This window comes from Monocercomonoides exilis (assembly GCF_001643675.1).
Source record: "Monocercomonoides exilis strain PA203 chromosome Unknown scaffold42-869251, whole genome shotgun sequence".
NCBI lineage: Eukaryota > Preaxostyla > Oxymonadida > Polymastigidae > Monocercomonoides > Monocercomonoides exilis.
Genome location: NW_027150587.1, coordinates 779,488 through 849,927, shown reverse-complemented (window position 1 = coordinate 849,927; position 70,440 = coordinate 779,488). Strand labels below are relative to the sequence as shown.

Below are 70,440 nucleotides of genomic sequence, written 5' to 3'. Positions count from 1 at the left end.
AATTTTGACTATTGTTTTAAGATCTTCAAATTTAAATACAATATTTTTTTGCTGTAACATTTTTTAACATATATATGTATTGGAAATCAATTTATTGAGTATTGAAACAATCATTATCATGCTTTTCAAACAAGATAACTTACGTTTTATAATGTTATTTGAATTTTCGAGTTTTTTTTTTGAAATTATTTTTATTTTAAGATATTTGAAATGAAATCAATTGGAAACAAATTTTAATCAACAAACAATCAACAATAATAATATATTAATCGATATTTTCATGCAATTTCAAACATAAATTTTCTTATTAACCACACCCTTTATGAAAATTTTTTATGATCAATCGTCGAAATTTTTTATGAAATCAAAAAAAATCACCCATTTCGTCTAATTCCATCATAGACACCTCGCTGACGCTATCTCTTTTCAGTGTTCAAAATAAAATTGCCTATTCTTAGAAAAAAGTTCGCTCACCGATCTCTTATTTTTGGAAGGAATATTTTTGTTCTTTCAAATCTGATGATCCGAATATCCATAACAATAAACTTGAAAAAGATTAGGCGTTGCTTTTCTCCTTTATTCCAACTCAAAAATATTAATGCAAAAAGATATGGTGTGAATTCTAGTATTTTCATGATTATTTGGGGATTAAATTTGTGCAACTTTTTTCTATCCAAACACATTCGAATTCGATGTGAATGATAAAAATTGCTTTGGTTTTTTGAATGCAATGTGTTTTCAAAAATGCAGGATATAGATAACACAAAAAAATTCACTAGTGTGCATTCACTGTTTCATTGAATTCTTTTTGATTGGACTTCTTTCTTTGTTTTTTGAAGAATTATTTTCCCAGTTGAGCAGCAACTCAGCTGATGAGCAGTAACGGGCAATCGAAGAGATTAATGAAATGATTATTGAAACGAACGAAAAAGATTTTGATTTAATTTTCACAAAAGAACTGTTCGACAAAATGGACAAAATGATTGAAGAAAAGGAAATATGTTTGGAAAATGCGTTCGTGTTGCTGAAGAGCATAGGATGTTGGAATGTACTGAAAAATGTATTTGATTACGGTTTTTATGGATCTTCATTGAATCAAAGATTTAAGAAAATGATTATTGAAGAAGAACTGAAAAAAGAAGAGAAGAACGAGAAGCTTCTTGTTGACCTTTTTGAGTGCTTCACTTTACTTAACTTTTGTTTCCCGCCAAACTCGCTTTCAATTTGTGTTCCTTGCCTTTTGAAGTCTTCGTCAAACAAAGAGGAAAACAAAGAGGTTCAAACAGAAGTGGAAGTGGCTTTGCTTGCATTAAGCGGATCTGGATATTGCGTATGAAAACTTCTTTTCCAATTGTGATACTAATATCCCCCCTCCTCTCTCATTTTTTTAAATTTTATTTTTTTGATTTTTTTCTTCACTTTATTTAATTTTATTTATTTATTTTCTATTAGAAACTGGACAAAGAACTTTATTTGAATGAAATCAAGGAGATCATCGAATATCATCAGGAACATCATAATCTGACACGAATTGCCTATCAATCAGCTTGGCAGTTTTTGATAAAAAGAATAATCTTTGAAAACAGTTTGGAAGAAATTATTGTGAATGAGCTGCATTTTGCGAGAGAAGCAAGAAGAGAACTGGAAGAACTCTCGAAATGTGTTGATGGGAAGAGAAAAGAAGGATGGAAAGGAGGAAAAGTTACGAAAGAAGATCTTTTTTTAATGAAATGGATTGAAACATTGTGGCTTTATTTTCGCCATTGCAAATTGTGGAATGAAGACTATACTGATCTAATTAACAGCCTTGTTCGGGTATTTCGAATAGCAAAGGATAATCACAGAGAAATAAGTAGAGAATGCATTAATGTGTTAGAAGAAGCAGCAAGGAATAGAAGTGTGACAGTTGATGATTTGTTGGAGAGTGGGGCTGTTGATGTTTTTCTGGAGGAGATTCACAAATCAACAATGGATGACAGAATAACAATTATAAGCTTGGAATTCTTCTTCAATGTTTCAAATCGTTTGAAAAAAGATGATGATGAAAGGAAAGAAGCGAAAAGAAAGGCAGATAATATGAAGTTGTTGGAAAGGATGGAAGAAGAGGGATATGAAGATATCATCTTTTGCTTTAACGGAATGTTGCATTTTCTTTGGATGAATTATGAACATAGAATGGCATGTGATGTTTCATACTATTTTGTTAATGTTTGAGTAAATGAAACACTCATTCTTTCTTTCTTTCTTTTTTCTTATTCTTTTTTCCTTTTTCATTTCACAATTTGGCAAGTTTAAAATGTTTTTTCAAAAGCTATTTTTTCATAACTTCAAAATGGAACAAAATGAACAGAAAAATAAAAAAAGAAAAAGAAAAGAAAAAAAGAAAGAAATCAATAATAACATTTCAAAGTTAGCATTTGAAAATACAAACTTGAATGGATAAAGTGGAGGCAAATAATCCTTAAAATTCACAATGACATTGTCAAAGAATAAATGGGAAATACAAAAGAAATTTGATAGAAAAAAAGAAATTTTGAAAGGGAAATCAAATGAAGAACGTGGGGAGGTACTTATGTAAATAGTCAATAAACAATTTTGATGAAAAATGGAGCAAATTAATCAGAGGAAAAGAAAGACAGAAGAGAAACGAAAATTGAACAATCATTTAATTCATTTTTTCACAATCACTTTGCTTCCATTTGATAGAGCGAAAGAACTCTTCAATAAAAACATAAACTTTTTGAATTGTGAAATTGAAAAAAAAAGAAATAAAAAAAAATAAATAAATAATAAATAATAAAAAAAATAAATAAAAAATTAACAAAGAAAAATTGAAACTTTGAGGGGAAAAAAAGAATGAATGTTTCATTCACTCAAACATTAACAAAATAGTATGAAACATCACATGCCATTCTATGTTCATAATTCATCCAAAGAAAATGCAACATTCCGTTAAAGCAAAAGATGATATCTTCATATCCCTCTTCTTCCATCCTTTCCAACAACTTCATATTATCTGCCTTTCTTTTCGCTTCTTTCTTTTTAAACAAACTCTTTTCTTTTGCATTTTCTAACATGTTCATAAAAAACATCAAGCTTTCGCCTGCCAATTTGTCATCCAATGTTGGTCGCTGGATCTCCTCCAAAACAGCATCAACAGCCCCTCCGCTCAGCAAATCACCAACTGTGACAACTTCTCCATCGGACGCATTTAGAAAGGAATCAAGGCATGTCTCATACATTTCTGTGAAATTGTCCCTTGATGCTCGATACACTTGAGCAATGCTCCTTAAAATCCCATTTAATTCTTCATTCCACAATTGGCATTTGAATAAATATTGCTTTAATGCTTCAAGCCATCTCATCAAATCAAGCTCTTCTTTTGTCTTTTTTCTTCTCTTTTCATTCTCTTCCTTCTCTCTCTTCCAATCCACAAATTTTGATAGTTCTTCCAATTCTCTTGCTGCCTCTCTTCCAAAATGTAGCTCATTCACAATAACTCCTTTGATGAGTTCACCTTTGAGTAATCTGCATACCAAAAACTCCCAAGCTGATTGATAGGCAATTCGTGTCAGATTGTGATGTTCCTGATGATATTCGATGATCTCCTTGATCTCATTGAGGAAAAGTTCAATTTCAAGATCCTTGTTAAAAATTGCGAGGAAAAAATGTTATCAAAAATGAATAATATGTGCTCATACAAAACTTTTTAAATGGTTCAACGCAATCAAAGCAATTTCCACTTCTTTTTGAGCCTTTTCGTTTTCCTCCTTGTCCAATGCCGCTTTCAGAAGATAATGAACGCAAATAAAATTAATTTCTTTTGGTAATTCTTGATAGATTTCCCCCAATATAATACAACTTTCGCAAAGATCAACAAGAAGCTTTTCATTTTTCCCTTCCTTTTTCTTTTCTTCGTCAGTGATTATCTTTTTTAATCTTTCATCCAAAGAAGTTCGCTGAAATCTAGAAAACCGCGGAAAGTTCAACACCTTGCAATACACTACATTCTTCAATATCAAAATTGCATTTTCCATCGAAAGTTTCTTTTCATCAATCATTTGATTCATTCTATTGAACAGATCTACTGTGAAAACAAAATAGAATTCTTTTTGATGCATCTTTTCCATCACTTCGTTCATTTCAAGTATTTTAACTTTCTGTTCAATTTCATCGCAATCTTCAAGCTCAGAAAACAATTCTGAAAGAATTTTTAAAATAAAATTCATAAAAACACACAAAATATTACAACAGTTAAATCAAAAGTGAATGTGAACAAACTCAAAAACTTAGACGCAATTGGAGATTCTTGGATTCCATCTTCGATCTTTTTATCAAAGCCCATTTTCATTCTAATTGCCAAAACGGCATGTTCAATTTAACAGGCAAAGTGCTTCAAAAAGAAGGGAAACCAATAAGCGCAAACGATGTGTTTTCTTCGGAAAACGAAGCGGAAGCAGCGCCAACGTCAATTGCTTTTCGGGAAGAACTGGAAATAGAATTGCCCATTGATCTCATTGCCTTAATATTAATTGAATTCATCTTTTTTCCTTTTTTTTCAATAGACTAATTGGAACGAAAGTGCTTTTTCTAGAACGTACATGGAGTAAATGAAAAACAAACATCAGATAATTTCTTATAACTTTCAATAATGATGGGATTGGGCTTTTTTGCATGTGCAGTTAAAAAATAGATTCAGTGTTAGATAGAAATAATCAAATGAGGCAAAGTTCCAAAAGATTCTCAAAAGTTTGTTTCTTGGGCAGCCCCACAAAAAAGAAAATTATGATCTTGTTCGTGAATGAAAAACGGAAAAACAAATATTATTTTAGCTGAGAGCTGGAAGAAATCATAACTTTTCAAAAAAGTGAAAAGGCATGGCAATTGAAGAGGCATGGCAAAACATAGAATTTTCTTCCTTGATGTTGAATCACAAACGATTCTGTGAAATGTGTTTGAAACTATTGGAATTCTTTCCCAGAAAAGTCTGAAATAGCTTCGATAATATCAAAATATGATTGTAGATGAAAATAAAAAGAAAGAAACAGGCAATGAAAGTGCAATGCAACATCAAAAACGCAATTGTTGAAAAGATGAAGATGCAAATGGCAAAATCAAACATATGTTATTCCTCCTCTTGTGTTCTCGCCTTCAATTCAATCCTTTCGCAGCAGATCGAACTAAATATTATGGAATGGTTATGCGATGCACTCCTCTCTTTCTTCTCCATCTCCTTCTCATTCATCTCTGGCATCATATTCGTTGCTTTGCTCAACAAAAGATGCCGACTATGTGACTAATCTGCTTGTCGTTCGAAGATGATCTTCCTGCCTTAAAGTATCTCCTTCTGTGAATGTATTTTCAATTGCTTGTTGCCTGGCTATTTTTTGAGCGTGGCTTCTTTAGAAGAAATGCTATGATTATTTCTGCGTGCGGGGAAATGTGACAGAAAACTTTGTTATTAACTCAAATTAAAAAAAAATCGTTTCTTCTTCTTCTCTGCTTTGTGCGTTTATGTGTCATTTCAATGTGTGGTTGACTTATTTTATAATTGAAAGTGGGGGAAGAAGAGGGACAAGTGAATAATTGCCACAGAAGAAGAATTTGAAGAAAGAATTATTAAATCAGAAAGCACTTCTTCACGTATTTTCTGTTTTCTATTCATCTCATTTGCATCATCCTCTACATCTATTAATTCTTCTTCATCTTCTCCTTCGTCTTCTCCTTCTTCCATTTCTCCATATTTCTTCGCAACAGCTTCCTCTCCCTCTTTTTCTTCATTTGTTCTCATTCCTTTCTTTCTTCCTCTGTTGTTCGACTTCTGCAACAAATGTCTCCCTTGTCCTGCATCTGATCGAAGCATTCTTTTGCTTTTCTTGCACCACCGCTGCTGTCTCAAGCCGACAAACAATTGAATTCCCCGTCTCATTGCATTAGCTTCCACGTGCTGTGAAAGCACCCTCACATTAAAAAAATGCCACTGCTTCAATAATTGCTGCAACTCTCCAGAAGACGAAGGAACACAATAACACATCAGACGACTTGCAGGTAGTCGAAAAGCAGAGTGAATTCAATAAGCACCTGAAAATATGTTTGGTTGACAGCAACATCTGAAAAATTCACCATTTTTAAAACCATTTCTTAAAGAAGCCACAACACAAGATAAACACAAACCAACATCAAAATAATCAGAAATAAATACATTAAACATTCTTCAGAGAAATTGCTCACCCTCGATGTTTGTCTGAGAAAACATGGCCGTCTTGTCTAACGTTTGCAAACACCTCAGCGCACCCAATGCGAAGCAGCAAAGTCCCCACAAATCAACACCACATCGATGCCACACAAATGAAGCATAGCAATAAAATCTCTGGATGGCTGCGCCTGAAGAGGCTGATCAAAAATATTCTGTATTTTTTCTGCAGTTGCCTGTGGCTCCGAAGAAAGCAAATTTCGAATGATAATCACCTTGATTGCTCAATATGGCTGTCCCTTCGAAGAATAAAATCCAAAAGCGGTTGGACTGAATGTTGTTCGATTGTCAAAAAGCACTCGATAATTGGATGTCTGTTTGATGGTATTTCTCCTTTCTTTTGAAACAAAAGAGGAATCAGAAATAGAATTTCGCAGCTTTCCATGTCTTCCTTTTGCAGTCCAAGAAACAGGAAAACCTTATAAATTAAACGGATATTTTGGGAGTATCCTTTTTTCCATTGAATTCTTGACTTTTTTTGCTATAGATATCCTTCTCTCGATATTGCCAGTTGTTTTCCTTGTCCAAAAAATACCACAAACTGCTCCACTGCATTAAACCCCAAAATGCTATATAATTTTGTGCAGATTTTGTCCTTCACAGAATTCCTTTTTGTTATCTTCATTCAACAAAATAACAGTCGAATTTGTTTTCACCTCTTGTTCCAAATAAAAATCATGTATCTTCCGTAACTTCATTTATTTCCCAATGCCTATATAATAATCTGCTCCATTCTCATCGCATTGCTCTACAAAGCGGAGATAAACCATTTCAACAATAATTCGGATTCCTGGGCTTTGGAGAGGATACGGATGGAAATATCTTCACAATCAACAGAACAATTCAAAATACACATATGCAGATGCTTTTATTCAAAAACAAAATTGTTGCATTCCCCTTGACCATCCAATCTCCAACAATCATCAGGCAGAATTTCAAAAATATTGCATAACCACCATTGTCTGCCGTCACGCAGGAAATAATATTTCTAGCTCTACAGATAATGTTCACTCACGGATTTCTCAATCTGTGAATGGAATATTCCGCTCTTTCAAATCTGATGATCATTGAATCCATAACAACAAACAGAAAAAATAAAGCATTCTTTTTCTTTAAAATTACAAGTAGAAAATGTCAACGCTTGATGGAACAGTTTGAATGCATATTTTTCTATGATCTTTATGAGTTTTTTATTTTTCATCTATGCCTTCTATCCAAACATATTCAACTTCAATGTGAATGGCGAATATTCGTTGTTTTCTTTTTGCAATATATTTCAAAAATGCAGGAGATGGAAAACTCAATAAAGTTCAATGGTATCCAATTGTTTATGGAGTTTAATTCTTTATGATCCGTTTCTTTTCTCATTTTTATTGTTGAAGAATTGTTTTGTGAACTTGAACACTGCAATGAAGATGAACAAAGAAAGAAAATCGGAGAAACGAATGAAATTGTTGATGGAATGAATGGGTATGAATTTAAATTCATTTATAAGACAAAGCTGTTTGAAAAAATAGACAAAATGATTGAAGAAAAGAAACTGCAATTGGGAAAAGCTACTTGGATACTGAAGCATATTGGATATTGTGTTGTGCTAAAAAATGTATGGAATCGATGCTTTGAATATTCTACATTGAACGAAAGATTTAAAAAGAAGATTATTGAAGAAGAAAAGAAAAAGAAAGAACGAAAAGCTTCTTGTTGATCTTTGCGAATGCTATGTTTCTCTAAATGATGACAATCAACCTGATTTACGTAGTATCTGTATGTCTTGCCTTCTGAATGCTTCATTGAACAAAGAAGAAAAGGAGGAAACTCAAAAGGAAACGGAAATGGCTTTGATGATATTGAACAAAATTGGATATGGTGTATGAGCACTTCTTTTTCATTTTTATTGTGTTTGCTTTTTTCCCTATTTTTGATAGAATCTGGAACAAGAACAATTTATGAAGGAAATCAAAGAAATCATCGAACATCAGCAGAAACATAGAAATCTAACAAAACTTGCCTATCAGTGTGCTTGGCAGTTTTTAATAAACAGATTTTACACCAATAAATTGTTGGAAGATACAGTTGTGAATGGGCTGCATTTTGTTAAAGAAGCAGCAAGAGAATTGGACGAGCTTTCAAAGTCTGTTGATTGGAAAGTGGAAAAAAGAGAGGAAAGAGGAAAAGAAACGAAAGAAGTGCTAGTAATTCAGAGATGGATCCAAACACTTGAGATTTTTATTTGCAGTTGTCAATTGTGGAATGAAGAACTTGTTGAGCTTTTCAGAAGCATGGTTAGAGTATTTCGAGCAGCGAAGGATAATCACAGGGAAATTAGCAGAGAATGCATTTATGCATTTGAAACAGCAGTAATAAATAGAGCCGTGAAGATTGATTACTTACTCGCAAGTGGAGCTGTTGAACTTATTTTGGCGGAAATAGACAATTTAATTGGAATGCGTTCAATAATTGAAAGATGCATGAATTTTTTCAATGGTCTTATTTGCAGATTGAAGAGAAAGACGGAAAAAGAAAGTGATGAAGCAGAACGAAAAGCAATGATAAGAAATGTGATTGAAAAGATGGAAGAAGGAGGATACGAGGATATCATTGCAAGCCTTTATGGAGTGATTTCTTTTCGAAGCAAAAATGGTTATGATGAATTATCAAGAAACACTTCTGAATATTTAACGTATCTGTAAATGGAATATTCTATGCATCTCCATTCATCTCCATTCATTTCATCTCATCTCAGAAAAGAAGAAAACTTGAAGAAGAAAGACGAAAGAAGAAAGAAAATGAGTATGTGAAAAAATAAATATGAAAAGATAAGAGAAGAGAAAAGAGAAAAGATTTCGTTCTGAAGCAACATTTTCAGTTGAACACGAAGAATATTCAACAAAAATTGTGTGTTCTTCATTCATTTCATTCAATCTTCTCATTCTCATCTTCCACTTCGACGTCACTCGCACACTCTCCCTCCCTCATTCAAACATTCACACAGCATCTGTCTTCATTTCAACAATTGTGATCTTCCTTTTCTTCTTTTTCTTCTTCTTCTTCTTCTTCTTCTTCTTCAACTTTCTGTTTCGACAAAGAAGACAACACACAACTCAGATGAATTGGGGTTGAGTCGCTTTCAGATGATGGATGGAATGGAAGGGAAGGGCAATGAAACAAAAATTGGATGAATTTCAAATGAAGATTTCTGAGCAAAAGAGAAAGAGAATGAAAAAAAAGAATTCAATTGAGATTGACTTGTTTCAGCCAAGCAGTTTTTGAATAAGATTTTCATTCTTCTTCTTCTTCGTCGTCATCAGGTTTATTTCTGTTTTATTTTGCACAAAAGAAGTTGACATCTGGTTTCTTCAACAAACAATTCTTTCTTCATTTCTTTTGTATTCCTCTCCTTCATCATCTCTTATTCATTGAAATTATAATCGGAAAGAGAATAAGCAAAAAAGTTCGGAGGCTTCAAGAGAAAAAAACTGAACAATTGAATACATTGTTATAAATATGAATCTTCTTGAAGAAGGTGGATGGCAATGATCCATTTAATGAAGATTCTCGATGGAACTTATTGAAAAGAATGTTATATTTTTTTTTTTTTTGGAAAAAGGAAATAAAATCAATAAAATCATCCAATTCTTGTTTTCCTCCCATTTTGTGAAATGAATAAAAAAGAAAAGAAAATATAATTTTTGAGTTTCAATTTTTGTTGAAAAGAATTTGGTTAAACATTTACAAAATAATCAGATACATCGAACGATATTCTAGGATAAATTTTTCTGTAAAGAATTTCAAATACTTTGTGAAAGCTTGCCATTACATCTTCGTATCCTTCTTCTTCCATCTTTTCAAATATCTTTCTTTTCAATTCTTTTCGTTTTGTTTCGTCCGTTTCTCCATCATCCTTCTTTTCTTTCAATCTTTCTGAAATATTCAAAAAGAAATAATAACAATTCCTTATCAAATCATCATTAATTGTTGGCTGCTGAATCTCCTCCAAAACAGCACCGATAGCCCCATTTTTTAACAAACAGTCAATTTTCACATTTCTATTTTCTGCTGCATATGTTATAGAAAAAAGGCACCAGTTGCTAACTTTTTTGGAATTATCTCTGAATTCTCGAATCATTTGAACAAAGCTGGATAAAAGCTTTTCAACTTCTTCGTTCCATAATTTGCACGAAATAAAGTAATTATCAATATTATAGATCCATTTCCTGAAAATAAGCAATTCTTTCGTAACTTCTCCGTTTTCTTCTTTTCTCTTCCAATCCACATCTCTTTTCAGTTCTTCGATTTCTCTTCTTGCTTCTCTCGCAAAATGCAGTTCATTCACAATCACTTCTTCCAAGCTTTCGTCATTGTGAAATCTTTTTATCAAAAACTGCCAAATCGATTGATAGGCAAGCCGTGTCAGATTCTGATGTTCCTGATGATATTGAATAATCTCTTTGATTTCATTCCCATACAATTCTTTTTCGACCTGCCAACATTAAAAAAAAAAAGATGGAAAAAAAAAATAACATCAAAAATTAAATAGAAATTCTCAAACCTAAAATCCAATATTGCCCAAAGCCAGCAAAGCCATTTCCACTTCTTTTTGAGTCTCCTCGTTTTCCTCCTTGTTCAATGCAGCTTTCAGAAGGCAAGGCAAACAAATTGGTATCAATCCTTCAGGAAATTCTTTGTCATTCAGCAAAGCATAACATTCACAAAGATCAGTCAAATGCTTTTCATCCTTTTTCTTCTCATTTTCATCAATCGTCATCTCTCTCATTCTTTTGCTCAATAATGAATTATCAAAAGAATAAAATGAAATATGTTTCAGCATTTTGCAATATCCAACATGCTTCAACAGCACAATTGCCTTTCCCAATGACAATGTCTTTTCTTCAATCATTCTGTAGATTTCATTGAACAGTTCTATTGTGAAAACTGATTTGAATTCTTCTTCATTCATTTCATCAATTAATCCATTCATTTCCTCAATTTTCTGCATTTGTTCATCTTCTCTGCAACGCTCCAGTTCACAAAATAATTCTGTAAATCGAATTCAAAATACAAAAATTTTGTTCAAAATGGTTCAATCCAAATAAAAGAGAAAACTTGAAAACTGTTCTGTTCTGGCCGTAGTCAGAGTTTCATCTTCTGAATTATTTTCTTCTGATTTATTATCTTCAGAATTATCATCGTCTGACAAACTCATTCTGTTTGTTATAAAAAATATTCAAAAAGAAAGGCAAAGAGTGATTAGAAACAAAATTAAAGATAAATACAGACATTGATGATTATCTTGCAGCCTTGAAATGATCGCTCTCAAGTTGTTTTGTTTTGCTTTATAAAAAGAAATGTTAAAGATATTGCGAAGAAGCCGCAAGGATTGTCCGTATGAGTCCAGAAATGGAAATTTTTTGTTTATTTTTGATCATAACCAACAGATTATTTGAAGAATGATATTTTTAAAAAAATCATTAACTTTTTGAATCACATCTTTTTGTCCAATGGAATTAATAGCAAATCCTTTAGCAAAGAGAAAAAGAAATCTGGCAGACTGAATGAGCGAACGGAAGATGTTTTTAGTTGTTTTTTGTGGAGAAGAATGAGTCTGAAAACAAGAACAGATGGTTGTTGAAGATTTGACATATTTTGTGGATTGTGTCATTTTGAGCTCATTTGTCAACGGATCATTGGGTTGCGAAAGATGAAAAGAAATGAAATTCCGAAAATCATCGCAAATTGTCTGAACAAAAGAAAAGAAAAGAAAAGAACATGAATATGAACATGGAGAACATGCTTGAAGAGAGGAAGAAAATCAAGGCCCCAATGCACCAATTGCCAAATAATCTTGTGCCATGAAGAAAAGGAATGAATTTCAACTCCAACAGAAATGATGGAGATTCTTCAGTTCATTGAGAGTGAAACATCAAAAGGAAATTTATTCATTTGATTGGACCTTAAAAACAGATTTGTTCATTCAAGGCCATTTTCATTTCGGTTGAAATGAGATTTGGAGAAGAAGGAGGAAGACGACTTTTCCATGAGATACACTCCAGCAAGGTTATTCCCCAACAAATGACAAACAGAACGGGTTTTGGAGGAAAGAAAGGAACCCAATCAAATATCAGTTGCATCAGAATGAAGAGAACAGCTTCCTTTTTGAACAATACTCAGAAAATTATTTCGTATGCCGCAATCAACAGTTGGTGAGTTTGGATGTTCTCCATTCATCTTCAACGACGTCTGTCAAACATAGAGGGGTCAGATTATAAATGCAGCTGCTGAAACATCACATCAATCCCTCGTCTTTCTGGATTAATTCCGACCCAAATAGGAATTTCTATTTGCATTTGATTTCTTCGCTCCATCTTGATGAAATGTTTTACTCAGGTGAGCGTTAAAACTGAGCATTTGCTCATCATATGCTAGGAAATGAGGCACTAACAGCTCAGCTTCACGAATAATAAAGAATCAAATACTCCTTTTTCCATGAAGAGCAGTTTACATCGAAAAGGCTCAGAATCATCCCAGGCATCACCTGCAATATCGTCGTCATCTTCCAATTTTTCTTCTATTGCATTATCATTATTGCTATCACAATTTCCATTGTCATTCTTTTCATCAGTTTCTTCTTCCTCCCCTCCTCTGCGATCAAATTCTTCTTCGAATTCTTCATTGCATCCAACTTCCGCATCTTTGCTGAATCATTCGACAAAGAAGACAACAAAATGCTCAAAACATATCACTTTATTGGCTTCATGGAATGCAAACAAAGAAATTGATAAAATGATAATGAAAATTTGGAAGAAAGGAAAAAGAGTAGGTCAGAAACAGAAATAGAAGAGTGTGACGAAGACGATGATAAAACAGATCGAAAAGGATTGAAAAGGGAGATACCATGGGTGCTTAACCCGCACCCTGGTGCCAAACCCGCACCCTGCAAATTTCTTGAAAATCTAAAAATCATTTTTTTCCTTTCAAGGAAGTTCATTGATGATGAAATTGCTTGAAACGGGTTTTAAAAAATATTATATTCTATTTTTTAATCAAAAACTTTCAAAAAACTGGATTTATAATATTTTTATTTGGAAAAGAACTTTATCGATATTTACTGAAAAAGAAAAAAAGAAGAGTTCAAAAAATATGTGCATGCTTGTTTGTTAATGTGTTTTCAAATATCTTTAAAAGTATTTTTGATTTGATAAATTCTGCAATAAATTTCACATTTTCTTTGTTAGATCGTGCCCATTAAAATGTGAAGAACATATAGAAAGTTCTGCAGCTTCATCGAAAGGGGTTTGTTGAAGTTATTTCTTATGTTTTTTAATCAAAAATCGTTCTTCTAATTAATGCGCATTGAAAATGTTATTGTTTTGCTTGTATTGATTGAATTTAATTAATGTTTCGTTATATTTTCTTTTTTCGTTACATTGCAGTAATGGTGCTTTGATAATGTTTTGATTTAATTACCGATATATTATTAGTTCAATATTTTATTGATTATATTCGACTGTTTTTTTATTCACAAATTTATTAACTCAAGATTAATTTATTGATTTTTATTGATGAATCAATTATTTGTTGATTCTCATCAAACGTATTAATGCTAAATAAATTGAAGTTTTGCAAGTATCATTTTCTTGTGTCACTATTTTCAATTCAGTGAGATAAAAAAATTTCTTTTGATTTGAATTTTTTCAATAAAACTGTTGTTAGAAACTATTTTCGTTGTTAACAATAAAAATGTTGCTATTTATTTATTGTTGAACTTTACATATAGTTTTTTTTCAAGTTGCGCTTTATGTATTTATTCTAACTCATACTTGAAATTGATGTGTTTTCAATAACATTTTTATTTGTTTTCATCATCAAAACAGCAAAAAACAATTCAAAAAGTTTTTTTAAACAATTTACTCGGAAAAGAAATATATTGAAATTGAAAAAAATTTGTAATATCCATTAAACGCTTCATTGAAACTATCAACGTCAAAATTCTATTTTTACTGTTTTTTCATGATTTTTTCATGATCAATCACTTTGATATTTGGCACAATAATTATATTATTAGTTTATTTATTACCGATGAGATATTGTTGTTCGTTTTTTATTGAAATAGTGAAATTTGAATCAAAAATAAAATTGAAAAGAGTTTAAAAATACAAGCATAATGTACAAAAAAGAACATAAACTATCGACGAAAATACATATAATCAAGAAAACTGCAACTTTTTAATCATTTATAAGCATTAGTAATAACACAGAAACATATTAAATGAATAAAATAGGTTCATTCGGAGATAAAAAATCAAGGTTTTCAAAATCAACATGCTAATATTTGCTCTCTAAATATTATCAATGATCGATCGTTTGAATGTCATAAAGATAAAAATGCTCTTAACAGCAAACTGTTAATACATCAGCAGAACATTGCATTTCCAAATATTATACAAAACAAACTATTATAACAAATAGAATAAAAATTAAATAACACATAACCAAGAAACAACATGTTTTAATCAAATAGAATTATTATCACAGTGATACAATCCTATCAACACAAAATATTTCATATTTAATGAATGCAAAAATATCTTATTAATAAATACATAACTATAAAATTTTCAATGCGCATTAATTAGAAGAACGATTTTTGATTAAAAAACATAAGAAATAACTTCAACAAACCCCTTTCGATGAAGCTGCAGAACTTTCTATATGTTCTTCACATTTTAATGGGCACGATCTAACAAAGAAAATGTGAAATTTATTGCAGAATTTATCAAATCAAAAATACTTTTAAAGATATTTGAAAACACATTAACAAACAAGCATGCACATATTTTTTGAACTCTTCTTTTTTTCTTTTTCAGTAAATATCGATAAAGTTCTTTTCCAAATAAAAATATTATAAATCCAGTTTTTTGAAAGTTTTTGATTAAAAAATAGAATATAATATTTTTTAAAACCCGTTTCAAGCAATTTCATCATCAATGAACTTCCTTGAAAGGAAAAAAATGATTTTTAGATTTTCAAGAAATTTGCAGGGTGCGGGTTTGGCACCAGGGTGCGGGTTAAGCACCCATGGTATTTGAAAAGATGGAGGAAGAAGGATACGAAGATTGCATTTTTAGATTCTGCTGCTGCAAAGTTAAATCATTATTTGGAGAATATGTTTTTGTACCAAATGTTGAACGTTTATTTGTCCATTATTAAATAACAAACTTTTATTTTTCAAGTCACTTTATTTTTTATCTTTTCGCTTCATTCATCTTTGAGTGTTGCATGTTCTCATCTATTTGTGTGTTCAAGAAATACAAATTTGCTCTTTCATTCCAGTAATTTGTTCTGAAGCATCAATTAAAAGAAAACTTGTTTGAGGAAAAAGCTGTCAAGCTTTGAAAACGAAGCTAAAGGAAATTTGAAGAAATGAGATAGCATTGAATACAAGGGGAAAAAATAAAAAATTAAAATAAAGTTAACATTCGAAAATAATGAAACTTATTCAAACATTCACAATACAGTCGGTGCCAAAGCCGATCCTAGGTGCGAAACCGGAACCAAAAAAAAAAAGAGAGAAAGAGAGAATGCAATCATTTTTCGAAGTTGCTTAATATTTCTTCAATTAAAGACCAAATATATTTAACTATTCGTTGAAACCAGGTATTTGGCAACATATTTAGAAATTAACAAATTAAATAACGAACAAAGTAAATACATTTTGTTTTAGTATAATTATTTGTATAGTTAATAATAATCCATATGAAGCAATTCTTCAAAAAGAAGACTTCAAGTTTATTCGTCAAAATGGTGTGAAGGATGGAGTTTTATGCTGCAGTTGTATTTTGATTAGAATGTTTCTCTAATGCGTTTCTCTTTCAAATTGAATGAAGGAGAAATCTCTCTCTGGGTTGTGTGATCGAAACATTTTATTTCGTTGCAAGAAGTTGATTTCTCTTCTTTTTTATCGTCTTTGAGTATTTCAATTATTCTCTTTACTTTTTTTCTCGACACCTTTTTTATCTTTGCATGTTCTTTATTCAACATTTCATTAAGTTCTTGTCGACTATGTTTATTCTTAGGATTCTTTTCAGAAGAAGATGAAGTTAATTTATCAATTTTCGCAAGCTGCTTTTGAAGAAAATGAAAATTCTCTTTTGTTGATTTAATTTGTTTCATTTGCTCTGATTCATCCATTTCATTTGCTCCTTCTGTTGGCTTTTCTTCTGCATTGTTTTCATCAAAAGAAAATTTTATTGTTGAATTTTCACTGTTATCATCGATCAATGTTGGGCGTTCTTTTGTTATTTCAGAATCGTGGAGAGATGAATGTTTTGAAGATTGTGAAGAAGATAATTCTCAAAATTTTTTTGAAAAGTTCCTTTTGTTTAATTTTCAAATGAAGAAAAAATTTCATATTTCGATCAAATTTCTGTTTCAGCTCACAAATCTCCTCAAGAATGTTTGAAATAGCATTATCAAGAAATAGATTCCATTTAAGTTAAGTTTGGTGTATGTTAATATAATTTTGAGCAAAATATGTTATTTTTAATTTATATGAAAATTTAACATTTGTGACTTTTCAAAAAGAATCACCCATCTACAAATTAAAAATCGCTTCGAACTTACAAAAACAATCATTGAAGATGAAAAATGATATGTAACAGACTCTGGAAATCTGAACGAATTCTCTCCTTCTTCGATTGATCGAGCTGAAAGTGCTGTTGAAAGAGGAAGAACTGTGGGAAAAGTTGGTTTGCTAAAGCTTTTAACACAAGAAGAAAAGAAAACAGTAGTTGAAGTTATTTTTTGCGAAAGTTCTTGAGTGAGCATTTCGATCACTTTAATAAAACAATTGGTTTGTTTTTTCTATCATCAACAAACATTTATTTATTGTTTATTGTTTTTATATGGAATCTATCATTTCGAAAAGACAAAAGAAACAATTTAAAGAAGAAAAAGAAGAAGTTGAAATTACGAAGTCATCGCCCTTCTTATTAATTAAAAGGAATCCACACCTCAAAGTTTCTCTTTCAAGAAACGACTTCGTTCAAAGATTGGCTGTGTCAAATAATCACACTTTCCAGCCTTTTTGTGAACTTCTTCAAAATCTTCATAAAACTTACAAATATTCTTCTTCATTGATATTTAAAACTTACGAATCTTCCCTTCGCCTCTCAGATACCACCAAAAAGCTTGTTGTGCATCCTTCCGATTCACCAGCTGGGTTCAACAAAACGCCCATGAACATGCCAAACGCCACATTGTGCGTTGCAGCTGCTGCAGATGGTTATTCTTTGAAAAGCATCGTTTAATGGCCTTCAAAGATAATTCCAGCCGAATTGCGTGTGATGCTCAGCTCTTCAATAAATATCTGGGAAGACAACGATAGCTGGATGACCGACGCAATATTTAGAAGATACGCAGAAGATGTTCTCCTTCCAGGAATCGTGGAAAGACGAACTCTTTTGAACAAAGATGAAGAAAGATGCCTTCTTCTATTGGACTCTCATCCATAAAAAGTTCAGCCCAACATTTGACAAATATTCGCTGATTCCTCTATCGACGTGGTAACTTTTATCCCCCACAGCACACACCTCACTCAGCCTCTCGACCGTGGAGTATTTGCCGTCTTCAAAAAATGTTTTAACACAAAATATGTCGTTCATTCTTCTTCATCTGTCTCTCTTCGAATAAAAGCAATTGCAAATGCCCTTCCTCAGGCTCTGCAAACAGCATAATTGCCTGAAACAATTGTTTCATCACTCATTAAAAGTGGAGTGTTATCAAATCAATGGCATGCTGTTCTTTCAACGTTACCTGATGAGCCTTCTGCAACACTGAAGTGAAAGAATCACAGATATGATTGTCATGGAAAAATAATTACAGATGAAGATTTTTTGGATGAATGGAGAATTAAAAAGAAAATGAAAGAAGAGAAGATAATGAATAATGATAATGAAAAAACTATGGAAAAAAAATTGTTTGAGGATGAAAATCAAAAGAAAATGATAAAACAAGAAAAAAGTGTTTTGTATTGATTATTCTGGAAATGAAAGAAAACAAGAAAATTCCAAAAAAATAGTCAAGAGAGAGTTGATTGACTATGTTTATTAATAGTGAACTTTTTTCAAAGAAACAAACACGCTTTCATGATAAAAAAATTTTTTTATTTTTCCATACCCAGAAAAAAAAATCCCGAAAAAAAAACTACACTTTATTTTTTTTGCTGAACACTTCAGCGAAGTGCGCGAAAAAACAAAGAGTCATTTTTTATAACAAAAATAGTAATATCCATCTATATCAGTTTATAGCATTTCAGAAATAATTAAAAATACAGTGTTTATTCAGCCAGAAAAGCTTCAGATATCTTTGGGACATGGATTGGTGAGATAGATGATGCTATATGAAAGGAAAATTATTTTCAAATTTCCTGGTGCTTTAGGTGCTGTTTGTTGTGCATCCTCCTTTGTTTGCTTTGTAAACACACTCGATGCAAGGAAACAAGTGGATCTTTGGGAAGACAATGGGAATGCATTCCCATTGATCGACTATCTGCTTGTAGGTAACTTCTTTCATCGGTGATAATGAGGGTGGTGTCGAGATCATTTCAGTTTGCACAAGTCAATCGAAGCTGGAGAATAAAATGGTTTGTGTATTGTTGTATTGTGGAATATTAAAAAAAAAGAGGAGGATGAGGAGGAGAAGTCAAAATGTTGAACGTATTGATAGGATGCAATAAGAAGATATATCGTCAATCACAATACTTGCTTATTGAGAGGAATCTGAGATACTAAAGAAGAGAAAGCCTAAACAGAAGAAGAAATCAACAAAGAACGTGATGCATTGTTCACCACTGTCTTTCCGTCTTCAAATAGCTGTACGAACTCGCCCATCATAATTATTAACTTTCTGTTTTTTGTCTCCACTACGCTCTTTATCAGTGTCACGATCTCTTCTGCAACTGCCTGGAATCTTGGAAAATCCCACATTTTCATGTTCTTTCCTTCAAAATAGACTTTTTGTCATTCTCAGCCACATGTGACTTATCTCCACCAGCTGGTTCAATGCATAGAATGCATGGTCTGCCTTTAAAGAGAGCTGAATGTGAGACATTCGAGTGAAATGTGTGAAATCTGCCACTTTTCATTTTATTCGTTGCCAGAAGAGCATAAAGTGCAAAAGTGCGGATAAAACTGGTATTTTTTGTCATAATTCCTGCTCTTCATCTAAATAAAAAGTGCTCCTTCCTTGTGGGCTGTCCTCACGAAGGAAAAAAAAACCAAAGGATTTTTCTTTGTGGAATTCAGAATAAGAATGCAAATAAGAAAATAAATTAGAATTCAAAGAAGAAGAAGAAGAAGAAGAAGAAGAAGAAAAAGAAGAAGAAGAAGATGGAGGAGAAGCCATTTCGAAATGTGTTTGAAAGAGCAGTTCTGTCTGTTTGAAGAAGTGAGTCAGCAGCTGTCTAGGATGATGTTGAAAAAATTGAAAAGAAAAATTTCACAAAAAAATAATTCTGTAAATCGAGCAAAGACAAATCTTTATGATTCTTCTTTTTTCATTCTCTCCTTCTTCTTCTCTTTTTCTTTCTTTCTCTCTCTCTCCTCTTTTTTTTTCGTTCCTTTCCTCTGTTTTCTTCATTTCCTCTGTCATCTTTCTCTTCTCACTCCAAATTAAGAGTGTCAATGATGATCCATCTCATATCATATCACGCTCCTCCAGTTCATTCACTGCTTCTCTCTCATTCTTTCTTCATCTTCATTGCACTAATTCAAGCTTTCTCTTCCATTTCACTCTCTTCCCCTGGAAAATATTGTGATTTTTCGTCTTTTTTTGATCATTTCCCCTTAATTTGACATCTGTCATATAAGACAAATAAAAAAGTTGGAAAAAGCGGGGTATTGAATATTGGAGATTGATGGAGGATGAGAAGCGGATGAGAAAAATGAAGAGGAAGAGAAAGAGGAAGGTGATGGAGTAATCGATTAATGTTGAATAAAATATATTGAAGCTGAAAATCAAATAGGGTCATATTTTTTTTAGTACCCATTTCTTTTATTAGTTCACAAATATTTCGAAATGAAAAATTCAAAAAAAATACAAAAAAAATACAAAACTCGAATCTAATTTGCGAATGACTTAACTTTTTCCATTTCCTCGTTCAATTTCATCAGATGATTCTTTCTCTATATCGTTCTCATCTTGAAGTATTTTGAATTTTCTTTTCAGCTTTTTTGTGAAATTCATTGTTTCATCATTTTCTTAATCAGAAATGTTTTCTTTTTCATTTTCCATTTCGCTTTTCTTTTTCAATTAATCATCCCACTCATTTAGCACCTTTTCTTCTGTTATTTCTTAACCGTAGAAGTCAAATCGATTTTCATGCGAAGGAAGAGGATTAGTCGATAATTGAGGTAGCTTCATCAGAATTGGACCAGACGAGTCTTTCAGCACGCAGCTGCATTTGAATGCTCTTTTGATTACAGAAGGTGATAGCTCGGAATGTATTAATTGTTGGATAGCTTCAACAAGAGCTGTTGTTTTCGCTGCTGAAGACGATGACGAAGGTGATTCGCATTGTGAACTCATTTCAGATTTCAGAACAGTAAATATTCCTCGGTCCAGTGGCTGGCAGATGTGTGTGTGCTGTGAGGGATAAATGTCACAACATCCACATTTTCTTTTTTGAACTCTCGCCAGATTGTTGGATCCTCTCGAGAAATGTGGGAGTTGATTAGAAGCAAGCAGTGCGATTAGTCGAGTGACATGCGTTGCCTTCTTTCTTTGATCAAAGGGAGAAGAATTGTGAGCGCATATTTTCTGAACGTCGAAGATTCCATCTATCCGCATTTATTCCACCAAATCTCAAGATTTGAAGACTGAAGAGGCTTCAAGTCATCAGGAAGTTTGAGACTCGGCCACAGAATCACTGAAGGAAGTGATTATCCATCAGCTGCGACCTCCGCAATCAGTGGAGAATTCGCCATTCGCACCGCAGATTTAGCAAAACATAATTTTGCATTAACTGGATGAATAACACTCCGATTGGAGCTTTCGTGAACCCTAAGTGAAGACTCATCCGTTAAATATTATTGCATTGTTGTAACTATTGTTCAGATGTGATCCATTGAGAATATCATACCAGTGGTTTAGAACTTGTTGGCATGTTACCGCAAGCCTGTTTGCGTCAACAATTTTCGTCCTTGATGTCTTCAGCAAGTGATTTCTTTTGATGAAATCGTAGGTAACGGATGCAGAAACTTTAACATCTACCGTGTTTTCTGGTTTTTAATCATTAATAACATTTTCAATCTTATTCATATTTATTTATTCATTTCGAATAATATTTATGCAGACCAATTCGCTCATTTTCTTGATGGTTAAGCTTGCTCCAGACAGTGATTCTGTTTTTATTTCATCCAGCACTGTTTGCTCTTTTTCGCCAATGACCACACCATTTGTTCCAATTTCAGAAACCAGTCTGCCTTGTCGAACATCCTTCACCGCACGCTTGATTCGAATTTTGCTGAAATTTTTACTGTTATATGCATCTACCAAATGCAAACCTTCTTTGTTAACAATATGCGCCATTCGCTCCAGTGGATTCCGAAATTTCCGATATTTGTATGTAAGCATTGCCCCCTGCAGCTTCAGCTGACCCGCAGAAGATTTCCTTGCAACTTCCTTTTTCATTTTTTATTATTTGGGTAATGATCATTAAGCCAATTTATTTATTTCATTATAATAAATTTCAATTTTCATTGAAATTTTATTTTTTGTTAATTAAATGCATATTTTTTAGTATTACATTAATTTGAACCAACCTGTAACTGATTGAATTTCAACGGGAGGCTTTTAACCACCCCATCCCCCCCATAAGAAACAGGTTATTAATTTTAATGCATTTATTCAGTTGATAATATTTTTCTTAAATACCAAAAAAAAAACTATTAATAAATCGAAATGTGGGAGGCTGAATAATTGATTTTGAAAAAATAGGATCGAAAAAAAATAGGATCTAATAAAAATGACACTTCTAATATCACCGTTATCATAATCAGAAGCAGAGAAAGTGGCAGAAGCAAAAGTCACAATGAAAGGGAAAGAAAAATAAGCAGATAAATAAAATAACAATGATGATGTCATTGTGATTAAGTGTAATCAGAACCCGTTTGGTTTAGAACGAAATTGATGCATATGGTATAAAAACGAAGGATGTGAAGAGAGAGAAAAGAAGAAATATTGGAAAGAAAAGAAGACAAAGAATCGCACAATTGATAGTTATTCTTCTTTTTCTCTTCATTTGACAATGTAAATTTCTCATTCTTTTTCTTTATCTTATGATTCTTCAATTTCTCTTTTTGATTTCCTATAAATGAATTTTTTCCATGTTTCTCATTGTTTTCGCAGCTAATTTTGTTTTCTGTTAAACAAGTTAAATTAACTTTTATGGTAATCATTGCCATTCACAAATAATTAAAAATTACAACGAATATTAATCAACAGTAATGGCAATTCCACCAAATTTCATTTTTTATTCATCTGTCTTCACGATAAAAATTATAATTTTTGTAACATTTTTCGCATTTCTTTTTCAATAATATCCTTCAATTGTAAAACACATTCGCAAAAGCCAAAAATGTTAATTATTATGGAATGCATTTTTTCGAATCATTTTTGTTATTAGAATGATTTGATATGTTTTTTCAAACAAAACAATAGAGACAAAAATATTAAATAAAAACTGACTGCATTTATTCGCAAATAATAAAGTTTTTGAAGAAAAAATAAAAAGAATTTTTTCAACAAAAAAATGTTTCTCGACCAACAAATCATATAGCAAATATCAATTCATTGTTTCAAACAATTTCTTATTTCATTCAAAGCTTTTGATGTTTTATTTTCTTTGAAATTCTCTTAAACTTTTTTGTTTTTCAATTTACATTTTATACAAATATTGATCAAAATTGAAAATTTAAAAAAAGTGTTTTTTCAAGAATGTTTTGGGGATTAATTCTTTTCCAGACTATAATATCGATTTACTCGCTAGACGAGCCATCACAGCCAATTACAACAGTGTTCGTTAAGCAAAGCGGGAACAATAGCAACAGTGGATTGGATATTGGCCAGGAAAGGCAATCTTTGTTTTTAGCATACATACTCCTGAGTGATGAAACCGTATGCTACATGAAAGTTGTTGAAGATGCAAATCCAAAAACTGCGGAAGTTTTTGAATTTAGAAATAAGAAAAGAGTTACACTTGAAGGATGGAAAAGTGATGGAAGTGGAAACACCGAAGTGGAAATAGACTGTGAAGTGCATGAAGGAATAGATCCATTTAATTGCTATTGCGATGTGGAATTCAAATGGTTGGCATTTCACATTCCAACAACATTGGATAAAAAAGGAGTTGAAACATTTGGACCATTATCTTTGATTAATGGGCAAAAGGCAAGTTTGACAATAAGCAATTGCAGATTTATTCGGCCACCAGTGGGAAGCGTGGTTGATTATCGACTTGTTGATGCAAATGGTGGATCGTTAACGATGGAATCAGTTGAATGCGCAGATAAAGAAAATACATTTTCAACGATGAGAGAAGTGTTTTTTGCAAGTGATTGCGAAACGGTGATATTGTCCAATTTGAATTTGAAGAAAATTGATTTAATTGATGATCCAAATGATGATATTTTTGCAGAAGCAGTTGTTGATGTCTATAGTTACAACACAGACATCAAAACTGATCTTACATTGAAAGGGAGCACATTTTCGGAGATAAAAAGCGCAAGCATGGTATTTGCATTTAAATCTTATAACAAAGATAGTACATTTACTGTTGGAGATGGAGGTGTCACAACATTTTCGTCATGCCATACTGATTATCAATATGGCTCTGGGGTATTGTGTATACGAATGACTGCTATTACATCAGTAAGTCAGATTAAATGGCCCGAAGATGGGAGGAATCTGATATTTGACAAATGCACATTCGGAGCAGGTAATTCAAAAAGAAGTACTGGACTATTATTGATAATGGCGAATGACTCGTTATTTGAAAACCTCGCAGCAGAAATGAAGAAAAGTTTTGCAGCTAATTATAACAGAAGGGATAATTTGTGGAATATTGTTGGGACCGACAATAATATGATATATGAATGTGATTTTGTATCCACGTATTATGATCCCCCTCTTTCAAAGCCAGAAAACATGACAAAGGCCTTCGTAAAGAATGGAGGTAAAGGAAATGGAATCAGTGTTGAATTAGCAGCCTACAGTTTAAAGGATGCATACAACTTTTTAGAAAAGAGTGTGAAATGCATCATCGAAACTGTCAAAACGGAAGATCCTCTTCCAGCTGAAGTGATCACATTTGATGTTGACAACGGAATAATTATTGAAGGAGTTAACAGTGACGGAAATGGAAACGCAGAAGTTGCTATCGATTGTGATGTTAGCGCATCGTCTGCTTTATTTACATGTGAAAAGGAGGTTGAAATCAAGTCTTTGGCCTTCAACTTTCCAATTTCAAGCTCAAAATGGACAACTTTGATTTATGGAAATGAAAGGTCAGCGTCACTTTCCATCAGCAATTGCCGATTTGTCAGAATTGGAGCGCAATCATCATCTGTTGAAATCACTGCAAATGCTGGTAAAGAAAAATCCGCAGTTGGCGGTCTTGTGAGCGTTGCAAGTGGGAAAGTTGCAATGAGCACTGTCTCATGCACAGGCAACAGCATGATTGTTTCGTTTTCTTCATCACCTTTTTCTTTCAGCAGTGTGAGTTCAGCTTCGTTGAATGGAATGGAGATCAGCAACGTGAACATTCAAAATGGAGCAGCAATTGCGATTAAAGATGGAGAAAGCACTTCTTCAACAGTAAGCATTGAAGGGCTGAGCATGAAGGAAGTGAATTCAGAGAAAGGAGAAGCGGCTGGCTTGGAGATTTCTTTGAGTTCAGAAGAATCAACAGTTGCGATTGGAAGAAACGGCAAATGCTCATTCAAGTCGTGCACCGTGCCAAAAGGGAAAGCAGGGGCAATATACATTCGGATGGCAAAGATAAAGCCAAATCTTCTGCTTCCTTCTGGTGGCAATTTGGATATTGACAGCTCAAACACAGTTGGGCCGACATCAAAACCTACTTCCTTATTCATCGAAAGCGAAGGCATTGATGAATTCTGCAATCAAGAAAATGTGTTTGAGTTTGCGGATGCTTTCGAAGGATCGACAGCTGGATGGATAATGGGAAGAAAAAACAATCAATCATATTCTGAGGATTTGTATGAGAAGTATTTGAAGTGGAAGAAGAGTCAAGAACCTGAACCAGAAGGCAAGAAGAAATCAAATGCAGGAACAATTGTTGCGATTGTTATCCCTATTGTTGTTGTTATTATTGTTATAGTGGTTATTTGCATCGTTTTGATTTCAATTCAGAGGAAGAAGAGGACACACGTGGAGAAGGAAGAAAATGCATATGAAGTGAAAGCAGGTGAAAGAGAAGAAGAAGAAGAAGCATGCATATCAGTGAAGAATCCAGCGACAGAATCAGATTCGAGTGAAAGTTCATCATCCAGTGAGCATTTGGACAATACAACAAATGACAATAGCAGAACTGAAGAACATTTGCAGAAAGATGAAGAAAAGAAAGAGAAAGAAAAGAAAGCTGAAAAATCAACACATTTAATAAAAAATATTGAAATGGAAGAAGAAAAAGAAGAGAAGAAAGAAAAAGAAGAAAAGAAAGAAGAGAAAAAAGAGGAGAAAAAAGAAGAGAAGAAAGAGAAGAAAGAAGTGAAAAAGGAAGAGAAGAAAGAAGAAAAGAAAGAGGAGAAGAAAGAAGAAAAGAAAGAAGAGAAGAAAGAAGAGAAGAAAGAGAAAAAAGAAGTGAAAAAAGAAGAGAAGAAAGAAGAGAAGAAAGAGGAGAAGAAAGAAGAGAAGAAAGAGGTTAAGAAAGAAGAAAAGAAAGAAGTGAAAAAGGAAGAAAAGGAAGAAGAAAAGAAACCAGAAAAGAAAGAGGAAAAGAAGTCAGAGGAAAAGCCAGAGAAGAAAGAGGAGAAGAAAGAGGAGAAGAAAGAGGAGAAGAAAGAAAAGGAAGAGAAGAAAGAGGTGAAAAAAGTAGAGAAGAAAGAGAAAGAAGAGAAGAAAGAAGAGAAGAAAGAAGAGAAGAAAGAAGAAAAGAAAGAGGAGAAGAAAGAAGAGAAGAAAGAAGTGAAAAAGGAAGAAAAGGAAGAAGAAAAGAAACCAGAAAAGAAAGAGGAGAAGAAAGAGGAGAAGAAAGAAGAAAAGGAAGAGAAAAAGGAGAAAAAGGAAGTGAAAAAGGAAGAGAAAAAATATGAGAAGAAAGAAGAGAAGAAAGAAGAAAAGAAACCAGAGAAGAAAGAGGAAAAGAAGGCAGAGGAAAAGCCAGAGAAGAAAGAGGAGAAGAAAGAGGAGAAGAAAGAGGAGAAGAAAGAGGAGAAGAAAGAGGAGAAGAAAGAGGAGAAGAAAGAGGAGAAAAAAGAAGAAAAGAAACCAGAAAAGAAAGAGGAGAGGAAAGATGAGAAGAAAGATGAGAAAAAAGAGGAGAAGAAAGAAGAAAAGAAAGAATAAGAAAATGAAAAAGAGAAGAAAAATGAAGAACAAAAAGAAGAGTTTGAGGGAACAGACAAATTGAATGAGATGGAATTAGAAGTCTATTTGAAGATGATCCGATTAAAATGACTTATTTTTTTTCCCCTATTTTCCTAAAGCGTCTGCTGATGCTTGCAAATATTTCAATGAAAAGCGATTATTCTTGAGGGAAAAAAAAAAGAATTGGATGAACAAGAAGGAATAAAGATAACAAAATGCATTGTGAAAGAGAAAATAAATTTCAGATTGAAAGAAAGAAAGAAAGAAAAGACGATTTTCTGAGCATGAAAGAAGAATTTGACAGAAATAGAAAGATTTTTTCAAAGAAGAAGCAATAAAAAAAGAAATTTCGTCGATAGCACGAAATTCTGATTGCACAAAATATAACGTTGTTATTAGCGTAGCTCTTTTTATCAAAGTTTTCTTTTATCCTCTTTATTTTATTTTTTTTTTTTTTAGCATTTTCTTTTTGAAGAATCATGAGACTTATCTTTGATAATTTTCTCATTTTCAAAAGAATACATCAACAACACAACTTCTTCTCTCTTCATATTTTTTAATTGATTAGCACCTGAATTCTTCTATTTTTTGAAAATTGAGAATTTTTTCTTTATTATTTTGTATGAAATTTCATTTCATTTCTTTTCTTTTTGAAAATTCTTGTTTTTTTATCCATTGAATGGCTTTTTTAATAATCCTTCTATGTAATTCATCTTTGTGTGTGTGTGTGTGTGTGTGTCTTATAGCTTTTGATTTTTTATTTATTTATTTATTTATTTATTTATTTTTTGATTTTTTTTTGATTTTTTTCTTTTCTTTTGAAATTCATTATTTTTAAAAAAGAAAATAACAAAGGTTATTTTTCACTAATGATTTTCTTTGTTTGTTGAATGAGTTGTGAAGCAATTTTCTTGAAGATAATTGGAAAATAAAGATGATTGTCGTGCTGTTTTTCATTGCCCTCGTTCAATGATATAATATCTTGATTGTATTTTATAGAAATTCTTTCGTTTTGGAGTTTCTTTTAAATAGTAAAAGACTGTAAATCTTGAAATTTCATTTTTGAGTTAATTTTTATTTTATTGTTTCCAATTGAAAAAAAAAAGGAATAGAATTTAAAAAAAAAGAGTAAGATTTTTCTTTTTCTTATGAAAAGCGCTTTGATTAATATTATTTAATTTAGAAATAATCAAAAATATTCCCAGCTTCCTCCTTATTCTCCCAATAAAAAAACTCTTTCTCTCATTCTTTCTTCCATTTCTTTGGATCCTTTTGATGCACCTCCCCTTCTCCTTCTGAATGAAATCTGTTGTTTGCCTCATCCAAAATAGCATTTCCATTGCTCTTTTGTGAAATTCTTTTGATTCTTTCTTCCATCATCTTTGTGATATTCATTCTTTTAATCCTCATTTCTTTCTCTTCTTCTTCTTCTTCAATTTCTTTCTTTCTCTGCTCATCAAAAGCGAAGGCAAAGCTCCTTTTCCTATTTTTCGAATGAAATTTTTCAGATTTTTTATTCAGCTTATCAAAATGACATATTTCTTTCCCCTTCTCTTCAGCTTCCATTTGAAGAATTAAAAGATAGTTTAATTAGAAGGAGAAGAAAAACGCTGATGATAATGTTTCCTTCTCATTGAATGAAGAAGAAGTTATTGAAGAAGAAGAAGAATTTTTGAATGTTGTTATTTTCGATGCCTGCAAGGTGTTCGTCACGAAACAGCTCAAATGCAGAAAAGAAGGAAACTTTTCATCTGAAAATAATGTTGATACAAAAATGATGGATTGTCGAGACATTCAAAAAGAGGTCCTTTCATTCTTTAACACATTTTCATCATGCTAATATTGCTGAAGTAAAGGGGGAGAGTTTTTGAATTGTCTGACGAACGCCTCATTTCTACAAGAGCATCTTCCTTGAGAAAACAAATGTTTTTGCCATTCATCTTCGTTCTGATGGAGCAGAAGCTGAAATGTCGGCCAATTCCTTCCATATCCATAACGCCAATGCTTTTGGTCTCTGAAGAAGAAGAATAACTATTCATGCATTTTTTTCATTGCTCCTTGGCAACAGAGTTGTCTCCAAATAATTCCTTTTCCAATCTCTTTTCATCCGAGGCAAATGTATTTTGCAGCCAATAATGCTCAATCATTAAAATAGAATAGGATGGACAAAACGCATCACCCAACTCTTATCAAGTGCAAAGCCAGGCAGCTTGGCCAGTGAAATCAATTTTAATCGTTTTGCTTCAAATAATCCATTTTTAGATGGCCCAAGATGCTTTTGCAATAAAGCCATCCAACCTTTTTCTTCTACCACTCTATTGGTTTTTTGTAAGAAATTGAAAACAATTTTTTGTTGGTTTTATCCATCTCGATTTTGGCATTTTTCACTTCTTTTGCCTTCAGCAATCACTTGAATCCTTTTGGATGAAATTAAAATCTGTAAAATAATATAGCCAACGAGTCCCTTCAAGAATGCAAACATTAGCTGATCTTTGGCTTTCGACAAAACAATCAAGAACTCAAAAAAGTCATGAAACTTTTCTTCTCAATCCTTTTGCTTGATTGCAGTTGTCCTCTCCCATCATGTTCCATTTCCATATCGTGAATAAATTCTGTTCCAAAAGGGGAAGAAATCAATTTCGTGGAGCATCATGAATCGAATAGCAATTCTCCATTTGTTTTTGATGAATATTTGTTGGTTTGATCAACAGGAAACAAAAAACTGCCATTTCTTGCCTCACTCAGCCAAATCAGGCTGCTTTCATAGAAATCGTTTCCAAATCTTTATTTAAAAGGTAAAACAATTGGGATAGATACGGTAACCTTCTCAATTTGTCGAATCGTGAACGATGTTTGATATTTATTGATTTTGCTTAATTGTTGAGTATATTCATTGCAAATGAATTGCACTTTAAATTAGCAGAATGGAAGAATTCATTGATGGTAAAATCGAAGACGGAAATAGAGAGATGGCCTCCACTGAAAAGTTTTCAAGTTTGTTCATTTTTTACGGCTTTTTTGAAGCACAATGGTTTTTATCATTGGAATAAAATTTTTTTCTTTAGAATTACTTGAGGAATTGAAAAATTGCAGCGTTACAGAACAAAAAATGAAAATTGAAGAAATGAATAGATTGATTGATGTAATGAATGAAAAAGAATTCCATTCTGTTGTCACGAAAGAACTATTCGACCAAATGGAAAAAATGATTGAAGAAGAGAAACTGACGATGGAAAATGCAATCTTGCTGTTGAAACACATGGGATATTGCAACATTTTGAAAGGCATATACATTGAGGACTTTTTCTTTTCTTCATTAAACAGAAGATTTAGGAAGATGATTGTTGATGAAGAACAGAAAAAAGAAGGAAATGACGAAAAGCTTTTTATTGACCTTATTGAATGTTATCTTTTACTTGACAACCGTTTTTCTTCGGATATGTATCCAATATGTGTTCCTTGCCTTCTGATAGTTGCATTGAATAAAGAGGAAAATGAGGAAACGCAAAAAGAAGTGGAAATGGCGCTGCTGGCTTTGAGCTATATTGGATATTGGGTTTGAGAGCCTTTTTCAATTTTGATATTTATGCATATGTTTCTGATTTTTATAAGGCAATTGAACAAAAATTGTATCTGAATGAGATCAAAACGATCATCGAATATCATCAGGAGCATCACAACCTCACCCGACTTGCCTATCAGTCTGCTTGGTCATTTTTGGTATGCAGATCTTATTACTACAAAAGCCTGGAAGATGTTATTGTGAATGAACTGCATTTCTCAAGAGAAGCAGCAAAAGAACTGGAAGAGTTGTCGAAGAGTGTGGATTGGAAGAGAAAAGAAGAAAGGATGGGGAAAACAGAAAGGAAAACAATGGATATTATTTTGAGATGGATCGGCTTCATTCATCATTTATTTAACAGATTTCATTTGGAGAATGAAGAATATGTTGGACTTTTTAGCGACCTTGTTGACGTGTTTCGAGCATCAAGAGATAATCACGATGAAGTAGGCAAGAAATGCGTGATTTTATTTAATGAATCAGCAAATAATTTGACCGTGGAAGTTGATGACTTGCTGAAAAGTGGTGCCATTGATGTAATTTTGGAGGAGTTGCATCGACCAACGTTGAATAAAGGTTTGGCATTTGAAAGCTTGAAATTTTTTTATATTCTTTCATTGCGTTTCGGAGGAAAGGAGAATGATGAAATGAAAGAAGCGAAAAGAAAAGAATTGAAAAGGAAAATGCTTGAAAAGATGGAAGAAGAAGGATACGAAGATATCTTCATTAGCTTTCAAAAAACGAATATGTTCTATTTTGATGATGATAGCGGATTCATTCATCTTTGAATATTTCACACCTTCTTTTCAAGGATTGATGAAACGAAAAGCTTTGTATTTTGAAACACAAAATTTTTATTTTTCTTTTTTCAACATTTCATCAAAAATAGAAAACAACCGAATATTATTTTCAACGTATTAAAGATATGTATATATATTGTTTGTTCGTTTCTCGTTATTAAATTTTCTCATATCTCAAAAAGAAAAAATTAACAAAAAAGCTGTGAAGTTCATTTATCCATTTTTTAAAGACAAATTTAAAAGCAATTTTTTTTCATGATTTATTGCTTTTTCAGGATGAAAATGAAAATCTGTCGTTTCGTCTCGAAATAAAATGTTTCTGAAAAAAAGAATAACGAATTTATAAAAATTCCTTATTCATATTGTTCAAATATTTGATCCCTCCGACTTATTTTTCAAACAAAAGTCAATCCTTTTTCAAATTATTAACGGTCGTTTCATTCCCTTTTGCAGAATTCTCTGTTGAAAAATTCCTCAAAAAGTTCTTCAAAGGATAGTATTCCCTTTTGCGAAATGATGAAAAAATATTAAAATACATTTGAGTTGCAAAATAAATAACATCTCATTTTCTCAAACATTAACAAAATAATCAGAAATATTCAACGATAGTTGATAATAAAATTGCGTGCTAAAAAAACCAAATAATTCATGAAAGCTTGTGATGGTATCTTCGTATCCTTCTTCTTCCAGCTTTTCAAACACTTTCTTTTTCGTCATTTTTCTTTCTGGTTTGTCTGCTTCACTATCCATCTTTTTATTTAATCGCACCGAAGCACTCAAAAAGAAGTCCAAGCTATGACATTTAATATTTTTATTCAATGTATAGCGATGAATCTCCTCCAAAACGACTTCAATAGCTCCGCCATTCAGCAAGTCTTCAATTTTTATTTCTCCATTTTCTGCTGCATTTCTCAAGGAAAAAATGCACCAGTAGCTAATTTCTTTGTTATTTTCTCTTGCTGCTCGATACACATGAGCAATGCTGCCTATAAGCTCAGCAATTTCTTCATTCCATAATCGGAAAAGGCGAAAGAAAATCCCCAATGCTTGAAGCCATCTCTTTATTATATTCACTTCATTCGCTTCTTTTTTGCTCATTTCCTCTTCTTTCTTCTTCCAATTCATCCACTTTGCCAGCTCTTCCAGTTCTCTTATTGCCTCTCTTTCGAAATGCACCTCATTCACAATAGCATGTTCAAGACTATGATCAAAGTATAATCTACCTGTCAAAAACTGCCAAGCAGACTGATAGGCAAGTTGTGTCAGATTGTGATGCTTCTGATGATATTCGATGATTTCCGTAATCTCGTTCAAATACAGTTCTTTTAGCACATTCTAATCAGAATTAAAAAAATAGCAAATAACATCAAAAAGGAAATAGAAATAAACATACATAAAATTCAATATTGCCCAAAGCCAATAAAGCCATTTCCACTTCTTTTTGTGATTCCTCATTTTCTTCTCTCTTCAAGGCAACTTTCAGAAGGCAAGGTACAATTATTGAAGACATTTCAGATGAAGGCCATCCATTCAACAACAAATAGCATTCGCAGAGATCAACCAGAAGCTTTTCATCCTTTTCTTCTATCATCATCTTTTCTTCAATGATCATTTCCTGAAATCGATTGCTCAAAAAAGAATCTTTAAATGCAAAATCATAAAAGCATTTCAGCGTTTGGCAATATCCAACATGTTTCACCAACAAAATTGCGTTTCTCCATGATAACGTCTTTTCTTCAATCATTTTGTTCAATGAATCAAACAGCTCTGTCGTGAAAACAGACTTGAATTCTTCTTCACCCATCTCTTCCATTTGTTCATTCATTTCTTCAATTTTCTGTCTTTGCTCATCTGTTGAGCAATGCTCAAGCTCACAAAGCAATTCTTCAAAAGGCATTCAAAAATTCAAAAATTTGTTCAAAATTGTTCAATCCAAATAAATGAGCATACTTGCAAACTTTTCATTCAAAGGCATCTCTTTGTTTCTTCGATCTATCTCATCGTCGCAAGATGTTTTCATTCGTTTCATAAATTAATATTCTCTTTTTGTTCAAAATTGTTTTTATCTCAAAAAATAAAAATGATATGCAAGAATTGATGATGATCGAGCAAAACAAAAAGTTCTCATACAAACGATTTAATTTTTGCTTAATAAAAAGAAATGAAAAAGATATTGCGAAGAAGCCTCAAGGATAAGCTCGTGAAAGCAAAAAAGGAAAAGCCTTTATTTTTTTGATCATAACCAACATATTATTTGAAAGATATAGTTTTTTTTTTTTTTTTTTTTTTTTTTTTTTTTTTTTTTTTTTTTTTTTTTTTTTTTCAGGCTGTTGAAAGAGCCAGGGATAAGATATATTTGAAGAAGAAAAAGAAAAGCAGGGAAGGAAAAATTAAGACTGACAGATGAAAGTCAAGATATTTCAAAGATGACTGACATTGGGCCATGATATTGAACAATTTTGAGGAAAGAAGATCTTTGTGAAAAAAGGGAATTGAAGGCTGGAAATGTGGAAAGAGAGAAAAAGAAAAGATGAATTGACGCACGTTCTCTTATTTTTTGTTGGAAAGATGAAGAGGATTGAGTTGAAAGAGAAAGGGATTTTGAGGCTACTGCCCAGTGGAAAAAGGCACAGAATGAAAATGCAAAAGCCTAAAAAAAAGATTTTCAACAAAACTGTCTGTTTTCAATAAACATTTATCTTTTTCGTTAATTTCTTCCTTCAATCATCTCATTCAATTCAAATATCATTAATACCATCATCTGTTTCTTCTTCAATTCTTTCTCTTCCATTTCTTTTATTTATTCATTTTCAGCTTCTTAAACTAAGTCTGCGCTCCGAACAGCTCCATTTTCCCTATCCTTGAGAAAGTTTGAGAAGAAAGCATCAATGGATAAGTTGTATTCATTGTCAACATCGCCTGTGATCGAACCTTCGGATGCGTCAGCGGGAGAGGCGTCATACACGTCTTCATCAATGATGGGCAGCATCGAGAGGTGGATGCGGATTGTGGTGCTTGAGGCAGCTGTGGTGCAAGCACGGCACATGCAGCTGTCGCAGCAGCTGCTGCGGGGATATGTTGTGGCGCAGCGGGGGTTGCTTTATGGGGGTGTTGTGTGCATATGATGTGGCTCTTTCAGCGATGCTTTCGGTTTCGCTGGTGGTTCCGCTTCCGTCGCATGCAGTATAAGTTGGCACGAAGCCAGAGGGAAAGCAGAATTTTGTGTCGGCTGTATGAATGCGTTCCCGTCGATCTACGATCTGTTTGACCCTTCACTGCAAATATGGTGATCGCAACAGTCGAGGCGTGTGGTGGTGAAGCTGGACGAGGAAGTGATGGAGAGAGAGGATGAAGTGTGAGAAGAAGGGGAGATTGTGGAGAAGGGGCTGGAGGCGGTTTGGCTGAGAATGGAGGATGTGGTTCTGTCGCCTGCGGCGATTGCGCGGCGGTGCTGGAGGAGCGGGAAGAGGGAGAGGAAGGAGAAAGGAGAGGTAAAGAGGGAGGTGATAAGAATGAGGAGAAAGGCGAGTTTCTGACAGCGCACAGGGAGTTTGTGGAGAGAATCATAGAGAACCAGGGGAAGTTGGTAAGTGCAATAGCTCCGCTGGTTGTGGAGGCGCTTGGGCTGAGTGGGCTGAGGTTTGTGAAGACTGATGCTGAAGTGGGTGCAGACAAGTTGCATTCTGTGGAATCCGAAGTGTGCAGTTCTTCTTCATCTGATGGCATCCGACGGGAGAACAGGAGAGTAGAAGAAGAAGCAGCAGATATGTCTTTGGGCATAACTTCAGATGGAAGTGCAGATGGGTGTGGAAAGATGCGGAAAAGGTGCAAATGAAGGCAAATGGTTTTGCAATAAACAAGGAACAATACATAACCGTTGAAGAAGCAGATGGAAAATATTGTTTGATTTGTGTGGAGTGATAAGAAGAGGAAGAGGAAAAGAAAGAGGAAAAAGAAAAAGAAACAGAAGGAGAAGAAGAAGTAAATGAAAGAAATTTTGGATTGGATGAAGAAGATGCAAAAGAGAATAAAAGGAAAATAAGAAATAAGAAGGAGCAGAAGAAAGGCGAAAGAAGGGAACGAAGGAGAAGGAAGAAGGAAAAGGAGAAGGAGGATAAGGAGGAGAAGGAGGAGAAGGAGGAGAAGGAGGAGAAGGAGGAGAAGGAGGAGAAGGAGGAGAAGGAGGAGAAGGAGGAGAAGGAGGAGAAGGAGGAGAAGGATGAATGAAAGAGGCAAGAGAAGAAGAAGAAGAAGAGGAAGAGGAAGAGGAAGAGGAAGAGGAAGAGGAAGAGGAAGAAGAAGAAGAGGAAGAAGAAGAAGAAGAAGAAGAAGAAGAAGAAGAAGAAGAAGGTGATGATGACAATGAAGAAGAAGAAGAAGAAGAAGAAGAAGAAGATGATGATGATGATGATGATGATGATGATGATGAGGCAGAAGAAGAAGAATTATTGCCTATTGAGTATGATGAATCCACAATCAGATTGGGAGAAGAAGAAGAAGAAGGTGAAGAAGAAGGTGAAGAAAAATAGAAGATATCAGCTTTTCCAAGTCAAGTTGGGAGATAGAAAAAATTGAATGTATACTGAACGAGAATGCTCATGCAGCTTATCAGCTTCAACAAAAGAGTCGCTTCTGTCAAACACTCTCAACAAATAACCCAAGCAAATCTTCTTTCTCTCTCTCTTTCAGGCTCATGTCAAATCATTTTCATGTTATGCAACATACAAAACAGATGGCAGAAGTCACGAAAATCATTGTTGAATGCAATCCAAACAAGGATAATCTCAAAACTTCTGAATCTTTTGAAAAAGGATGAAATGACTTCTCTCTCTTTGTGGTATTCCTGTTCGTGGCCAATCTGTTTTCATTCAAAGAACATCTTAAAAGAAACATGAATGAAACAAAAAAAGTCAAACCATCTTTTTGGATCGAAATATTTTCTCATCTCCACTGGATTGGTAATATTAACCCCACTGGCTTTCTTGTTCTTCAAAATTGCCTCTTGTAACATTAAAAAACAGATAACTGGACAATGTATGACTGGCAAAGAACATCATCGAACGCAGTAATTCCATTGTGAAGTTGGCTGTGATATCAGATGAAAACACATATTCCCCAAATTAACAAAAAATGCTCTCATTTTCGAAGACTTGTTCAACGGAAAATCTTCGCTGACAGCTTTCCAACGGGTTTCGCGGAAATGGCAATGCGTTTGTTGTTAAGGCCTGCTGAGTGCTTCATTCTGTTCGCTTCCTCCATTGTCCAACCCTTCAATTCCCTTTCCTTTTCCACAAAACAAACCTTCGACCAAAAAACCATATAAAGCAAGTCATGCTCAAATGATATGCCAAGTACACATCATTTCCCTGAAATGACAAGGCGGTTCAATTCAATCTTTCTGATATTCTCCTCGTTTTTTCTGCATCTTGCTTGAGTTATTTTTCATCAAAATATCACAGTCGATGTTGCACCATATGATTTGCAACATATAACTTGGTTCATATTTCATGCTGGTTTTCTCACAAAATCAATTTTCTCAAACAATCGATGCAAACAGCCACTCGCTCCTCCATCCGTTAACAAAATCCCTGTTCTTCTGCAGTGCCATATCTCGCATGGGTGCATCTGTGATCATGCACATAAGCAGCTCAAACATGCTCTGGCTGCTGCAATTTATCAATCAAAAATCTTCACTGATAAAATTAAAGGTTGCTTTCCCTTATTTATTTATTCAAAAAGGAGATTATTTTGTTTCATTGATTTTCTTGCTTTGAAGCAAAAATCATTGATGCCAAAAGAGGTTTGGAATCCTTTTTTATTAGATATTTGACTTGGTGTTTTTAATTCTTTTGATTCAATTGCTCCACAAATATTTCGAAAATGAATTTATTTGTTGTTTTGAAAACATTTTGCGATTTCACAGTCACCTTCAAAAAAGCAAATATTTTTTGGTTTGCAAAGTGTTATAAGAAATGAATGGTTAAATTAATAAATGCTTCATTTTTCTCTTTTGATTTTTCACTTTTTTTTAGAGAAACTTTCACAGCTGGAACAATTCACTGAAGCAGAGCAGAAACAGAAAATTTTCGAAATGAAAGAATTTATTGATGAAATGGAGGAAGAAGAATTTGAAAATGTTTTCAGCAAAGAACTGTTCGACAAAATAAACGAAATGATTAAAGAAGGGAAAATGAAAATTGAAAATGCTTTTCATTTACTGAAACACCTTGGATATTTCAAAGTGCTGAAAAGAATTTTTTTAATGGATTTGGGAAATCTTTGTTATGCAAAAGATTTGAGAAAATGATTATAAATGAAAATGAAAAGATAGAAGATAAGGATGAAAGGTTGCTGGTTGATCTTTGTGAATGCTGTTTTTTGCTTGACAACGAATCGTCTTTGGAATTTCTTTCAATTTGCGTGCCTTGTCTCCTGAAAGCTGCATTGAAGAAAGAGGAAAGCGAGAAGGCTCAGAAGGAAGTGGAAATAGCATTGTTGGCTTTAAGTAATTTTAACGAATTTGTTGTTTGAACATTTCAATTTCCGTTTTTGATATAAAAATATTATTTGTTTTGTTTTGTTTTTATTAGCTATTGGATAAAGAACTGTATCTAAATGAGGTAACAGAAATCATCAAATATCATCAAGAGCATCACAACCTTACTCATCTTGCCTATCAGTCTGCTTGGGGTTTTTTGATTAACAGATTGAACACTGACGAAAGCTTAGATGGAGAGATGTTGAATGAACTGCATTTTGAAAGAAAGTCAGCAAGAGAATTGGAAAAGTTGACAAAGTGCGTGAATTGGAAGAGAAAGAAAGAAGAGGAAAGAAGAGGAAAAGATACGAAAGAAGAGCTTATTATATTGAGATGGATTGAAACTCTTGAGATTTATTTTCTCGATTTCACAATGTGGAAAGAAGGATATGTTGGACTTATCAACAGCCTTGTTCAGTTATTTCGAGCAGCAAAGGATAATCACAGGGAAATTAGCTACTGGTGCATTTTTTCCTTGAGAAATGCAGCAGAAAATGGAGAAATAAAAATTGAAGACTTGCTGAATGGCGGAGCTATTGATGCCGTTTTGGAGGGGATGCAGCAACCAATGTTGAATGAATATGTTCTATTTGATTGCTTGAAATTTTTCATGAATATTTCAGAAAGATTGAAAGAAAAGGAAGATGATGAAATGAACAAAAGAAAAAGAAAAGAATTGAAAAGAAAGATGTCTGAAAAGATGGAAGAAGAAGGATGCGAAGATATAATCACAAGCTTTCATGAACTAATAGACTTTCTCAACAAAATTTTCCATGATGATTTACCGCGGATATTTCAGATTATTTTGTGAATGTTAAGCCAAATTCTTTTCATTTGGCTTTGTTTCTCAAATTTTCTATTTTTCAATTTTTTTCATCATTTCACATATGCCAGAGATAATTCAAAATGAAATGAAATTAAATAAAAATCATTTATAAATTGTTTTTCCCACTTCTTTTTCAAAATGAAATGAAGAAACAAAAAAAAACAAAAAAGATTTGATATTTAGACAATGTCTTTCTTTTCTTCTTCAAAAGCCTTCCCAAAAAGAAAGAAGCGATAAGAATAATTTTGTAAATTAAGCAATTCTGAATTAATTCATCGATAATAACGAATTTTCTTTCACTTTTTTGTTCTTTTGTTCATCTGAACGTATTTTTGCTGCATTTTCCACCGACCTCTTCAAATCCAAGCAAGTTGAATGAAAAAGCGAAGGAATTCGCAAATATGAAGATACGTTCTCATCAACAAGCCGAACGCAAATCAATATAGGGTGATTTATAAACCCGAACATTTTCATAAACCCGGTTATTTTTTTTTGTTCGTTGAAACAGAATGAATACAACATAAAAATATAAAAAGCAAACTTTTATATGTTTATTTTGCTATTTTATGACAGTACAAGAATTTTTATGTTTCAATTTAAGATTTTGATGAAGATCAAAGGAATTTTTAATTTATTTTTGATCAATTGTTTTGTCCGTTTCGGACTATCTTTCTTTTTCTGTCAATTTTTATGTATAATGTCATAAAACATACATATTGACCTTTAATAATTCCTAATGTTCTATGTTTTTATCTATTTTTTCTATTGTTTTTCACATTTCATCATTTTTGACAAAAAGTGTGAAAATATGAAAATTATGAGCTGTAAGATATTTTTTACTTATTAAAAATGATGTGCATGAAAAGAAAAAGGTTTGCATAAAGCATATACCGGGTTAAAAATTTGTGAAATGTTGTTGTTTTCATTACACACATCAAATATTGAAAATGATAAAAATACTAATTTTGTTTTCAATTTTATTTAAAATGACTAATAATTAAGAATACAAATGCATTATTATCTTATTTACATGACATAGTAATGAATAATTCTCTAAATAAAAAATAAGCTCGTAAATTTTCATTTTTTCATATTTTTTGTCAAAAACGATGAAATGTGAAAAACAATCGAAAAAATTGGAAAAAACAAAAAATATTTGAAACAATAAAACTTCGTTATGTATGTTTTGTGGCATTATACGTAAAAATTGACAGAAAAAGAGAGTTGGTTAAAAATGAGCAAAACAATTGATCAAAAATAAATTAAAAATTCCTTTGATCTTCATCAAAATCTTAAATTGAAACATAAAAATTCTTGTACTGTCATAAAATAGCAAAATAAACATATAAAAGTTTGCTTTTTATATTTTTATGTTGTATTCATTCTGTTTCAACGAACAAAAAAAAATAACCGGGTTTATGAAAATGTTCGGGTTTATAAATCACCCTAGACTTTATTTTCTATTTTTCTGTTTTGATTTGACAGGGTTTCTTTGGGGGTTTTTCTTTCTGTATGAATGAGTTTTTCTGAAATGACAAGAAGATGATAATGAAAAACAGGAAGAGGAAGAATTTGAAAAAGAATCACAAAGAATAGGAAGAGGAAAAGGATGAGGATGAGGAAGAGAAGGAGAAAGAGGAGGAGGAAGAAGGTGAAGAGGGTGATGATTTGATAATTGAAGCAAACGAAATGTAGTTTTTGAAGAAGAAAGAAATATTCATCTTTCTGTGCTTGAAGGACATCGCTCTTTGGCTTGTGTGATTGAAAGGCATCAAATGTCAACCAGGTTGCTGAATGTGAGGATGATCACTGATGAAAATGAAGAGAATTAGTTGGCTGTGCTTCAACGACTAAGAGGAAGATGGATGAAAAGGTTGGCATTCATTCATCGATGTTTAATGAACAAAATTCAATGGGTCATGCACTGACATAGAAGCTGAGCGAAACAACAGCTTTGTTGAAAAACTAACGAAGAAAACGAAAACCATAAAATTCTCTCTCATTGGCTGTGGGACCGAAGAAAGCAAACCTCGAAAAATAATCATCTTGCTTGCTCAAAATGGATGTCCCTTCGAAGAATGAAATCCAGATGCAATTGGGCAGAATGTTGTTCGATTGTCAAAAAGCACTCGATAATTGGATGTCTGTTTGATGGTATTTCTCCTTTCTTTTGAAACAAAAGAGGAATCAGAAATAGAATTTCGCAGCTTTCCATGTCTTCCTTTTGCAGTCCAAGAAACAGGAAAACCTTATAAATAAAACTGATATTTTGGTTCTCTCCTTTTTTCCATTGAATTCTTGCTTGTTTTTGTGATTAATATCCTTCCCTCGGTATTGTCAGCCACTTTCCTTGTCCAAAAATCTTCTCCATTGCCTTATGTTACTAAATTCTATATAATTTTGTGCAGATTTTGTCCTTCACAGAATTCCTTTTTGTTATCTTCATTCAACAAAATAACAGTCGAATTTGTTCTCACCTCTTGTTCCAAATAAAAATCATGTATCTTCCGTAACTTCATTTATTTCCCAATTGCTATATAATAATCTGCTCCGTTCTCATCGTATTGCTCCACAAAGCGGAGATTGGCCATTTCAACAATAACTCATATTCCTGAGAATTGGAAAGGATACAGACGGAAATATCTTCACAACATGTAGAACAAAAAAAAATGCGTACATTACGTCTTTTTTGTTATTGATGAAATTATTGTATTCCCCTTGACCATCCAATTTCATAAATTATTTATCGAAGTTTCATCATTGGCATTGTTTTTCCAGCGATACATGTGAACTTAGAAATTAACGTTATTTAATCTGCAGTAAATGCTCACTCATGGAATTCTCATTTTTCTAATTTATTCTTCAGTTCAAAGAAATAATTTTGATCATTGAATACATTATAACAAAATTGTATATTTTTATCACTCACTTTCTTTGCAGTTGATTGTCGAAAATGCAAATGAAAAGAAGAATGGTGCGAACACTTATATTTATAAGAGCTATTTCGAGTTTTAATTTTACTTATTTTTAACAATCTTGTTGTGGTTTTGTTTGTCATTTGAATGTCAAATGGTTTGTTTTCTGAATGCAATCCGATAGCTAAAGATACAGGAGACGAACAACACAAAAAAGTTCATGGGCTCGCTTTTATTACACTTAAATTCATGATGATCATATTTCTTTCTTTCTTTCTTTCTTTTTTCATTTAAGAATTGTTTTCAGAACTTGAACATAGCAATGAGGAAGAACAAACAAAAAAATCGAAAAAACGAACGAATTGATTGATGAAATGAGTAAAAACACATTCGAAATGTTTTTCTCTAAAAAAATGTTTGGAAAAATGCACAACATGATTGAAGAAAAGATAATGTCTTTGAAAAATCAACTTTTTCTTTTGAAACACATGGGATATCGCAGTGCTGTGAAAAATGAACATGTTGTTTATTTTTTCCGATCTTTGTTGGGCAAAAGATTTAAGAAGATGATTATCAAAGAACGGAAAAAAAATAAAAAGGTCGAAAAACTGCTGGCTGATGTTTGCGAATGCTATCTAATGCTATACGGCTCATGACTTCTTCGAAATTGCTTTCAATTAGCGTGCCTTGCCTTTTGAAAGTTGCGTTAAGGAAAGAAGAAAACAAGGAGACTCAGAAAGAAGTGGAAATGGCTTTGTTGGCTTTGAGTTGCATTAGAAAATATTATGTGTGAACATATCTATTTCGTTTTTGAAGTTATTATATTTCCTTTTTCTAATTTTTATTAGAAAGTGCCAGAAGAACTGTATTTGAATGAAATCAAAGAGATAATACATCATCATAAAGTGCGCAACAATCTCACTTGCATTGCGTATCAATCAGCTTGGGACTTTTATACAGACAGGATGCTCTTAGAAGAAAAATTGGAAGAAGTTGGCGTGTATATTACCTCTCTTGCGAAATGCAGTTCAAAGGAACTAGAAGAGCTTTCAAAGCGTATTGATTGGAAGAGAAAAAGAAGAAGAAAGAGAAAAAGAAACTGAAGTTGTGCTTATTTTAAATAGATGGCTCAAAACATTGGAGGAATATTTTTGTTCGTTCAAATTGCGGAACGAAGAATTTGTCGGACTTTTTAATTGCATTGTTCAGATGTTTCGAGCGGCAAAGGATAAACACGGATATATTCACGTGAAATGCATTAATTTACTTAAACTGATATGGATCAGATCAGATACAGAAATTGAAGACATTTTAAAAAGTAGAGCTTTTATCCTCATTTTGGTAGAGATACAACGACCAACATTGGAAAACAAGATGATATTTGAAAGCTTATACTTTTTTGAAACGATTTCATTGAGATTGAAAGGAAAAATTGAAAATGAAATGGAAATTAAAGAGAATGATGGAATTGAAGAACAATATGACAGAATAGAAGAAGAAAAGATTTATGAAATGGAAGAAGAAGATGAAGATAAAATGGAAGAAGAAGAGATTTATGGAAATAAAAATGAAGATGATAATGAAATAGAAGAAGTGGAGAAGGATATCAAAATGGAAGAAGAGAAAAGAAAAGAATTGAAAAGAAAAATATTTGAAAAGTTGGAGGAAGAAGGAAATGAAGATATCATTGTAAGTTTTCATAAAAGAATTCATTATCTAAGATGGAAATTTGAAATTTTAATATCAACTAGGATAGTCGATTATTTTGTGAATGTTTAAGAAAATGAAATTCTTTGTGCGCTGAAACTCAGACATTCAATTTTTCGATTTTTTTTTTTTTCACTTTTTGCTTTATCGAAAATTGTTATTTGCATTTTTTTCAATTGATATTGTTTATTGGATTTTCAGTTCAATTATCAGCCGATGATGTTAATGTTTAATATAATAAATTTAATTTCGTTTTATATCTCAAATTTTCATTTTTTATTGTTATTGTTTATTTTATTTATTTATTTATTTATTTATTTATTTTCAACTTTTTTTTAATGCTCTCTTGGATATGCTTTATCAAATTTTCCATATGATATTCACATATTCAGTTTCAAAAAAAGAAAGTGCAAACAGAATAGTTCTAAACATAATCACTGGATCTATGCTTGTCTAGCTCGCACTCACTTTAAGAAGTTCTCTTCCTATTTATACATGTATATTCATGTTCTTTAAATACTAAACAAAAAATGTACAGGGGATTTTTTCATCGTGATGATTTTAATTATCTGAACCATTTTTTTTTATTGGAGTTTCTCACTAAATAAAAACAAAAAATAGAAAATGCATATTGCATAAGGTTTGAATAATTATTTAATGTTCATACAAAAATTTTTTCTTGTCAATTTTTGTAATTGATGAAGGTCTTGGGAATTTTTAATTTATTTTTGATCATTTGTTTTGTCCATTTTGGACTATCTTTCTTTCTTTGTATATTTTTAACTATAAGGTTATGAAACACACACAATGAAGTTTTATAATTGCAAATGTTATTTGTTTTTAACTATTTTTTCGATTGTTTTTCGCATTTCATTGTTTTTATCAAAAATTTTGAAAAACTGAAAATTCTTAGCGATTCAATGTTTATTATAGTTGGGTGCATAAACCCGCACTTGTGCAAAAACCCGCACACTTGACATTTTCTTTCGAAATACTCTTCCACATTCATATATGTGAAAGCTTTTTGCATTTTGATACCACCGGTAACTGATATATGAACAATATTAAGTATTTCGAATGAAAAATCAAAAACAAAAATATTTGATCTTTTTTGATCTTTAGATCAAATATTTTTGTTTTTGATTTTTCATTCGAAATACTTAATATTGTTCATATATCAGTTACCGGTGGTATCAAAATGCAAAAAGCTTTCACATATATGAATGTGGAAGAGTATTTCGAAAGAAAATGTCAAGTGTGCGGGTTTTTGCACAAGTGCGGGTTTATGCACACACCATTAGATATTTATCGTGATTCGTTTGAAAAGTGAACAACTCACAAAAAGTGTTCACATTGTTTTTATTTGTGAAATGTTGTTGCAGAAGTTATATCAATCAATTTTTGATAATAACATATGGGTGATTTTTTTTTGATATCATAAAAATTTACGAAGTTTGATCAAAATATTTTTTCATTAAGGGTTTGGTTAATAAGATAATATTTCCAAAAAATTTGCGAAAATATGCAATAATATATAATTATAATAATTAATTTGTTGATTTTAATTTGTTTCAAATTGTTTTTATAACAAATTTTGAAAAAAACTAAAAAAATTATTCAAATAATTTTAAAAATATGATTAACAGAAAAAATCAAAAGTTCACTGGTTTGTAAAACATGATAATAATTACAACAATACGTAATATATCAATTTCTTATTAAAAATTAGTTTTATGATGTTATTACAAAGAAAATTTCAAATTGATATTGAAGATCTTAAAACATTTGTTGAAAATGAACAATTTTCAAAAATTTTCATCGAAAAAGATTATAGTTAAACAAGATATTTATCAGATATACAACAGTTTGCTGTTTATTTTTGTATAGAAACAAAAAATTCTTTAAATTAGCTATTCTTATAAATTGATCAAACAAAGAAATAGAAAAATAACAAAGAAAATAATAAAAATTGAATAGAAATTTGCAAATTTTTGCATTTGATTCTTAATAAACTTCTATCGCAAGAACATCTTCATTTTATCCTCCTCCCTTCGTTTCTCTTCTGATTCTCTATATTTCTTCCTCGTCTCTTATCCTTCATCCAGATATCCTTACCAGATGCTCCTCTCCTTTTGTCGCGCTGCTCTTATTCCATGTTGACTCCACAAACACTTTTTTCATAAACGATTGTGGAAGCGGAAGAAGTGTGTGTGTCTCTGAACCACTGAACCCTCGCCTCTTCATCCTTATCGTGTCCGTTTCTGCATCCACTTCAGCTTGACTTGAATTCCTCTCAGTCTCCTCATCTTGGCTCCCTAGCAATTCCCTCGTGGCTATCTGCCTATCTGCTGTGGATGGCTCCGCTTCTCTGGCTGGCTTGTCTGCTTCAGATCAAAGAACAATAATCGTTTTTCACTCCTCCAATAATGCCAACATTGTGCGCTCATCCAACTGAGCAGCTCTTGTGTTAATTTGGAAGTGATGTGCCTTTGACTGCGCTTCTGAGGCGTACGTGTTCACCAGTTATGTGAGCGAAGAGTCTTCCGAGGGCAGAGTTGCAATAGTGTTCCTCAACTGCGAGAAGTTGTGGCTGCACGTGTCCGAATGCATCCTCAACTTCTGCTTCGTCTTGAATCATGTATTCAGGCAAAAGGAACTCTTTCTCCGATGCTCCTCCATCTCCGCCCAAATCAACTAGTCCCTCTTTTCCTTCGGCTTCACTCAGCATTCTTTCGCTTGAAACACGTCAATCTGCGAGTTTGACTTCTCCCACACAGACCCCAACCCCGATCTCGACTTCAACAAAGTCACCTTCATCACATTCTGCCGCGCCCACCAGATATTTGTCAATCAAGGCACCAGCTCCTCTGCGCACCATTGCGGCTCCTCGCTTGCCCCCTGGGCCCCACCTCCGCAGATGTCCTCCGTATCAAAAGTTTATTTTGTATTTCCAACATTCGAATCATATCTGTCTCTTAAAGTCTTGTTCCTGCTCATTTCGCCTTCGCCAACTCGCTGATGTCATATCTCACAAGCTGCATCATCATTTGCTATCACATCTTTTCCCATTATTCATTCTCCTTCACTCACTCTTCCCTCTTCTCCTTCCTCGTCGTATCTCTTGCTGTATCCTCCTCTCTCCTTTCTCCTTCCGACAAGCATCTTCACCTCAACCACATACTTCTTTGTGCTTGAAGAGGATATCTCAGCCTCTTCCAATCCGATCTTCGTGCTCTTACCAATTCCTGCGTCTTTCTCCCCAACGTCAACATCTCTACACAAAATACTGCTTCAATCGAATTCGCTTTTGATGGTGAATCCAATAGTTAAGCACAGCATATTATCTCAACGTATATCGCAATTGAAAGCGGTATAATTGTTCTTTTTTATCTTTTTGGAATCAAAATATCAGAAAGACCCTTCAGCTTGATGCACTCCGTCTAAACTACCATCTTTATTGGAAACCTTTGCAGTAACATATACGACTGAAACAGCAACATGGATCCAGTCTATCTCAAACTGCACCAATTTCCAAAACGGAACTTCTTCATCCTTTGGGGCGCAGTTGCGCTTATCCATTGATCTTTAGCTGTACTCGAGACATGCCCAATAAATGGATTCGCTCTGCAGCTGCCACAAGGATCCATTGATCACTGCATCTGATTCATAAGAAAGTGTATGTAAATGAAGAGCCTTTCTGATTCATTACAAAAGAAGAACAGCCGAACATAGTCTCCGCAGAAACACGTGCTTGTATCAACTGCTGTAAGTTCGCTAATAGCCCCGTCTTCCCTAATAATTAATCCGCTTGCTAAAACTTCACCTCCTTCTAGCTGTTCTCTCATTATCACCTTTCACTGGAGAGGTGATGGTGTGTTCTCCTGCACCTCCTTGTGGCTTCTCAACCGCGAACGTTCCCTCAACGGTATCATATCTCAGCGCACTTCCACATTCTTCGTATATGTGCTCCATAACGCTCATGAAAAAGAAGCAACATATAGAATGATTCAGATATTCAACGTATTCCTTTTTTCCACATTTTTTCCTGTTCTGGTTCATCATCTTCTTCTCCTCCAACTTCTCCCCATTTCCATTTAACTTCCTCATTTTTTGAAATCTCAGCAATTTTCACTTACCAATTTCCATTCATCATATCCTGTCTAAACGAATTCTCCTATCTCTTTATCTTTATTCTCTTCATTGACTTTTCAATCTTCTTCTCATTTTCAACTGTTTTTTTTTCCCTCAGAAATACACTTCTTCTTTCTTTCTGTAATCATCCCATATAACGATGAGGGAAAAAAAGAAGAAATCCAATCAAATGAAGTGGAAAAAGTGGTGTTATATGAAGTTTATGCACACAAAGAAGAAGAAGAAGAGGAAGAGGAAGAGGAAGAAGAAGACGTCGAAGACTGCGAAGAAGATTGGCGGCAGTTAAAGGAGGTTTTGTAATGAAAGTGATCGAAGTTGCATTTGAGCATGTTTCATCTACTGCTTCTTTCTCCCCATCCGAAAAAGAGGTAGCAAAAGAGCAAGATATTTGGACATAGCAACATTCAGTTGCCTCACGATCAACTGGCCGTGATGACGATTAGAAGGAAGATGATATAAAAGAAGATACAAATTCTTGCTGCTCCGTTCTTTCAGCAGCCGCTTCCTTCAAATTGTTCAGATTCGGACGAATAAATTTGGTCATCCAATGGTCCTTCTCAAGATTCTGAGGTTTTCGTGTTTACGTATCCTTCTCAGCATCTTCTTCCTTCTCTTTCACTCTCACTCTCTTCTTCTTCATTTCCTTTTCTGACTTTTTCAAGTTCTTTGTTAATTTCTTTTCTAAATTCCTTTTATAACCTCCTTTCATCTGCATTGATGGCAATTCACCTCAATCTCCCTCATTTCCTCGACCTCCTTCATCTTCCAAATCATCATTTCACCTCTTCATTATCTCCTCTTTCTGTCCCTTTCGATCTGAGCACTCAACAAAATGAATCAGAATTCTTGTGATTATTAAAAAAAAAGGTTCATCTTTCCCTTTTGCCTCTGGCTCAACAGAACTCTTCATCTGAAAGCCAGCCCTTCTTCTGTGTGGATGAAGACATGCAGAATAAGTACAAAGCAAACCAAGTGGAAAAGCAGAGAAAAGAGAAGATGAAGAAGAATGGGTAGGTTGCTGTTTATTCTGTGCCTGTGAATGAATACGGAGTTGCAGGTGAGAATAGCAGAAGATGTAAAATGAGTTTCTGGAAGCTGAGCAAAGTTGTCATTCCTGCCAAGCACCATCTGAAAGTTGCTGAATTCTTCTGATTGAGTCGCCGAATCAAGTTTATTGTTATCACTCAAGTTGCCAAGCTGACTCATCCCATTCGTTTCTCTATCGCATTTTTCTTTTGAAATAAAATTATCAAAAGAAGAAGTTATTCCTTTTTCATCCTTCATCTTCTCCTTTTTCTCATCCTCTTCTTCTGCATCTCCCACTTCAAAGCGTGTTCTGTTCCGCCATGTTGCTTTCTCCTACTCCTGCTCCACGTCTGCCTGCTCATAATTATTCTCCACAAATTCACATCTCACCAGCTCTTTTAACCAGCGCACAAAACGTGTTAAGTTTTACCGCTCAACCAGATGCAGCGTCCGCACACTCATCACATATGCAAGTCGGTTGATCGGACGAAGACGATGGTCTTCAAAACGAGGAGGAGAAGAAAGAGAACGAGGAGGAGGAGAAGAAGAAGTTTGATTTTGAGATTTGTGTAAATGTTTTTTGGAATTTTGAGATGATTCAAATTCTTTGTTCTCTTCTTCTTCAACGTTTTCGTTTTATGAAGACCCTTCAGAATCATCTTCCATCAATTGTTGATGTATTCTCCTTATCGAAGAAACAGCTCTTCCAAAAATGTTTATGTTGCGATAGAATCGTTTGGAATGACTGCTGAATGAAGAGAGAAGATGCGCCCAGTCATCTGTGGTGAAATATGTGTGTGGAGAACAAGATGTGGAGATTATTTGGCTGGAAGAAGAAGAAGAAGAAGAGGAAGAAGATTTTTCGCATTTATTTGTGTTAGATTTATCGAAACTTGCAAGTGATGATGATGTTGACGTACATCTTTTGTTGTATATTTTGTGATAAAAATGCATTCTCTGTTCTTTTTGCATTTTTATCCGTTGTTTACCCTTCGAATTTCGAAAAGTCAGTCCTTTTTCAGTTTTTACTTTGTTTTCCTTTTTTTCTCTCCTTCCTTCTCCTTCTCTTCATCCTTCTTTTTCTCTCCTTTTCACTCCTTCTCCTTTTCCTTCCTCTTCTTCCTCCTCTCCATACGGCCCATATCGAATCGACGGTGCACACACTACAAAGTTGCCTATTGTAAACTAACTTGGCTGCATCATCAGCGAATGTCGCACTTGATTCGCTTTGAAGACGCAGGTTGAGCCAAAATCCATTCGAACATCTCGTTCTGCTGATTGCCTAGCATGTTATGGATAATCTGAGTCATCTGTAAAGTCGTTTGCTTCGTTGTTTTCTTTGTCTTTTTCATCTTCACTCGCTTCGTAGAAGGAGTCAGAATAAGCAGATCGATGGAGAGAATTGCTGTGTAAAGAAAAAGAAGATGATGATGATGATGTATTCCGATGATTTCTTGGGTCTGTATCCCGCATTCGTGACGAATTCCGTTTGTGTTCTTTTTGCTTCGCCTTCTTTTCTGTATTTTGTTCCCAAACATCGCATCAGGACTGTCTTCAATTGCTTCTTTGATCACCTGCTCTCTGAAGAAGTTCGATTCGCTCCAGTCAAATTCTTCTTTTTGCAGCTTGCTTAATTCATCCTTCATCTTTTTGTATCTTCTGTTTTGCCATTTCTTCGTATCTTTGCTTTTTGTGTTCTGAATCACTCATTACTCCTTCTTCCTCTTAATATTTATCTCATCTTCCTCTATCTTCCTCCTCTCCCTCTCCATTTCCATCTCCCTCTTTTCTTCTCTTTCTCTTTCTCGCTCTTCTCATCTATTTCCCTGCCATTTCTCCTCACTGCTGCTTGTTCTGAAAGATGCCGTGCTTTCCCACTGCCACGTTGTCCTCAAACACGCCAACAACCACTCCGCTCACGAAACATTCGGAGGAAAAACGAGAAGTCGAATCAAAGCTCATCTCCGGTTCCGTCTTCATCACGCTCATCGCTTCTGACCGAGAGTCGGTGGTGGATTTGGAAGAAGAAGAAGAGGGCGAGGAAGAGGACGAGGAAGATAAAAAAGAAGGAGAAGGCATGTGATGTGGTTTTGCCTCGTTTGTTGAAAAAGCAGAAGTGAATTTTTGAGGTTACTGAAGATCGAGAATTTTGAAGAGAAACGTATCAATCAACAGCGGAGAAGTTCACCAGAAATTACCTTTTCTTGATAACATCTTCTTTATTAATATATCTTTTTCTGCCAAATAAGATCCTCCAAATCCATCAAATATTCAGCTCTATCATCCCCCCTCGCCAACAAAAAATTGGAAAGCTATGTAAATCCCTTTTTCATTCCGTCTCTTCCTTTTTCGCTTCCCTTCTTTCACAAAAAATCATCTTTCCTCAAAAATAATTCTTCGCCAAAGCCCAATGCCAGGGATCTTCGAAATATCTCGCATTTCATCTATCTGTATTTTTCTTCCCCACTTTTCTTTTTCTTCTTCAAAGCCATCTAATCCCTCACTCTTTCAGCAACCTGAATGAAAAAATTATAATCACTTCAAAACAACAACAACAACAACAACAACAAACCTTCTAATCATTTTTATAGGCAATTTTCTATATTTTATTCCATTGACAAAGCTCATTTCCCTCCAATAAAAATTCATTATTCCTTCCATTTTCAAATATTTCTTCATCTGATTCGCTAATCGTCCTTTCCAGAAGTCATTTTTCTATTAAATGCATCGATTTCTGGTTCTTCTGAAAAATGTGAAACTTATGTATTTTCTTCAATTTCATCTTTCTCATTGAAAAATATCCTTGTTTCTCGTCTGAAAATATCATCTCCAATTCCCTTCCCAATCCCTTCATCTTGGGCACTTTTCGTATGAATTCGCTCTCCCAACTTTATGGTCACCCTGCATAATGAGATATCCCGCTTTTATTCATTTTCAATCTTTTCCGCCTGTTGCCCTGAAAGAAACACAAAAAATGTTAATAAGCAGATATTCATATAAAGAAAAATTAATAAAGACCAAACTGCCCTCGACTGTTTTTTGCCAAACAGCTTCATTTCCACAACCATCATACAAATATTTTCACTTAAAACAAAGAAAGAACACATATTGATTGTCTAGAAGAAAGATTTGTTTAAAAAACATGTGTTTTTATCATAAATAAACAAAAAACAAACCTCGATGCAACGTCAATGTGGAGAAAAATTGTTGAAAGAACATTTTGAAATAAAGTTATGGAATTTTTTCTCTTTGAAAAGAGTTCAAAACACATTTTTTTAAATCATTTTTAATGAATATTGTTGTTTTAATAATTATGAAGCGTATGAACACTAATAGAATATAAGCATTTTCTCGTTCTTGAAAGAACAAAAAAGCGAAAAATTTTCATAGATTTTTGATCTGAAAATTTGAGATACATTTTTCGAAAAAGAGGTCACACCTTGGTACCCCTTTTTTTGATATGTTTCACACACCTTCATAACAACAAATCGATTCGTGCAAAAAAAATGCCACCCAAGGTGTGACCCTCGTGGGATACCTTAAATATATTTTTTCCTTATGATCATATCCATAATCATTTTATTTGAACATTAAATTGGGGCAAAATTTTTGCAATTATGAAAAATACTGAGATTCGTTCCAAACTTTTTCTACAATCATTTCATTATAAATCAACCGTAACAATGCAAATAATTTCAGAAAAATTCAAGAATTGAGATAAATATTTGTTAGAGAAGAATGGAACAAAATTCATAAAGCAAAAAATTTTGCCCCAATTGTCTGACTTAAGTGTTATGAGATGATTATTTATCCTTCGTTATTTGCACAAATTTTTAACATTCTGGCATCATTTTCAGAAATATTGTGTTGTTTTTCTGCTTATATTGAGAGAAATATTTTCAATTTTATTAATAAAAGTTTTGAAAATGAATAATTTTTTTTCACTTTTTTAAATCTTCAAAATTTTAAAAGAATAAATTATCTCGAGTGGTTTACCAAAAATTTATAAATTGAACAAAATGTGTTTCATCATTATCGTTCAAATAAAAAGAATTTTACATTTGATTTTGAACGATTAAAACTAAAAAACATATAATTTCTTCAAGGTTGCACTTGTGAAAAAAATATTTTTAATCATAATTTCAAATATTTTAATTACTCATCCAAACATATATTTGCAATTTTGTCAATTGAATTAAAATAAAAAAATCAAAAAGTTTTTCCAAACTTTCATCTCTCATTATATTTATTCTTGAAAAAACATATTTTTTGCTGAAATCAAACAACTCAATATTAATTAAAAATAGAAGAAAAGAAAATCTGTTTTATATTTAATTTGGTTAATTATTAGATTTTTTGAATTTATTTTTTTAAAATTTTGTGATTTTATTTATGAGCTTTTTGGATAACTATATATCTTTTAATAATATAAAATAGTGAGCAAGAAAAAAAAATTCAAAAAAATTTTGAAATAATAATTAAAAAAACAATGAATGACTATGGAATTTTTAGGATTTTTTCATATTGAAAATTCCATAATAAATAAAGAATTTCACAAAAATGTCTTTTTTGAAACCTCAATCAACTCTTAATTCTCGATGCAAAGTTATTTGGAACGAAATTAAACGAATTGGCGGAGATGATGTGGATTCGTTGCTTGCCTATTTGTTTTACACTTACAGGCAATCATCTTCAGTGATTAATGATTTACTGAAGTCTTTGAATGGTTTGGTTCTTAATATTTATGTATTGTGTTATAAATATAATTTTAACTCTCTGTTATTATTTATTTTTTGATTTGTTATATATTTATTCTTTTTTGAAATAGAATATCATATTAAGCTGCTGGAAGACCTGTCTGTGGTGTACAACAACGCTCCGTTGCACACTCAGACAACAATGCTGCAGGCGTTGTCTCGAAACACATCATTATCCGATTTACAAGACTATGGATATGATGTCACAGAAGGAAAATTTATATATGCGAAGCAAACGCTCAAAAAGAACCAAGGATTTATCATTCCTCCACAAAAACCTCACCTTCCGTCTTGCAAAAGTGGTTTGCATTTGTTTATTTATTTTTTGAATAATTTTCACTGTAAATTTAGGCTTAAATGAACAGGATTGGGAAAAGGGCAACAACTGGATGTTAGCCCATTCAACTGAAGCTTCAACTTCGCTTCAGTCAGCAAAGAAAAAGCTGCGAGCAGAGCAGGATTATGCGAGATTTATTGACGAAGCAGCGTGGGAAGATGAAATTATTACTGAAAATTCTTCTTCAAATAAAAAACAATCTTCTACTTCTTCATCATAAAAAAAAAACAAAAAATCTAATCCCATTTCAGAAAAAAATTCTTCTTCAACAAATTCTTCATCTTCTCAAGATGTTGATGCCCCAATCAGCACTCCAATTATGAGAGAAAGGAGTTCAACAAAAAGAAAAACAAATAATTCACAGCATAAACGTCATTCGTCTCCTTCACCAATTCCAATTCACAAACTTTTCAGACAAAAAACGACTACACCATCTTCTTCCTCATCTTCCTCATCTTCCTCATCTTCCAAAAAGCAACAAAATGAAACAACAAACACTTCTTCCTTCAGCAACAATGATGTATGGGTGAGTGATCAATTAGTTGAATATGCCACTTCACCAACTCTTATTCCTCCTCAAGCGTTCCAAAATCTTCTTTTGTCATTTTCAAAAGAAATCATCACTTCATCTTCTCAACATAATACACAAACAGATGATAGTGATTTATCGCTTCATGATAATTTTGCACAAACCATGTCAAACAGCAACGCAATGGATGTTCTTCCTGCAATTCAATCTCCTTCTTCATCGATGTTTTCAAACATTAACAAAGATTCCAGTTCTTCATCAAAAACAGTTAACGGCTTGCAAAATTTAGGAAATACTTGCTATATGGCCTCTCTTCTTCAATGCATGTCTTCTATCATTTCACAAAAGCCATCTTTTTTCAAAAAACAAACAGCTATGAAGAACACATCTTCGCGTGTTATTAGTGTTTGTCAACAATTGGCTAAAGATAGAATGGCAGTGCGTTCCTGGGTCCCACCATTGATCAACAAATGGGAAGACTTTTGTGGAAATGGTCGCAGACAGCAACAAAATGTGACTGAGGCGTTTAACAATCTTCACCAACTTCTTCGAAAAGATGAGTTGATAAATAAGGATACCTTCAATCCTGTTTTAATCACTCATCACAAATGTCAAAAATGTCAAAAAGTTTCTAATCATTTCAATGAATCTTGTAACAATGTTATCATAAATTCATCCTCTCCTCATAAAGGTCTATCTTCTCTCTTTTCTACTGAGATATTGTACGGAAAAAATGCTGTCTATTGCAACGATTGCAAAGAGAAATGCTGTGCTGCGAGATGGGAGGAAATGGCTGCATTTCCAGAGGTGCTAGCCCTCTGTCATGAATGCACTGATGCTGCTCGTTCTGCTCCTTCAAGAACACTTCTGATTGAAACAGATCGTGTTAATCAGCGCACTTTCTGCAAAGGGTTTTCAACAGAAAAAATTCAACATCTTCAAAAAGATAATCAGGAAACGATTATTTATCATCTTTCAGGACAAATTCTTTTCAAGCGTTTAGATCTACAAAATGGGCATTACATTGCAGTTGTGAAAAGGAAGGCAGTAAGAGAGGCATTGTGGAATATTTGCAACGATTCTGATATCTTTGAATTGGACAAAGAAAACTGGAATTCATCATGGAAAGATCTTTATGAACAAGGTTTCGTTCCTTCGCTGACATTCTATATCAAAGAAAAAACAAATCAAACACTATCAACTATTCAATTTGGTGGTTCTTCATCATCATCAGCGGCGGCGGCGGCAGTAGCATCAGCATCATCATCAGCATCATCGTTTATCACACCACCATATCAAACTACTCCCATTCCACAACTTTCTTCATCAATAACAACTAACAATATATTGGAAGCACTGAAAGAAAGAAGAAAGAAAACGGGCATCTTTTCTCCGAATGAAAAGAGATTAATCTTCAAGCCCAAGACAAAATTATGGAAAGAGTTTACAGATGAAACAAACATCAAAGTTTCTCTGTCACATTTTTACCAACTCACAACCAACTTCTCCAAAGCAAAAAGGCGCACAGATCTCTGTGGCATGTGCGAGAAACTCAACTATTTGGAAAACAAACTCAAATCTTCACAAAACAAAAATGGACTTTCTTCTGCCGAGTTTCATACACTTAAATTACTTCGTCAACATCGACTCGTTGCAGAAATGCAACGCAAACATTATCAATCTACTATCGAAAACCTGAAAGAGTGAGAAGCAGTCTTTGTCTTTGACTTCAAAGAGAAATGGAAACTCCCCATCAGAAAAAATCAACTTCAACAAGAATTCTTCAATTATCAACAGGTTTCTCAATTCACAATAATCTCTCTTCAAAAAATTAATAATCAACAAATAAAACGAAAATTCAACTTCTTCTCCGACTGCCTCTCAAATGATCACAGATTTGTTATTGAGTGTCTGGAATCTGTGATCAAAAGACACTTCTTCACAGACACTCACACTTTTAAGTTTTTCTGCGATTCTGGTCCACACAACCGAAATCGCTTCCTTCTTCACTTCATCCTCTCCAAACAATCGAAACTCCTTAAAAAGAAAAACACTCAACTCAATTTCTTCGCTGAGCATCATGGAAAAAATATTTGTGATAGTGAATTTGGTGCGTTAGTCAATACAATCGACAACAATCTTTCGACTGAACACATCACAACACTTCATGACTTGATCGACTTCTTCGACAACAATATGAACATATCGGCGTCTGCTTCTTCGACATCACAATCAAACATTTTCTCAACATCATCCTCAACAAGTTCTTCTCCATCGTCATCAACTGCTAATAAATCTGTTCACGAGAGGTACTTTGAAGAATATGTACCATCTCAGCAAATTTCATGGCCATCTCTGTCAGTCCCTCACATGAAGGACTACTTGTATTTTGAGCGCAAAGGATCATTTGTCTGTGCATCTGCTGTTGGATATCTTCCTCAACGCTCTCTGGTTGCCCTCGAATCTTCGATAATGAAAGAAAAAGTGCAACGAACAAGGAAGTCATTTCACTCTGATATCACATCATCTAACTCTTCTCTTCTTTCTCAATCTTCTCAAGATCTTCTTTCAAGGAGATTTGAGCTTCTTCTTGACTCTTCTTCTTTTTATGAATCTCAAAATTGTTTTAATGGTATCCCTAATTAAGAAACTAGTTGTTGTGTATGCTTAGCTGGCATTCTATCGGAAGGGTGCTGGACATGACTGTTCGTATTACATACTGCAGCCTCTGGGCTGCTTTATCCGGACCTGGATACGACGAACAGCCTCCCAGGTGCGCAATAGTTAGAATCCGATTGTTTTCTTGTGGTTTTTGTCCCTATATTGTCCCTGTAATAAAATTGGTTATTGTCCCTATAATTATTGTATTTATCGAGATTCATTAATAGAGAGAGTTGTGAGGGAATTCATTGATCTTTGAGTGAGGTTTTTGGAAGGGAGAGTTATTGAGAGTGTGAAGTGATGTTTTGTCACTGTGTCTGCCTTTTTTCTCTGTTGAATTTAATCTTTTTGAGTCAAAGTTAGAGAAATATCAGAAAGGGTGGAGTGGATGGAAAACAAAAGAAAAACAGTCAAGTTTGTTTTTGGACTTGAAGTGTTTGTATTCTTTTGTGTTTTGAATTGACTTAGATACCATGAATTTGTTGATATAGTAATGCTTTTTATTGAATCTTTTATTGTTCAGAACATTTGGTAATTTGATAATGATGAGTGAGAATTTCGTGAGAATGTATTTGAAAATGTATAAGTACAGTCAAATCCGGATATAATCACGTCGAATACAATCACATTCGTTTACAGTCACATTTTCCACGCACCGACATTTTTGTCCAATTTTTCATTCATTTTCCATCGCATATTATCACAGGGCTGTAAATATATAATCACATTTTCTATTATTATGGGTGCTTTTTTCATTGAAAAAACGATTTCTTGATCAAAAATCTCAATTTTTCGCATTTTAAAAATGTGCTCAAATAAGTCAAAATAATATGTATTAATGATAAAAATTAATTACGCAAGTGAAATAAGTGTATTTGTGTAGAATTTCCAAAAATAAAAAAATCAACCAAAATTTTATTATTTTAATAATTAATTTTTATTTTTTTCTGTGAAAAGCATCATCGTGTATAATCACAATCGGATATAGTCACAAAAAGATGTGCAAAAACCGATGTGATTATATCCGGTTTAGACTGTATGTGTTTGCTTGAATGAACAAGATGTTGATATTGTTTATTTTGTTTATCGTTTGATGCTTCTAAAAGTTTTTTGAAATTGATTTTATTTGTTTTGTTTTATTTTTCAAGTGTTTCAGTTTTTTTGTTTGTTTGTTGTTGTTGTTTCAAAGAACCAATTCTTTTATTTCGAATCATTTCCAACATTGTGCAAAGAGAACTGGTTTCATAACATAAAAAATTTTTATCAACAATAATACACAACAATAATGTTAAAATTTCAAAACAACTGAATTTATTATTGATTTATTAAAAAAAAAACAAGTATTAAATAATATGGGTGATTTTTTTTGATATCATAAAAAAAGATCAAAAAACGTAAAAATAAAATCTATAGTGGTATATATTGATCAAAAAGTTTTATTGATTTATTTCAAGTATTTAGCTTTTATTGCTGTCATATATTTTTGTAAAATTCATAAGAACAAAAAAACATACCTTTTTTTATGTTTTTAGTGAAAAAGAAAATTTTGATCATGTTTAATAAAAATAAACCAAAAACAAATACTGAAGCTTCTTAAAGGAAAATAGTCATATCATAATTGGAAAAAAAACTTATAAAGAAAATTTAAATTTATTGAATAATGTTGATGGATTTTAATGTACAAAATAAAATTTCTTCAAATAACATGCATTGAGTTTTGTTTTCATTGAGGTAAAACTTCATCACCAATTTCCTGCTACAGCTGAGCAGTTCAACGACTTATTATAACAACTAAAAGAATGGAGGCGAAACAATAATGGATGATCACAATAGAGTCAATCTCACTTTTCTCTCCTTTTTATTTTTATGAACAAATTTCAAACTTTCTTCTCCATCTGCTGCCCATCTTTCTTGCTTTTCTGCTCCACTTCATCGAAATCCCCCATTTGAAAATGTTGCCCTTGTTGTTTTCTTTTATATATATTGTTTTCCTAATAAAAGTTTCATTACATTGCTTCATCATTTCTCACACGAAAAAAGAACTTATTGAGCATTTTCTGCGAATTCGCTTCGTTCTTTTCTTTGTAATCTTCTCCTTTCAGCCAGCTCCCTCTTCTTCAACCACATATTCATCTCCAGTTTCAATTTTAACAACCCCAGCACATTTCACCTTCCCTCACAAACCCCTTCTCTTTCAACTCCTTTAACAGTTCCAACAGTTCCATGAGCAGCGTAAATTTGGCACACTGAAACCAGCAAACATCGGAAGGCGAACGCTTTCCTTGAAGTGAAGATCATCCGGTTCTGCGTGATTGAAGAGGTGACCGAAGGAAGAAGAAGAAGATGAGGAAGATGAAGAAACAATAGCAGCAGAAATATCATGAGATAATGCAATATATCAAGAAAAGAGGAGAATGTAGTTAACAGAAGGGTTCAAGCAAGCACTGGACGAGACCGAATCAATAGCCCATTCAGAAAATGACTCAGAAACAGAAGTAGAAGTTGAAGAAGAAGACGGATGAGAAGACGAATGATAATTGGCTGCGATTGTGGCTGAGGAGTTGGTGTGTGTGATAGAACAAGCAGATTCAGCTGTGCTCGCATCTGACAAAACATCCAATTCTTTGGAAGAGAATGAGTGATGTTTCTTGGAAGAAAAAGTTAAATTCTCTGATTTTTGGCAAATTTATTTTTCTTATTCTTTTTCTTCACATATTCCTCTTCCCCTTTCTTCTTCTTCTTCTTCTCATTCTTCTTCTTCTTCTCATTCTTCTTCTTCTTCTCATTCTTCTTTTTCTTCTCATTCTTCTTTTTCTTCTTTTTCTTCCTATTCGCATTCACATCTATCCTCTTCTCCTCCATCTTTCCCTGATTCTCATCCTTTCCCACCTCCTCCTCGTTTCGCACTCGACATGGCACATTCTCCCTTATCTTCGCGCATCCACCCTCCGCCTGCCTCATTCAACAAACAAACAGAACACACCTCAGCAAGTTCCTCACATTTTTCTCATTTGTCCTCTTCTCCTCCTCCTCCTCCTGCTTCGTCTTCTTTTCTTCTCTCCCTCCTCCTCCTTCTCATTCACTTCCTTCTTCTTCTCCCCTCAAACAGAACACTTCCTCTGCATCTGATCGTCATTCACCATTTCAGCCACGTTATTCCTCTTCCCATTCCAAAGGCTCTTCCAAAATTACTTCTGCCACTCGTTCACCGCCACCTCCTCCTCCTCCTTATTCAATGAAGACACATTCAACATCAAATACTTATTCATCATCATCTTCTTCCTCTTCCTCTTCCTCTTCTTCCTCCTCATTAATTTCTTCATATTCATCGTATTCTTCTTCATCATCCTCTTCTTCATCCAATTCATATTCTTCTTCTTCTTCTTCACGTTCATCATTCACAAAGTCATCATCTTCTTCTTCTCATTCTTCTTCTTCTTCTCATTCTTCTTTTTCTTCTTTTTCTTCTCTATCTTCTCTTTCTTCTCTTTCCTCTTTTTCTTTTTCTTCTTTCATTTCAATTAGTTTCTTCGTTTTCTGCTAAAAAAGAGAATGTCTGTTGAAATGAGCGTGTTTTCAATGAGGATTGATGAGAAAGTTGTTTGATTGTTGACGGCTGTGTGATCTGTGAATAATCAGCCTTTGAATATGAAGAAGAAGAATGAAGAGAAGAAGAATGAAGAGAAGAAGAATGAAGAGAAGAAGAATGAAGAGAAGAAGAGAGATAGAAAGAAGGAGAAGGAGAGGAAGAGTGAGAAGAAGAATGAGTTTGTGAAAGAGAACGGGGGAATGAATGGAAAGAAGGAGAAGGAGGAAAAGAAAAGGAAAAGAAGAGGAAGAAGACATGTTCGATAAAGAGGCAGAGCTTGGGCTAGTCATGTCGAAGGTCTTCTGTTTTAGCGAAGAGGATACCGCGGTGGGAGATGATGGAGTGAATGGCTTTTGTGGATTTCCCACAACAAAAGAAGTGACAAACAATTCAGTGTGAGGCAAGAGAGAAAAAGGAGGAGTTGCTAATGTTGAGGAGGCTGTGATGTTTTGAGTGTGCAGCTGGGTAGATGAGAGTGTGCTGCCGAATGAGCAGGATATCTGCTGCTGTTCACTTCTCAACACCTGCACCTTCCTTTCTGCTGCTGCCTGTGCAAGCCTTGTGTCGAAACCATCAATTTTGTACGCGCAAAACTCGCCTTTCTCCTTCTTCTTCGTCTTCGCCTTTGGCTCTTCCTGCTGCCTCCCTTTCCTCTCCTCTGCACTCAATTTGGCACTGTTCTCCGCTCTCTTTGCCTCTTTCATTTGATAGCGCACTCCTCGCTCTTAGCTCCTTGGCGGTGTCATAAAGTGAGTGGATTATTGCAATGTTCTGGCAGCCCCTTCCCCTTCCTACCACCATTTCTCTTCTCATTTCCGTTCACCTCATTCACTGGAGCTTGTGTACTGAAGAAGAACGAGCTCCTTTAGCAGAGTGATATGAACCGCTGTTGAATAGGAAAGCCGTTCAAAGGCATAACCTGAAATCCAACAGAAAACATCGAAAGTGATGATTATGAAGAGAATAAAGAAAAAGGAGGATGGGAAGAAAAAGAAGAAGAAGAAGAAGTTGCAATAATAGACCGAAGAAGATTTTGTGTGTTTTTGGCTATGCAGTTCATATCAGGTGTGCTTGTCGCTGAATAAATAGGTGAATAGTGAGAAGGCGAATTTTGTGTTCGTAAACCGAAAAATGAGGAAGATGATCGATTGAATGAAGGAGGATTATCAGAAGAAGACGAAGACGAAGACGAAGTTCAAGTGAAAAAATGTGAATATTTGTGGTGATAGAGAAATGCGCAACCACTCAAATAACATTTCTGAAATAAATGATGAGGACACTTTGCGTGATGTCGTTGATTGGCCAAAACATCTCGCTTGATATCTAAACTTCTGATTGGTCAGAAAAACTCAATCACAAAATCTATCGCAACAGATTTTTGTGAATCAATAATGTTTGTTTTCCACTAATCATTTGTCTTCTTTCTGTGACTTCCCCTCCTTTCACCTCAAAAATAGAAAATGAAGATATTTCTCAATTTCTTTTCCTTTTCATTCCCCTCTTCCATTCAGCTCACAAAATCATCAGAAAATATCAATCACCTCCTTTTCTACATCTTTCCCATTCTCTTCCATAAAACAATCTTCTCCTCTCAAAAAATATCCCTCTTCCAATCAAACATTTCACAATTTTCTTCTTTTCACCGAATATTGTCCTCTTTTCTTTCTTTTCAAAATCCATTTCTCAAATCAACATTAAGCCCTCTTTCATCATCCTCAGCCACTTCTCTATATATTTTCTATATTATCTTCTCCAAATCTCCACTTGCTCTTCCCCGTCCCTCTGTCTCCAAATTTTGTTTATTCAAATAATCTCTCTCGAAATATTAACAATCAAAAATATACTCAACTCCCATCCCCTGCCACAAAAAATATTCTTCCATCACTTGTATGCGCCATATCTCTCATGTGCAAGGTGTTAATGAGATAAACCTCAAATACTTCTTTTGGTGGCTGAGAATATTATTAAAGGAGATGATCATGCCAAAAACAGAAAAAACCCCTCTGCACATCAATCACAATGTGTATGGGTTGAGAAGACCCTTCAGCGAGATAAACGATGTATTTTGTGGAGATGCATTCCATGCTGTATTCAACAATTCTGAGACTGAAATGAAGAGATTGATTTATTTTGAATGATGATGGCTGTGGAAATGAAGCTGTTTGGCAAAATACAGTCGAGGGCAGTTTGGTCTTTATTAATTTTTCTTTATATGAATATCTGCTTATTAACATTTTTTGTGTTTCTTTCAGGGCAACAGGCGGAAAAGATTGAAAATGAATAAAAGCGGGATATCTCATTATGCAGGGTGACCATAAAGTTGGGAGAGCGAATTCATACGAAAAGTGCCCAAGATGAAGGGATTGGGAAGGGAATTGGAGATGATATTTTCAGACGAGAAACAAGGATATTTTTCAATGAGAAAGATGAAATTGAAGAAAATACATAAGTTTCACATTTTTCAGAAGAACCAGAAATCGATGCATTTAATAGAAAAATGACTTCTGGAAAGGACGATTAGCGAATCAGATGAAGAAATATTTGAAAATGGAAGGAATAATGAATTTTTATTGGAGGGAAATGAGCTTTGTCAATGGAATAAAATATAGAAAATTGCCTATAAAAATGATTAGAAGGTTTGTTGTTGTTGTTGTTGTTGTTGTTTTGAAGTGATTATAATTTTTTCATTCAGGTTGCTGAAAGAGTGAGGGATTAGATGGCTTTGAAGAAGAAAAAGAAAAGTGGGGAAGAAAAATACAGATAGATGAAATGCGAGATATTTCGAAGATCCCTGGCATTGGGCTTTGGCGAAGAATTATTTTTGAGGAAAGATGATTTTTTGTGAAAGAAGGGGAATTGAAAGCTTAAGAGATGAAATCAAAAAGAGGAAAAAGGAATTGTCGCATGTTTCTTATTAGCATTAACGATAGAAAGAAGATTAAGAAGAATTAATGATGAATTTGGTGAACACTGTAACAAGAAGAACATGAAAAATGGAAAAAGTGAATTTCAATGAATTTCTCAGTTGATGTAAATTGACACTCATCTTTTTTATTTTTAACAATTAATCATTTCATGACATTCATTCATCTTCTTCTTCTTCTTCATAATCAAATATTTCAACATCAAATCATACAATTTCTTCTTCTGCTTTCTCTTTCTTTTCCTCATCCTTTTCATCCTCCTAATCCTTCTCTTTCATTTAATACACCTTTCATTCACCTCCTTCTCTCAACCAACAGATCTTCCCTTATTCCTTCTTCATTATCTCTTAAATACTCTTCTCTTTCTCCTCTTTCATCTTCTTTCAATTTCCATTTCGCCACTCAACTCTTTTCTCCTTCTTCTTCCTCTATTCATCATCTGTATCCAACGGGCGTTTTATCATTTAACGTATCGCACACCCATTCTTCTTATGATTTTTCTTATTCATGTTCTTATTCATTTCTCATTCTCGTCATCATCAACATCAGCATCTTAATCAACAACCACAACTTAGCTTCAAAACGTCCCTCAAACCTTCTTCTTTCTCTTCTGTTATTCGTTCTCCATCAACTCCTTCCATCTCCACTTCTTCTTTATCGTCTTCCCTTTCTTCCCTTTCTCCTTCTTTCCTTTCTCTCTCTTCTCACTCACACATCCCTTCTCTCCCTCATTCTTTTCTCACTCAATAGCTTCTTTCTCAATCAACTTCACCTGATCTTTCTCCTTATCCTCCGCCTTTCTTTGATGAAGGCAACGAATTTTCTAACATTCGCACAAGAAAACTTCAATTGAGACAAAACAGACTGAGATGGGGGCAGAGAAACAAACAGACGTCGAACAAAGAGCAGAGAATTATGGCTATTTTCACTGGAATGTATGAGAAAGGGAATGATGGGAAAGATGGAAATAGAAAAAGAGGAAATGTTGTGAGAGGAATAACAGGAATAACAGCAATGAGGGAGAGAGAGAAGGAGATGTGGAAGGAGAAACTGAAAGAGAGAGAGAGAAAGAGAAAAGAGAGAAATTTCCTGATTTAAAACTATTAGGTGATTGGGTGAAGCTTCTTGATACAGATGAGGCAGTCGATGAATGTGGAGTCAATCCATTGACACTCGAAAACTACTCATCTTCCAACACCATCAACACATTTGGCTTTCCTGGCTATGCAACCAATCTCATCGACGATTTCCTCTTTGAGCAAGTGCTAAACAATGGCGATGGCATTCTGCGAAGAAAATTCAGTTCGCTTGCAAACAGCCTCATTTTGAGCAGAGAATTGTCCGTTTTTCAGTCAGATGCGATCTGAATCCATCTTATGTGCCTCGAAGACAAAGACTGAGAAAATGCAATAAAGATTTAACACAAACCTTTTTGACTCATTCAATTGCTGGAATTGGCACAGGAACAGGAACATCTCTTTCTTCATTGCCAATGAATCTTTTCTTTCTCTTTGTCAGCTATCTCCATCTTTCTCTCCTTCATCTTCCTCTTCATCTTCTTCATCTTCTCCATCTTCTCCAGCAGTAACTGACCTCTCTCTCCACATCGAGCCACCCAATCGCTCTAAGATTGCCATGGCTCGCCGCATAAGAGCTATGCATCCTCTCCTCCGCCGACGCTATCTCAACCGCTGTGCACAAGTGGCTGCTGCTTCTGGTGCTTCACGTTCTTCTTCTTCTTCTTCCTCGTTGCTTCGCTCTTCTAGAAACAGATTTCTGACAAGCGAAGAGCAGCAGATGAGGAGGATGAGGCAGCAGTTGAGAAGAAGAAGGAAAAGACAATATTTTGTTCTTTCACGAGATGCATTTGAGGCGCTGCCGCTGTTTGCAGAGTTTCGGATGGTGGAGCGGTATGCGGAGAATTTGGAGAAGAGGAAGATAGAAAGAGTGAGAGCGAAGGAAAGAGAGAGAGAAGCAATGAATGAGAGAAGAGAGGAGAGAAGGATCAGAGAACTGATTAAGATGAGGAAGATATTGAAGCATGCAAGTGATAGGGATAATAGCTTCAATGAAAATGAATATAAAGCAAAATCAGAAGAAAACGAGAAATTTGCGCTTGTTACAAGAGATTCTTTGAAGGAACCGAAGTTAAATGAAGAAACTGAATGCCTTTCTGACAGCTCCATCATCAGCGACGAAGAAGAGCGAAGAGCGAAGAGACACAAACAGAGAGAGAAACGGAGGTTGATGCGAAGGTATTACCAGGCGCTTGAGCTTCAACGTGATTCTGTTGTGAATGAGGTGCTTTTGATGGTCAAACCAAACCTGCTGTTTTCTCCAGCGCTGATTGACAAGTCGATAAAAAGACCAGGAATTAATGTGAGTGCTTCAAAAATGAGGGGGATGGTGAAAAAGATGAGAAAGAAGAGAAAGAAGAGAAAACTTCTTTGAATGAAAATGGAAACAAGGAAGAAGTTGAAGGAGATGAATATGATGGAAAAGATGAGGAAAAGAAGTGATTTTGGAGGGTTCAACAAACAACCGCAAAGCAGTCGATTGAAAAACAAAGATAATCAAACGGAAGCAGAAAAGAATGCAAACACCAAAGAACCTATAAGAAACGGAAGAAAAGACGAAATACATTCCAATGAGCCAAAACAGATCCACTTTCATCACGAGCACTGCAAAAACAACATCAAAAGCAGCAACAATTCCATCCCAACTCCATCATCTTCTCCACAGCCTAAACAATAAATTTCAGGAAGAGGAAACTTTGGAACGATACGCTTTATACGAGGGAAGCGAATGGGCGGCGGATGGAGAGAAGTCGGAGGGAGAGCGTTGATTGTGTACAGCCAAGAGATAGAGATGGGGAGAGGGGCTGTTGGTGCACCGACAACTCCGCTATCACTTGCTGTTGGAGGAGAAGAAGGAGGAGGGGTGACGTTGGGTGTGATTGGGTTGAAGGATTTGAACAAAGAAGTGACAAAGGCAATGCAAGATGAGTTTCAGAATGAAAAAGGGAAAGTGTACGATGAAGAAGCGAAGATCACGTTTAATTCGTTGGAATCTGATGATCAGAGAGCAAAAGTTCTTCGGCTGATGAAAAAGCAGGAGATACAGAAGAAGAGGAATGAGAAAGAAGAGTGAGAGCGCAGGAAAATAAAGAAAATGGCGAAGAAGATGGATGTAAAAGACAAAAATCTGTAAAGCAGCATCCAAGAAATATTACAATCACACCTTGGGACAGGCACACAGATCAACCAGAAAGAGAACAAAATGGCAAGCGATGCGCCACAAGAGGCGAAAGAAAGCCAAACGCCAAGTTTGACAAGAGAGCGGAAATTGGACTGCATGTTGAATGATTTAGCGAATTCTGACTTTGAAGATTTGAGCGATGAATTGGACGTGCCCTGCCGTTATGTTCGCATCAAAAGCGAGGAAAACGGGCAATTTGTGTGGAAGTTACAGGAAGTGTCTGTGTATGCAGCAGTTGAAGCGATGCAGATAAGAAAGCTGCTGGATCTGATGAGTGCGCTGAAGAGCAGACAAAAGCTAAGCCGGGCGGAACTGCGAAGAGGAAACAGAAGAAACACACAGAAAGGGAAAGAAAGGAGCAGGGAAAGGATCACCGCTGCTGTTTCAGAAAGAGAAAGGGATTAGAACATTCAGTCATAACGGCGTGCCTGGGAGAAGAGATGCTCTGTCGAAACTCTTTTCGTCGCTGTCGTTCTTAAAGTTGGCATCTTTCTTCACGTCGCAGAATTCAATGGCGATGGATCTGATGTAGAAATATTCTGATCTTAATTTGGTTGCGCCTTTTGATTCAGCTGCAGATTTTGCTACAAATATGAATATTGCTCTTAGTCCTCTCTCTAACTGCACTTCTTCGCTTGTCAATTCGTTTATTTTTATGTACATCCAACAACAATCTTCTCCTTCTCTCAGAACATCTTTATCTCCTTCACTGCAATTCCAAGCAAAACTCCTATTTTCGGCTTTTCCTGCAGCTCCTGGCTTGCTTTCTCCACTTTCACTGCCCGTTCTATCTTCGTCTCTTTCACTTTCATTCAACTCCCGTTTAATTCAACTCCAGGCCTTGTCTTTCATTCCCATTCAGAATCACAGATAATTATATATTCTTTCATGGAATTTCAACCAACCTAACACGGCAATGAAATGGGAAATTTTGATCCAGAGTAACCGATCAGAAGACATTCATTAAAGGAAGAAGATTGAATCTGACTTTTTTAATTTGGAAGCTGAAAGAATTCACCAAAAACATAAAGAACAGGACAAGATAGGATTTTTAGGGTGAATTATTTCCGAAATAGCCTCCGATTGATTTCATAACAACGGAGCAACATCGAATCGCGGAAAGTGAAATGAGGAAGAAAAGGAATCGAGAGGAAAAGGCATATCTGAAGAGAAATAAGATGAGATCCTTGCTCCAATTGGACATGAACAAGTTAAAAGCGGAAAGGTGAAGAAAATATAATTAGAAGAAAATTGTCTGATACATATGAATATATTCTTTTTGAAGATACGACAGCAATGAATCTTTTTTCATGAGCTTAATTTGTAGTTGATGGAGAAGAAAAATTAGATGAGGTAATGACGAAGAAATATTTTTGTCTTGTTGATGGTATGGATTTCTGAAAAAAATAATGATGATATATACTCCAATTGAAAAAGCTATGATTGCTTATGAATTTTTCTATGATATGGAAAATGAAAGAATTTATATGAGAACCTGAAAAAATTCATCATTGCCAAAGTGATTTTTGTGTCAACCACTTCGAAAGTTAGTGTTTGAGAAGGAACAAATATTGAGGTGAGGAGGGTGAGGGAGGCATCTTGGAGGAGGGAAATGAAGCCGGTGAGGGCATACTCGATGGTGGCACATGGGGTCTGTTGGGGCCTGCAACAGGCATCTGTATTGTTTCCATTGTTGGCAACGACTTTATTCTGGTCGATGAGGGGGAGCAAGCCATTGAACTCAACTTTTCTAATTATCCACGATTTCGTTGAACGGTTGATGAAGCAATTGAACCTAATTAAAGGAATGGAGATTTGTTGGCAATTCAAAGAAAAGAATAAAAAAGAAAATTAACTGATTTTGATCAATTTTTTTCTATAATTTTGTTTTCTTATCTTCTTTTCTGTTCTTCTTTTTAATTTTTTAAGCAATATTTTGTTTTTCCAGTTTAGATATTTCTGTTGACCTTTTAAAGATAGATTTTTCATTTTTTTTGAAACTTGATCAAAAAAGACTTTTTGACCTGAAGCATAAAAAAGGTATGTCTTTTTGTTCTTATAAATTTTACAACTATATATGACAGATATAAAAGCTAAATACTGTTATAAATCAATTTATCTCTTTGATCAATGAATACCATAATAGATTTTATTTTTTCGATTTTTGATCTTTTTTATGATGTGAAAAAAAACACCCTTATTTGCACATTTCATTTTTGATTCAATAAAAAATCTTATAAATAAAAATTGCGATGTGTTTTTATCTTATTATCAAATTGATTAATATTTGAAATCTTAAAGTCATATAAAAATCCAGATAACTTCAGTTTTTCAAAATTTTTGATAAAAACAATGAAATGCGAAAAACAATCGAAAAAATAGTTAAAAACAAATAACATTTGCAATTATAAAACTTCATTGTGTGTGTTTCATAACCTTATAGTTAAAAATATACAAAGAAAGAAAGATAGTCCAAAATGGACAAAACAAATGATCAAAAATAAATTAAAAATTCCCAAGACCTTCATCAATTACAAAAATTGACAAGAAAAAATTTTTGTATGAACATTAAATAATTATTCAAACCTTATGCAATATGCATTTTCTATTTTTTGTTTTTATTTAGTGAGAAACTCCAATAAAAAAAAATGGTTCAGATAATTAAAATCATCACGATGAAAAAATAGTTTTTTCATTCGATTTAAAAAAGAAAGGATTTTTTCTAATTCTTCAATTATTTGTGAGAAGCAATTTCGTTTTAGTGAAAGTTTTGCAACAACCACATTCTGTGCCTTTCTTGATGTTTCAATTTCTTCCTTATTTTGGCTTGTTTTTTTGCTCAAATTTCGAATTGTTCTTCTCTTGTCTTCTGCATGTCCTTTTCATCATTTGACTGCTCAATCTTCACTTGTGGAAGAGTTGAATTCTTCTCTTTTTCATTTCTCCATCCTAAGTTTGTCACAATGTGACAAAATATTTGACTTCAGGTATTTTCATTGTAAAATTATGCATCTTAGTGAACTTTTTGTGATTTAAAGAAAATGAAAATAATGGTTTCATTTTTAGAATTGCAAGTGAGGTTGCAAAACATAATGTTGCTGCATCAATGATGTTTGTTTACAAATGTGAAAATCAAATTTATTTTGAAATCTGGTTAAGTTAAAAAATGTTATTGATGAAACAATTTTTTCATGCTTTTTGCATAAAAAACTTGAAAGTCCATATTTTCCCCCACATGTTTAATATTTGATGAGATCTTCTCCAATTCTGATTCATTAACAATATCATCTTCATGTTGGGCTAAAACCGAACAGTCTTGATTCATTCTTATTTCTTCTCTGATCTGACTGCTATCTGACTTTTCACAGGTTGCTGTAATCGTTGATATTAACAATATGTTGAAATTGTTATTTCAAAAAATACCTTCTCATTCTGTTTGACAAAAATGTTTGTTGTCAAGAGAAGCTTTGTAGTTATTGCAGTCTTGGAAAATGATATTCCAGATATGGATAAGTTCAAGGATGGAACAGACTTAATGGATTTTGTGGAAAACTGATTCATAATTCCTCCTTCCTTCAAAGTCTCTGTGGCTTATCATTTTATTCTTTCCACGTTGAGAAGCTGATAAATGAAAGTCTTTCAAAAACATCTATCATTCCAGTGTTCTTCTCTAATTTTCTTTCCTCTTAACTTGAATTTTTCCAAAAGTGAAAATCAAAAAAGAATGTGTCAGATAGTCAAAAGAAATATCTGCTCATGTTGATAATATCAAAAAACATCGTGCCCAGGCAGAAACTATCTTGTTCGAAACCATTTTGTCCATATCCACTCTTTCCAACTTAAAAAGTCTGTACTGTGTGAATGAAAAGGCATTAACAATGGCATTCATAATGAGACTTTTGCAACTCATGTTTTCATTTTTTTTCAAGATTTTAAATGCTTTATTGATTAGTTCTTGAATTAAAATTTCTTGAACCTTCTTTTTTCTTGTTCTCTCATTTC

General features: G+C 33.7%; 13 protein-coding genes across 13 annotated transcripts; 6 read left to right on the top strand and 7 right to left on the bottom strand.

Annotated features, from left to right (window-relative positions):
* Positions 1 to 2,298: 2,298 nt before the first annotated feature.
* MONOS_15715 (uncharacterized protein) lies at positions 2,299 to 4,518 on the bottom strand (the record flags this gene model as incomplete). The annotated part of the gene is made up of 4 exons (XM_067868608.1): positions 2,299 to 3,644; positions 3,702 to 4,201; positions 4,282 to 4,352; positions 4,427 to 4,518. 4 exons carry the CDS (start codon positions 4,516 to 4,518, stop codon positions 2,874 to 2,876), a joined length of 1,434 nt encoding a protein of 477 aa, XP_067722431.1. The 3' UTR covers positions 2,299 to 2,873.
* Positions 4,519 to 5,128: 610 nt separating this feature from the next.
* On the bottom strand, positions 5,129 to 6,034 carry MONOS_15714 (uncharacterized protein; the record flags this gene model as incomplete). Its single annotated transcript, XM_067868607.1, has 1 exon — positions 5,129 to 6,034. One exon carries the CDS (start codon positions 6,032 to 6,034, stop codon positions 5,546 to 5,548), a length of 489 nt encoding a protein of 162 aa, XP_067722430.1. The 3' UTR covers positions 5,129 to 5,545.
* A 14,568-nt stretch (positions 6,035 to 20,602) lies between these two features.
* MONOS_13313 (uncharacterized protein) lies at positions 20,603 to 21,940 on the bottom strand (the record flags this gene model as incomplete). Its single annotated transcript, XM_067866006.1, has 3 exons — positions 20,603 to 20,893; positions 21,390 to 21,425; positions 21,605 to 21,940. The coding sequence occupies 3 exons, from the start codon at positions 21,938 to 21,940 to the stop codon at positions 20,603 to 20,605; spliced, it is 663 nt and encodes a 220-aa protein (XP_067722429.1).
* A 1,305-nt stretch (positions 21,941 to 23,245) lies between these two features.
* Positions 23,246 to 27,911, top strand: MONOS_13314 (uncharacterized protein; the record flags this gene model as incomplete). Its single annotated transcript, XM_067866007.1, has 2 exons — positions 23,246 to 26,353; positions 26,378 to 27,911. 2 exons carry the CDS (start codon positions 23,246 to 23,248, stop codon positions 26,834 to 26,836), a joined length of 3,567 nt encoding a protein of 1,188 aa, XP_067722428.1. The 3' UTR covers positions 26,837 to 27,911.
* A 1,870-nt stretch (positions 27,912 to 29,781) lies between these two features.
* On the top strand, positions 29,782 to 31,334 carry MONOS_18025 (uncharacterized protein; the record flags this gene model as incomplete). The annotated part of the gene is made up of 3 exons (XM_067871004.1): positions 29,782 to 29,851; positions 29,923 to 30,413; positions 30,470 to 31,334. The coding sequence occupies 3 exons, from the start codon at positions 29,782 to 29,784 to the stop codon at positions 31,205 to 31,207; spliced, it is 1,299 nt and encodes a 432-aa protein (XP_067722427.1). The 3' UTR covers positions 31,208 to 31,334.
* Positions 31,335 to 31,657: 323 nt separating this feature from the next.
* On the bottom strand, positions 31,658 to 33,439 carry MONOS_13315 (uncharacterized protein). The gene is made up of 4 exons (XM_067866008.1): positions 33,354 to 33,439; positions 33,170 to 33,285; positions 32,613 to 33,103; positions 31,658 to 32,554 (listed from the first exon to the last, which is right to left on the bottom strand). The coding sequence occupies exons 2-4, from the start codon at positions 33,246 to 33,248 to the stop codon at positions 31,790 to 31,792; spliced, it is 1,335 nt and encodes a 444-aa protein (XP_067722426.1). The 5' UTR covers positions 33,249 to 33,285; positions 33,354 to 33,439; the 3' UTR covers positions 31,658 to 31,789.
* A 668-nt stretch (positions 33,440 to 34,107) lies between these two features.
* Positions 34,108 to 35,748, top strand: MONOS_13316 (uncharacterized protein; the record flags this gene model as incomplete). Its single annotated transcript, XM_067866009.1, has 4 exons — positions 34,108 to 34,332; positions 34,519 to 34,572; positions 34,677 to 35,013; positions 35,510 to 35,748. The coding sequence occupies 4 exons, from the start codon at positions 34,108 to 34,110 to the stop codon at positions 35,746 to 35,748; spliced, it is 855 nt and encodes a 284-aa protein (XP_067722425.1).
* Positions 35,749 to 45,672: 9,924 nt separating this feature from the next.
* Positions 45,673 to 45,933, bottom strand: MONOS_16321 (uncharacterized protein; the record flags this gene model as incomplete). Its single annotated transcript, XM_067869236.1, has 1 exon — positions 45,673 to 45,933. The coding sequence occupies one exon, from the start codon at positions 45,931 to 45,933 to the stop codon at positions 45,673 to 45,675; it is 261 nt and encodes an 86-aa protein (XP_067722424.1).
* Positions 45,934 to 46,277: 344 nt separating this feature from the next.
* MONOS_16322 (uncharacterized protein) lies at positions 46,278 to 47,186 on the bottom strand (the record flags this gene model as incomplete). Its single annotated transcript, XM_067869237.1, has 2 exons — positions 46,278 to 46,479; positions 47,029 to 47,186. The coding sequence occupies 2 exons, from the start codon at positions 47,184 to 47,186 to the stop codon at positions 46,278 to 46,280; spliced, it is 360 nt and encodes a 119-aa protein (XP_067722423.1).
* Positions 47,187 to 50,222: 3,036 nt separating this feature from the next.
* Positions 50,223 to 50,462, bottom strand: MONOS_16323 (uncharacterized protein; the record flags this gene model as incomplete). Its single annotated transcript, XM_067869238.1, has 1 exon — positions 50,223 to 50,462. The coding sequence occupies one exon, from the start codon at positions 50,460 to 50,462 to the stop codon at positions 50,223 to 50,225; it is 240 nt and encodes a 79-aa protein (XP_067722422.1).
* Positions 50,463 to 64,815: 14,353 nt separating this feature from the next.
* On the top strand, positions 64,816 to 65,631 carry MONOS_16334 (uncharacterized protein; the record flags this gene model as incomplete). The annotated part of the gene is made up of 1 exon (XM_067869250.1): positions 64,816 to 65,631. One exon carries the CDS (start codon positions 64,816 to 64,818, stop codon positions 65,629 to 65,631), a length of 816 nt encoding a protein of 271 aa, XP_067722421.1.
* A 354-nt stretch (positions 65,632 to 65,985) lies between these two features.
* On the top strand, positions 65,986 to 66,330 carry MONOS_16333 (uncharacterized protein; the record flags this gene model as incomplete). The annotated part of the gene is made up of 1 exon (XM_067869249.1): positions 65,986 to 66,330. One exon carries the CDS (start codon positions 65,986 to 65,988, stop codon positions 66,328 to 66,330), a length of 345 nt encoding a protein of 114 aa, XP_067722420.1.
* A 129-nt stretch (positions 66,331 to 66,459) lies between these two features.
* Positions 66,460 to 66,843, top strand: MONOS_16332 (uncharacterized protein; the record flags this gene model as incomplete). The annotated part of the gene is made up of 1 exon (XM_067869248.1): positions 66,460 to 66,843. The coding sequence occupies one exon, from the start codon at positions 66,460 to 66,462 to the stop codon at positions 66,841 to 66,843; it is 384 nt and encodes a 127-aa protein (XP_067722419.1).
* Between the last annotated feature and the right edge of the window lie 3,597 nt (positions 66,844 to 70,440).

Bases quoted from the DNA above. Each gene is read 5' to 3' on its own strand.
- MONOS_13315 (XM_067866008.1), bottom strand. From the start codon at position 33,248: ATGAAACGAATGAAAACATCTTGCGACGATGAGATAGATCGAAGAAAC. The intron at 33,104-33,169 runs GTATGCTCATTT...TGCCTTTTGAAG, and splicing joins TTTGAATGAAAAGTTTGCAA to AATTGCTTTGTGAGCTTGAG. The intron at 32,555-32,612 runs GTATGTTTATTT...AATTCTGATTAG, and splicing joins TGGGCAATATTGAATTTTAT to AATGTGCTAAAAGAACTGTA.